This window comes from Malus domestica, chromosome 03 (genome assembly GCF_042453785.1).
Source record: "Malus domestica chromosome 03, GDT2T_hap1".
Classification (NCBI taxonomy): Eukaryota; Viridiplantae; Streptophyta; class Magnoliopsida; order Rosales; family Rosaceae; genus Malus; species Malus domestica.
Genome location: NC_091663.1, coordinates 24,557,570 through 24,629,012, shown reverse-complemented (window position 1 = coordinate 24,629,012; position 71,443 = coordinate 24,557,570). Strand labels below are relative to the sequence as shown.

At 39.7% G+C, this 71,443-nt stretch overlaps 6 protein-coding genes and 1 pseudogene across 23 annotated transcripts in view; 2 read left to right on the top strand and 5 right to left on the bottom strand.

Moving 5' to 3' along the window:
• The window catches only part of LOC103410255 (uncharacterized), an 11,877-nt gene extending 6,701 nt beyond the window's left edge, over nt 1-5,176 (bottom strand). Inside the window, exon 1 of one of the 3 annotated variants that reach the window (XM_070819183.1) lies at nt 2,448-5,176. In XM_070819183.1, the coding sequence (XP_070675284.1) occupies nt 2,741-4,882 (2,142 nt within the window). In that variant the 5' untranslated portion in view covers nt 4,883-5,176 and the 3' untranslated portion in view covers nt 2,448-2,740. The remainder of the gene's footprint in view (nt 1-2,447) is intronic. The other 2 variants (XM_017325528.3, XM_070819182.1) reach the window with 2 other exon arrangements.
• Nucleotides 5,177-26,068: 20,892 nt separating this feature from the next.
• On the bottom strand, nt 26,069-27,795 carry LOC139194757 (uncharacterized). Its single transcript, XM_070819663.1, has 2 exons — nt 27,514-27,795; nt 26,069-26,891 (listed from the first exon to the last, which is right to left on the bottom strand). Exons 1-2 carry the CDS (start codon nt 27,793-27,795, stop codon nt 26,169-26,171), a joined length of 1,005 nt encoding a protein of 334 aa, XP_070675764.1. The 3' UTR covers nt 26,069-26,168.
• Nucleotides 27,796-28,777: 982 nt separating this feature from the next.
• On the top strand, nt 28,778-29,185 carry LOC108170508 (classical arabinogalactan protein 5-like). Its single transcript, XM_017325511.3, has one exon. It carries the CDS (start codon nt 28,778-28,780, stop codon nt 29,183-29,185), a length of 408 nt encoding a protein of 135 aa, XP_017181000.3.
• A 19,837-nt stretch (nt 29,186-49,022) lies between these two features.
• LOC114823976 (inactive beta-amylase 4, chloroplastic-like) lies at nt 49,023-53,957 on the top strand (annotated as a pseudogene).
• Nucleotides 53,958-53,994: 37 nt separating this feature from the next.
• Nucleotides 53,995-63,216, bottom strand: LOC103421738 (probable LRR receptor-like serine/threonine-protein kinase At3g47570). Of its 7 annotated transcripts, XM_070818390.1 has the most exons (9): nt 62,777-63,213; nt 62,185-62,682; nt 61,957-62,028; nt 59,045-59,455; nt 57,566-58,636; nt 57,318-57,389; nt 56,655-57,014; nt 54,576-56,558; nt 53,995-54,479 (listed from the first exon to the last, which is right to left on the bottom strand). In XM_070818390.1, the coding sequence occupies exons 5-9, from the start codon at nt 58,212-58,214 to the stop codon at nt 54,109-54,111; spliced, it is 3,435 nt and encodes a 1,144-aa protein (XP_070674491.1). In that variant the 5' UTR covers nt 58,215-58,636; nt 59,045-59,455; nt 61,957-62,028; nt 62,185-62,682; nt 62,777-63,213; the 3' UTR covers nt 53,995-54,108. The 7 variants fall into 7 exon arrangements, with proteins under 7 accessions (XP_070674491.1, XP_070674492.1, XP_070674494.1 ...); XM_070818391.1 differs by having other exon boundaries at nt 61,957-62,682; nt 62,777-63,215; XM_070818393.1 differs by having other exon boundaries at nt 57,566-58,063; nt 59,129-59,455; nt 62,185-63,208.
• On the bottom strand, nt 62,312-63,890 carry LOC139194756 (putative receptor-like protein kinase At3g47110). Its single transcript, XM_070819662.1, has 2 exons — nt 63,788-63,890; nt 62,312-62,682 (listed from the first exon to the last, which is right to left on the bottom strand). The coding sequence occupies exons 1-2, from the start codon at nt 63,888-63,890 to the stop codon at nt 62,312-62,314; spliced, it is 474 nt and encodes a 157-aa protein (XP_070675763.1).
• LOC108172476 (copper-transporting ATPase HMA4-like) lies at nt 63,570-67,709 on the bottom strand. Of its 10 annotated transcripts, none has more exons than XM_070818406.1 (7): nt 67,675-67,709; nt 67,076-67,208; nt 66,856-66,920; nt 65,752-65,914; nt 64,808-64,902; nt 64,333-64,664; nt 63,570-64,091 (listed from the first exon to the last, which is right to left on the bottom strand). In XM_070818406.1, the coding sequence occupies exons 6-7, from the start codon at nt 64,639-64,641 to the stop codon at nt 63,927-63,929; spliced, it is 474 nt and encodes a 157-aa protein (XP_070674507.1). In that variant the 5' UTR covers nt 64,642-64,664; nt 64,808-64,902; nt 65,752-65,914; nt 66,856-66,920; nt 67,076-67,208; nt 67,675-67,709; the 3' UTR covers nt 63,570-63,926. The 10 variants fall into 10 exon arrangements, with proteins under 10 accessions (XP_070674507.1, XP_070674508.1, XP_070674506.1 ...); XM_070818407.1 differs by having other exon boundaries at nt 65,752-65,890; nt 67,076-67,350; nt 67,675-67,703; XM_070818405.1 differs by lacking the exon at nt 67,675-67,709 and adding an exon at nt 67,327-67,645.
• Nucleotides 67,710-71,443: the final 3,734 nt, after the last annotated feature.

Genomic DNA, 71,443 nt, shown 5'->3' with positions numbered 1-71,443 from the left:
CATCCATTACCAACGCAAAAAGGTAAGGACTTAAGGATGAGCCTTGATGTAATCCTACAGTTATGGGAAAGCTTTCAGTTTGTCCTTCATGAGTTCTTACGGCAGTCTTTGCTCCTTCATACATATCCTTTATAGCTTGGATATATGCTACTCGTACTCCTTTCTTCTCTAAAATCCTCCAAAGAATGTCTCTTGGGACCCTATCGTACGCTTTCTCCAAATCTATAAAGACCATGTGTAAATCCTTTTTCCCATCTCTATATCTTTCCATCAATCTTCGTAAGAGATAGATTGCCTCCATGGTTGAGCGCCCTGGCATGAACCCGAATTGGTTGTCCGAAACCCGTGTCTCTTGCCTCAATCTATGCTCAATGACTCTCTCCCAAAGCTTCATTGTATGACTCATTAGCTTAATACCCCTATAGTTCATGCAATTTTGTACGTCGCCCTTATTCTTGTAGATAGGCACTAAAGTGCTTGTTCGCCACTCATTTGGCATCTTCTTCGTTTTCAAAATCCTATTGAAAAGGTCAGTGAGCCATGTTATACCTGTCTCTCCCAAAACTTTCCACACTTCGATTGGTATCTCGTCTGGGCCTATTGCTTTTCTTTGCTTCATCTTCTTCAAAGCTACAACCACTTCTTCCTTCCGGATTCGACGATAAAAAGAGTAGTTTCTACACTCTTCTGAGTTACTCAACTCCCCTAAAGAAGCACTCCTTTCATGTCCTTCATTGAAAAGATTATGAAAATAACCTCTCCATCTGTCTTTAACCGCATTCTCTGTAGCAAGAACTTTTCCATCCTCATCCTTGATGCACCTCACTTGGTTTAGGTCCCTTGTCTTCTTTTCCCTTGCTCTAGCTAGTTTATAGATATCCAACTCTCCTTCTTTGGTATCTAGTCGTTTATACATATCGTCGTAAGCCGCTAACTTAGCTTCTCTCACAGCTTTCTTCGCCTCTTGCTTCGCTTTTCTATACCTTTCACCATTTTCATCAGTCCTATCCTTGTATAAGGCTTTACAACATTCCTTCTTAGCCTTCACCTTTGTTTGTACCTCCTCATTCCACCACCAAGATTCCTTTTGGTGTGGGGCAAAGCCCTTGGACTCTCCTAATACCTCTTTTGCTACTTTTCGGATACAACTAGCCATGGAATCCCACATTTGGCTAGCTTCCCCCTCTCTATCCCACACACACTGGGTGATTACTTTCTCTTTGAAAATGGCTTGTTTTTCTTCTTTTAGATTCCACCATCTAGTCCTTGGGCACTTCCAAGTCTTGTTCTTTTGTCTCACTCTTTTGATATGTACATCCATCACCAACAAGCGATGTTGATTAGCCACGCTCTCTCCTGGTATAACTTTGCAATCCTTACAAGTTATACGATCCCCTTTCCTCATTAGAAGAAAATCTATTTGTGTTTTTGACGACCCACTCTTGTAGGTGATCACATGTTCTTCTCTCTTCTTAAAGAAGGTGTTGGCTAAGAAGAGATCAAATGCCATTGCAAAATCCAAGATAGCTTCCCCATCCTCGTTTCTCTCCCCAAAACCATGGCCACCATGAAAACCTCCATAGTTGCCTGTCTCCCTGCCCACGTGTCCATTTAAATCTCCTCCTATAAATAACTTCTCCGTCTGAGCAATTCCTTGCACCAAGTCTCCAAGATCTTCCCAAAATTTCTCCTTCGACCTCGTATCCAACCCTACTTGAGGTGCGTACGCACTAATCACATTGATAAGTTCTTGTCCTATTACAATCTTGATTGCCATGATTCTATCTCCTACCCTCTTGACATCTACAACATCTTGTACCAAGGTCTTGTCCACGATGATGCCAACACCGTTTCTCGTTCTATGTGTGCCCGAATACCAAAGTTTAAACCCTGAGTTTTCTAGATCCTTTGCCTTACTACCAACCCACTTAGTTTCTTGTAGGCACATAATATTTATCCTTCTCCTCACCATAACTTCCACTACTTCCATAGATTTTCCCGTTAAGGTTCCTATATTCCACGTTCCTAAACGCATTTTGCTCTCTTGAACTCTACCCTTCTGTCCTAGCTTCTTCACCCTCCCCCGTCTAATAGGATCAAAGTACTTCTTTTGTGTGTCCCGGGTAAAGTTGATAGGAGCATATGCTCCCAAACAACTTTGAGTGGAGTCGTTCGAAAAGAAGTTTCTATGGCCCCCTTGCTCATTTAACACTGCATCCGGGTGCCGATGGAGATACAGCGACCCTTGCTCACTTATCACTGTGCTCGGGCCGCACAGCGCGCCACTTACGGGTGACGCCCTAGCTTTAGCGCTATTTTGTTCTGGATTCATTTTCATAAGGATTCGACGTGATCATGGAGTGCCGGCTGTCGACTACCTGACGCCCTCCCCCTCCTCCTTTATCCGGGCTTGGGACCGGCCATGTAAGACATAGGCGGAGTTACACATCCAAAACAGACAATAGAACAATTTTCAAACATACATGCACAGATGAAAATTAAATTGAATTTTAAAGGCTTACCTTATCCACATGAGAATTAAACTCTGCTCTCGCTAGACAGAAGCAATAAAAAAAATCTACGCAATGACGTGACAGCAGCCATTGGATGAATTAAGGACCCAAAAACACCACTTGAAAGAGAATCCAAATAAGCACGGTGAACCAAAAGCCAGCAGTTCTTTTTACTCTATTGCCTTTCTTTCTCAATAGAAAGTAAAGAAAAGTAAGAAGTAGAGCAGTTACTCAGAAGTAAGCCGCCTTCTCTTCCCATAATCAGCATCCCTTGATCTTGACCGACGATCATCCTCTTGAGTTACCCGTGCCTTACTATGCCTGGATGACCGTCCCCGTTCCCATTCATCATCATGTTCCTGCTCACGGTCTCTGTACTTGTGATGATCAGCATATCTGTCTCTGTCTTCCCTGTGTCTGTCACGGTCTCGTTCACGATTTTTATCACGTTCACGATCATGATCTCGAGAACGTTCCCGACCCCTATCACGCTCTCTATCCCGTTCTCGACTAACATCAACATCATCACGATACCTTCTTTCAGAGAAGTCATGGTCATGAGCCACCTCTTTCTCTCTAGGCTCATCTCTCTCATATCCCTGATCCCTATCATCCCGATATCTTCTATCAGAAGATCCAGACCAGTCCCTCTCTGAACCTCTATCTTTCTCCTTCATGGCATTTGGCCAAGCACCTCCTCTATCATGACTAACCTCACCATATTGATGGTCAGAAGCAGCTTCCTCGCCATAACTAGACTCCCCAGCTCTGCCACCACCATGCTCTTCACCTGCCCATCCACCCATACTAGGGTCGGACCACATACCCATATTAGGCCCATCAACACCTGATGTAGGCATCATTCCCATTCCATTCATGGGCATTCCTCTTCCAAAAAATGCAGGATTCACATGAGGTGCCACTCCAGGTAGCCCAACATTCCCCACAGGTGGAAATGAAGACAAGATTCCTGAGAAAGGAGGCGTAGGAGCACCAGGAAAGCCTCCATAACTTCCCATTCTCCCCATTGGTCCACCAAAAGCTGGATCAAAACCCTGACCCATCATTGACTGAGGGTGCATCATAGGAGGGGTTGCACCAATACCTTGCCCAAACCCATTTCCACCATTACCCATTATACCCCTTCCATTCATCGCACCCCTATTCCTTGGTCCGACTGGTCCTCTATTTCCCATACCCTGTGTATTACCTCTCCCCCAGTTACCTCTCCCATAACCTCTATTGTTATCCCCACCTTGATAATTCCCGCCAGTTGAAATGTTACTCCCACCAGTTTTATTCCCGGCTTCATTGGACCCCCTCTTCCCACCAATTTGAGGCACTGCAGTTTGGGTTACCTGCTGGTTCCTATTTACTTGAGCCTCCCCCATTCTCTTAACACTAAATGGTGATGCGAATGCTACAACGCATGGGCGCCCATTAAACACATGACCATGCATTCCTTCCTTGCAGGCCGTGGCAGAATTAGGATCATAAAACTCAACCTGACAATACCCTTTTGACTTTCCACTTGCTTTCTCATCGAAAAACTTCACTTCCTTAACAGGTCCATACTTACATAACTCTGCCTCCAGCTCTGCATCAGTAGTCCACCAATGCAAATCACCCACAAACAATATTGTCCCCGCTCCACCACCAGTGGCACCACCAAATCCTCCTCCCGGACCACTATTCCCACCAATCCCGTTCATATTACCACCTCCAACACTACCAGCTTGCCTCAACATGCCCTCATTCCCCACATTCCCACCAGCAGCAGGGCCATGTAACTGTTGCTGTTGCGGATGAGATTGTGGCTGATGTTGTTGTTGCAATTGTTGCGGCGGCTGCTGAGCAACAATCCCTTGCACCCCAACACTACTATTATTCCCACTTTGTTGCTCAAACTCTTTCTTCTTACTGGATGCCTGCCCTAATTCAACCCTAATCGCACCGCCTCCCCCACCCGCAACGGGCCCCAACCCATCACTCCCTTTCATACCCATATCGTTCCCTCTAAACCCTAGATTCTGATTATTATACGCAGAACCTCTAACCCCTCCATCACCCCCACCCCCACCCCCACAGGTCTCCTCACCACTACGGGGTATCAGACCACCTTGAGATTCCGACGGAGCAACATCTGGTGACTCAACCTCAACTTTCTTCTCCTCCACCACCTCATTCCTAAACCCTACATCCTCGTTCTTTCTCATAGACTGATAAAACCCCTCGCCGACATTGACGTCGTTGTAAAGGTCCTCATAATCGTCGTCCTCCTCGGCCAAAAAACCATCGTCGGCCACCGCCGAGATCGCCTCGTTGCGGTGGAACTGACCCATCTGATCAGCCCCGTCCCCTTCATCCATTCTTTCGAAGGTACAGGGTTTTCTATATCTATTGTTTTCGAGTGGGCAGTGGAAGTGTTGGCAGAAATCAACAAGTAGGCATTTTTCTGAAATGAAAGACGGAGAAATAAAAAGGGGAAATTAGGGTTTTGAGATCTTACCAGGGAAGAGAGAGAGAATGAGAGCGAGTCTTGAGAGTTGGAGAAAGAAACCCTAATCTCTGCGATATTCTGGAAACTTGAAAGGGGTGAAATTTCTGGTAATCTATGTTAAATTCCAAATTCTACCCCTACGTGTTCCAGCTAACTTACGCCTCTTATTGGAAATTTTCCAGTATTTTCAAGGGGTGTGATATCTACACATCCTTGTTAATTTTTGTCTGTTGATTTTCTTTAATTCATTCAATCCGACGGCAGAAAATAAAAAATATGTGAGATAAGTAAAAAGGGATGTGTGGATATCACACCCCATTTTCAATTGCTTTTATTTCTCTATTTTTTGGGTGTTTTGTGGTTTTCAACATTAAGGATATCAAGGTTTTTTCGTCCCAGTAAAAGATGAATAATTGGTACAGAGGAAGAGGAAAATGATAGAGAGCAACCAGAGAGATTGTATTGATAGAATTCAGAGAATGTATACAATTGAACTCAATGAAAATAATAGCTATACAATCTCTTATATAGCCATATATTTCAATTACAATAATACCCTTCTAACTATATTAACAAACTCCCCTACAGAAATAGTTTCATGTAGCATTTCTGTTATTACTAAATATTTCTGTTAGGCTTTTTATTCAAAATGGTCCCTGAGATTTGCATCATCCATAAATTTGGTCTCTGAGATTTAAAATAAATAGAAATAGTCATTGAGATTGTCCACCATCCATGATTTTGATCCTTCCGCTGAAGCTTTTGGCCGGAAGTTTGGGTAATTTTCAAAGCTTCGTAACTCAATCGTTTCTTAACCAAATTTGACCCATAATATATCAAAATGAAGATAGGAAACTATAGAATAAGATTATATCTATTTGGAAGCCCAATTGTTGCCGGAGATGGTAAAAAAAAAGCCTCAAAATTGACTGGTCCGAGGGAAAACCGGAAAACTGGTTAAATTTTAAACGTTCATAACTTCTTCAATACTCAACAAAATTAAGTGATTCAAAACAAAAATCATACTTCTCGACGAGAATAATAGAATGGTACCTTTTTTCAACGCTAAATCGCCATGGTTTGGCCGAAAAACTGCTCGAAAGTTGCTGACTCATTTTTCAACAACCATTTTCGAGCCGTTTTCCGGCCAAAACATGGCGAAGCCGTTGAAAAAGGTACAATTCTCTTCTTATCGTTGAGAAGTATGATTTTCGTTTTTGAATCACTTGATTTCATTGAGTATTGAAGAAGTTATGAACGTTTAAAGTTTACCCAGTTTTTGGTGAGTTTGCGGCAAGTTTTCCAGTTTTCCCTCCGACCAGTCAACTTTGAGGCTATTTTCTGTCCATCTCCAGCAATCATTGGGCTTTCAAATAGATATAATCTTATTGTACACTTTCCTATCTTCATTTTGATATATTATGGGTAGAATTTGGTTAAGAAACGATTGAGTTTGAAAATTGCCCAAACTTCTGGCCAAAAGCTTCAGCGGAAGGACCAAAATCATGGATGGTGGACAATCTCAGAGACTACTTTTATTGATTTTAAATCTCAGGGACCAAACTTATGGATGATGCAAATCTCAGGGACCATTTTAAATAAAAAGCCTTTATGTTATTACTCCCTGTGGATGCAAATTTCTTCCTCCTTGATCTTGGACAAATTTGCACCTACAAAACAATTAACACCTTAGGTTAAGGCCAAGAGCCTCACGCGTGAATGGGGGGGGCTTTGGACGAAGATCCTTCGATGCCAAAGTTAGAATTTAGAGATAAAGAGTGTTTAGAGAATTTTAGGATTTTTGCCAAAGTGTTGGAATCATCTTTTGTGAGAAAAATGGGAGGTATATATAGGATATGGCCGGTCCCCTTTGGAGAAAAGGTGGCCGGCCTTTGGATCAAATTTGGGTGCCATTTGTGGATTTAATTAGTCCATTAATATATTAATTAGGAATAAATATATTAATTGACTAATTAAAGAAATGTTTTTGGGAGTTTTTGTATAATTGGCTAATCAATGTCACAAAAAAGAAAAATTATGGTGGAAAAAAGAAGGAAATGGTCGGCTCCCTTTGGAGAAGGGATAACCGGCCTTTAGGGTAATTTTTGGGCTTAATTTGGTGATGTAATTAGCCTTTAATATATTGATTAGGTATAAATATATTAATTGGCTGATTAATCATAATAAAAAGGGATGTTATGGAATGTTTTTGAAGGTTATGGAATGTTTGAAATAAATGGCTAATTGAATAAGGAACAAATGAGGTAAAAAATATATGGAATGAAATAGGTTTTGAATTGTTACCTATTTTGGGTACTCCTGATTTGGTTGATGAATGATTCTCCACTGCTCGCGTGTAGGAGACCCAATGTGTCTCGAGGGTAAATTTGTCATCTTTACCCAAAATCCACGTGTCGCCTTGTGATTATTTTTGGCTCCACAAATGCCCCCACACCTGCTGGGCTGCTCGTAGGAAATGGCAGCAGGTGTAGAGATCTTCTTGCTTTAGGACTGCTTCATATTTTGACGTAGATTCCCTCTTTAATATGAAATTAGATCCTTCTAGGAAAGGGAAATAAATATTTCTCAAAGCCTATTTAAGTCCACCTTAAGTGGGTTGTTAAATCAACTTTGGAGAGCGATTTATTCTACCCTACAAGAGAGAGAAAGCTTAAAGGATATTTGTTCCCCCTCTCCTAGCAATCTTCTACACTTGCCCGTGCAAAGGACCGTCTTTCGTTGCTTTTTCCTTCTTCTCTGCGCCACACCGATGTAAGGAAAACTTAATTCTCCTTGTCTTCTTTTTAGGAGGTGCTGCCACGGGGCAGCTATCAGGATGGTGCAGCACGTCGGCTGGCAGGGGCCATGAGTCGGCTTGTCATGGGCCAAGGAGGTGGTGTGGCAGGGGCTATTGCTTGTGCTGCTCGACTTGATTGAAGCCAAGGATTGGCTCGGCATGGGCCGAGGAAGTGGCGTGGCATGGGCAAAAGGTTTGGGCTACCACGTCTAGGCTGCTTGCAAAAAATAAGGAAACTGCTTGAGTTTGATTTCTCAGCTGCCGTAAATGGAGCAGTCAAGGATAGAGCTGCCAAGATCGGAGCTGCTGTAGATGAAGTGTCGGATGAGCGAACTGTTAAGTGCAAAAGTGGCTGCTGCCACCAGACCATTTGCTGCCTAGTTGATCTTCAAACATTCGATCTTTTAAGCTATGTGGCCTTCTCGCACCCAGATGGGTGTCAGGGAATTAGTTACCCTCTTGCATTGGAGAGAAATTAGTTTACCCTCTCGTGCTGGAGAGCAATTAGTTTACCCTCTCACGTTGGAGAGCAATTAGTTTACCCTCTCGCGCTGGAGAGCAATTAGTTTACCCTCTCGCACTGGAGAGCAAACCCATATGGGTGTCAGGGAATTGGTTTACCCTCTCACACTGGAGAGCAATTAGTTTATCTTCTCACACTGGAGAGTAGACCCTTTTGAGTGTCGGGGAATTAGTTTACCCTTTCGCACTGGAGAGAAATTAGTTTATCCTCTCGCATTGGAGAGTAGACCTTTTTGGGTGTCGGGGAATTAGTTTACCCTCTCGCATTGGAGAGCAATTAGTTTATCCCCTCACACTAGAGAGTAGACCTATATAAGTGTCGGGGAATTAGTTTACCTTCTTGCACTGGAGAGCAGACCCTTTTGGGTTTTTAGCAGTCGTTGTGGATAACAATTGAGCCATGCTTGTGAATAACTTCTTGAATCTTCATTGAGAATAAAGAAATAAATCAACTGTTTTGGAAGGCAGAAACTACATAACAAACTAGATAATCTTCGGCTTGTGAAGCCTTGTTCGTCGAGCTGCTTGAGACTTCAAACTTAATTGGAAAAAAACCCAAACGAGGTTTAGGGGGTGATGGAGACTTCCCCTGCTTATATAGGCCGTTTCGTTGACTTGTCAAGATACTCGTCGTATCGGCTCTTATTTGTCAGCTTCTCAAGATACTGCTTCCACTTCAGGCAGCCATTGGTAGTGTGGCCTGGTCCTTGATGAAATGTGCAATACTTTGTATGATCCAGCCTGGTAAGATCTCCTTTCATGGGTGGCGGCAGTTCGAACCAAGGTTCGTTTTTGAGCTTACGGAGAATTTGGCCGATTGGAACTATGAATTTGGTGAATGTTTCAGGCACTGAGTCTTCTCTGGTTGGGGAACGTTCCATGTGCTTCTTTTCCGACTCATTTTTGTTAAACTGCTTGGCCTCGTCCCATAGTGCATGCTTTTCTGCCAAAGTATACGAAGCTGCTAGGGTCAGTTCTTTTCCCATGATCAGTTTTTCGAATAAAGGATGTTCGGTGGGAAGTCAATTTCTGAATGCTGCCATTGCTATGTCTTCGTTGCAACCAACAATCTTAGCTTTCTTCGCTTAGAATATCTTGACATAGTCACGAATTGTCTCCTAAGGGTCTTTTACGATGCTGAAAAGATGGTCGGATGTCCTTTTGATTGAGCGGTTAGATAAATACTCCTTAGTGAAAACAAAGGAAAGTTTGTTAAAACTCCGGATCGACTGCAGAAGCAGAGTGTGAAACCAATCTTGCGCCTCGCCTTGTAGAGTTGTGGTAAAAAATTTGCACATAAGCGCATCGTTGTTCCTGTAGAGGATCATGGTACTGCGGTAGTGTTTGAGATGTCGATCTGGATCTTCATCTCCCTTGTACGGAATGAAGTGAGGCATAGTGAACCTGCGAGATGGATCTGTCCGCTCGATCTCATTTGTGAATGATGACATGCTTATGTTGGTCATGTCTCGTCAAAGCGCATCGTCAGCAGCCTCGTTATGTTGGAAATTGTGCAATCGTTCGGTTATGAGTCTCTTAACTTTTTCTTGAATTTGCCTCTGCTGGGGCAGTGGAACTTTTGGCTGCCTCCAATAGTGACTTATGGGTCTAGGCTGTTCTTCCCTATGCTCGACTCGTCCATGTCGCGGCTGCGGTGCATGTGGCATGTATCTGGCAGGCGAACATGTCGTTCGTAGGCTGTCGGTTGAACTTGAATCAGATTGAGTGACTGCTTCTCTTCGTCTGCCGTGCTGCCTACTCCGATATGAAGTGGAAAATGCTCATTGCAAGCCTAGTTGTGAATGAACATTTTGCCTGGAAGGGTTGTCCATGTTGATAATTGGAGTGTGACTTCAACCGTGAACGTATGCTTGTCCGTGAGCTTGATTGGGAATGCACGCTCCTCCGCGCGCTAAGACGAGAGTATACGTTATCCCAAGGACCTAGGCGGGAGCGTAAACTGCCAGAACGCTTGGAACATGGCTGGTTAAGGGGCTGTTTGCCAGGACGCTAGTGGAGAGGTTCATTTGCCCTTGTCCTACTTCGGGACACCTCGTCCGGGGCATGTTGGATCTCAGTGCATTGCAAGAGTTGATTCACCAAGGTCGTCTATTGTGCAAGGGCGCTCGTCAACTCTATGACTTGTCGAGACAAGTGTTGTTCGCCATTTGGATTGGAAGAGCTTGGAAGGAATGTACCTCCTTGAGCAGTGGAAGTGTGGTAGGCTCCGGGTGCAAGATTTGAATTGGGAAATGTCAAATCCGTAGAAAAATACAGTGAAAATACCCCCGGCTCGATGGTTGCTCCGGATATTTAAGATATTCTCGGGCCAACTTGAGCTGCTTGGGAAACCATGGCAAGCAGGGCTGCGTGAGCAGGCTACTCGGCATGTGATGCTCGCGAATGTGAGGCTTGAGCTCGGCTTGGCAACACATAGGGCTCGCGTTGGGCATGAAGTGACATGGCTCGAGCCGTGGTGGTGGAGTCATGGACCTTGCCGTGGGTGATTGCCGTGGTGGCCACCGCGGTGGTTGCCATGGTGGAGCCTTGTGGTGGTGGTGCCGCTCCCCCTAAGAGCACATTTAGTCTTGTGGATCACCGCGGTCCCATTTCTTGAATATTGAAATTTTCACTTGTGGAATTCTCTAAATTTCTAGCCATTGTATTTCTCTTTTTCGTTTCATCAAAGAATCTTTGCAAATAAAAAATTCTAATAATAAGAACGTATGAAAAATACAAGTGAACTAGAAAATAGAGAAAAACCTTTTTATGCGAGAGTCTTCTACGAGTGTGAATTTCAACTCTCAATGAAAGCACCAATTTGTGGATGCAAATTTCTTCCTCCTTGATCTTGGACAATTTTGCACCTACAAAACAATTAACACCTTAGGTTAAGGCCAAGAGCCTCACGCGCCCACAATGAATTGGGGGGGGTTTTGGCCGAAGAACCTCTGATGCCAAAGTTAAAATTTAAAGAGAAAGAGTGTTTAGAGAATTTTGGGATTTTGCCAAAGTGTTGGAATCATCTTTTGTGAGAAAAATGGGAGGTATATATAGGATATGGCCGGTCCCCTTTGGAGAAAAGGTGGTCGGCCCTTGGATCAAATTTGGGTGCCATTTGTGGATTTAATTAGTCCATTAATATATTAATTAGGAATAAATATGTTAATTGACTAATTAAAGAAATGTTTTTGGGAGTTTTTGTATAATTGGCTAATCAATGTCACAAAAAAGGAAAATTATGGTGGAAAAAAGAAGGAAATGGCCGGCTCCCTTTGGAGAAGGGATAACCGGCCTTTAGGGTAATTTTTGGGCTTAATTTGGTGATGTAATTAGCCTTTAATATATTGATTAGGTATAAATATATTAATTGGCTGATTAATCATAATAAAAAGGGATGTTATGGAATGTTTTTGAAGGTTATGGAATGTTTGAAATAAATGGCTAATTGAATAAGGAAAAAATGAGGTAAAAAATATATGGAATGAAATAGGTTTTGAATTGTTACCTATTTTGGATACTCCTGATTTGGTTGATGGATGATTCTCCACTGCTCGCGTGTAGGAGACCGGGTGTGCCTCGAGGGTAAATTTGTCATCTTCACCTAAAATCCACATGTCGCCTTGTAATTATTTTTGGCTCCACACTCCCCCCTCAAACTGAACTTGGTGTAGCCAAGTGAAGTTTGAACTAACTAGAGCTCTGAAACTAATCTGGAACTGCAAGACCAAGATGTTGAGTCATACCTAAAGTGTAAATTTTGGGACAATCTCATACATTCGTTAGTCAAACTATTAAGTCTCCCGTTAACTGATGATGTGACGCCCATGTGGACAATGATTGGGTGTCACAAGTCATTAAAGAGTCCACAGGAAATTAAAATTTTAAAAATAAATTATTTAAAAAAAAAAAACACCTTCATCTTCCCCAAATCCCACCCTCTCACCCCCCATCACCCGCCCCTTCTCCCACCCCCAACACTTTTTCTCTCGCACCATTCCTACCTAGACTCCCGCGACTCCTCCCCTCGCTCTCACTAAATGGACTATGACACCCCTGACCAACCCCACTTCGCAACTTCCACCTACAAAGTCAAGTTCATGTGTAACTACGGCGGCAAAATCCAACCCTGCCCTCATAACCACCAGTTCGCCTACGTTGGTGGTGACACCAAAATCCTCGTCGTCGATCGTAATATCAAGCTCTCTGCTATCATCTTTAAGCTCTCATCTATTTGCGACACCTCTAACGACGCCGATGGATCTTCTCCGACGGCTCCAATCACGGCCTAACCGACAAACCCCGATTTCCTGGGGATCGCCACATTGAAGAACCGGTGATGTCTCAGGCGGAGATTCAAAGGCAAATCTAGGAGTTGCAGAGGATGCAAATCGTTGCTGGTCACGAGCTGAGAGGCACATGAACATTGGGGGTATCTGGTGACGATTAAGGTGGGAGGGTTTGTTGAGATAGGGTGGGTGGGATTCGGGGATGATGAAAAAGTCGGGGTTTTGCTGAGAAATTTGAGGGTTAGGGTTCGAGTAGAGGGCCTCAGAGGGAGAATAAACATTATGGGTCTCGGGTTTGCAAAATCATTTGACGAAAAATGGAAAATGGCATTGTCTCCAAGGTCGGGGGAGATTCTGGTCTGGCGAGGCTTGGGGACGGGTCGGCTGTGGACCGCGAACGACGAGGGTTGGGTGCAAGAAAATGAGGATGAAGAAGAGTGTGGGGGTTAAGAAAGGAATGGTGAATGAGGTGGTGGTGTGGAGAGGAATGGTGGAGGTGTTGCGGGTTGCAGAAGAGAGATGGAAGTGAGGGAGGCACGGGTTGCAGAGGAAGGAAGGGAGGTAGGAGACGGGGGGGATTTTTATTTTTTTTTTGTATTTTTAAGATTTTTATTTTTTTTAATATTCAAGTGGGTCCCTATTGACACGTGGTGCCCAGTCATTGTTTACATGGGCATCACGTCATCAGTTAATAGGAGACTTAACAGTTTGACTAACAGATGTATGAGACTGTCCCAAAATTTACATTTTAGGTATGATTCTGGGACGAAAAAAACTTGATGTACTAAATGTTGAAAACCACAAAACATGAGGGTAGTAAACTGAGATTTACCCCTATTTTTTTGTCAATGTTTGTATTTATCTGTTAGGTATAAAGGCAAATACATAGGAAAAAATGAAAGGGAGGGAAATCGGGAAAGAGATATAAAGGGCTTGATAATTATATGAGTCTTGTAGGTCTAATTTATTGAATAATATAAAGTGAGAGAGGGTGCAGCGGCACATAGAGAAAAGAAAGAGATTTGTAATTGTGAGGTCTATGTTATGTCACCCTATTGCCTTTATTTATAGTAGTAGATAAGGTAAATTCCTTATCTAATAGGATTACAACTCTAATAGTATAATATCTAATATAAGACATATGGTAGAATCTCACAAGGATATCCCATATATGATAGACTTTACACGGTCACATTCCTAATCTAATAGGATCACAATACTCCCCCTTGAGTGTGTAAATACTCAAACAAAACATCGCATCAGATCTTCAGCGGATGAAGTAGATCAATTGATGAAGTCGTCGGCATAATGAGCGAATGTGAGCCTCAAATTAACGAAAGTATGCATTGGTAGTAAACCTCACAAAACATCATTATGGTAAAACCCATTGTTCTAAAAATCCCCACCTAGCACCTCCTAGATCCTGCCAAGCCACTAGGCGGCTAGCTACCGCCCCGATTAATGCCTAGGCATTTGAAAATTAAGAAAGTGCGCCTAAACTTGCTGAGGCACCCGTCTAGACCGTCTAGCCATCCACCTAGCCCGCCTAAGCACCTTGCCTAGGTTGCGACTCATTTTGACATAAAACATATAACTTTAATTTTGCATTTGTTTTTCAAATAAATTGTAAGAGACTTGTTAAATACTTAAATGAACACACATTGTATGCTTGTTTCCTATGTTTTCATTATGGTCCAATACTTCATAATATATATCATTCTATTTTCTGGTTTATGATGAAATTATATATATTTTAAGTATAAGCAGATATTTATTTATATGAAATATAATATAGTTGCTTAAATCCGCATAGTCCGCCTAGGTGCTAGGCCTTAGCCCACCGCCCGACCATCGCCTAGCGTCTTCTAGAACCTTGATAAAACCAAAAGTAGGTGAAAAACACATACACTAAGGAAAAACGTGAGAACTATGCATAATGTCAAAAACAAACGTCATATGGGAAGAAAGTAGTAAACCTCATAAGAGTATGATCATCCCAAGATGAGTGCCTATACTCACCTCAGTTAGGTAGCAAAAACCCAACGGGAAAAATGCTCTTAATATTAGGGAAGAAAAGTACATTAAGATCAAGTGAGTATACTTTTGAATACTCCCCAGAGTTTGACATAACTTCGAAATAAGAAAACTACAAGCCATTTCGGTCAAAAAGTTTACGATACCGATTCCTTGGACGAGTTTCTGAAAAGTAGACTTGGGCAATGACTTCAATATTCTATTGATGTTGCTGATGAGAATAAAAAAAAAATCGGTGCAATGTGTTTGGTGTTGTCTCCCTTGATGTATCCCGTCTTTAGTTGATCGATACATGCAGCGTTGTCTTCAAAGATCGTTGTAAGAACATCAACGGTAGAATAAATATCGTATTACTTCGAATATGTTCCATGACTACTCTTAGCCAAAAGCATTCACGTGAGGCTTCATGCAATGCGAGAATCTAAGCATGGATCGAAGAAGTCGCAACTAACGATTGCTTAGTAGACCTCCAAGAAATGGCAGTGCCTCCAACTGTAAAGACATAATTCTTTTGAGAATGGGAACGTGCCATGTGCAGGTCAAATGAATAACCTGAGTCAGCATAACCAACAAGGCGAGAATAAATCCAAGAATTGAGGGGGTGGCGGCTCTCTTCGAGGATTCAAGGGTAGAACAAACCCAAAATCGTCATACCCTTGAGGTAGCGGAAAATGTCTTTAACACCATTCTAGCGTCTGCGTGTGGGCGCATTACTGTATTTTGCCAAAAAATTCACAACAAAGGAGATATCGAGCCTAGTGCATTGAGCCAAATAAAATAAAGTACCAATTGCACTTAGGTATGGAACTCTAGGCTCCAAAATCTCTTCCTTATCCTCCTTATGATGGAAAAGATCTCGTTTTGCATATAGAGTACGAATGACCACATGAGTACTCGAAGGTTTCATTTTTTATCCTCATTGAAATGAGTTCGATTGATGTACTATGATTCCATCTGAATAGTGTTCGATCTCCAGGCCGAGGCTATATTGAGTTTTCTCAAGATCTTTCATCTCGAATTCCGATTTCAAGTGAGCGGGAGTTTTCTCAAGCTCTTTAGGAGTCTCAATGATATTCATGTCATCGACATAAATTGCAATGATCACAAATATGGAATGTGACTTCTTAATAAACACGTATTGGCATAGTTCATTGTTCACATAACCCTAACTTATCAAATATTCACTTAGAAAGTTATACCACATTTGTCCGGATTGTTTCAATTCATAAAGTGATCTCCTCAATCAAATCGAGAAGGTGTTCCGTGGTCTAGAACTATTTGATCCAGTCAATGTACATCCATTTGGAACTTTCATGCAGATTTCCGTATCAAGATCCCCATAGAGATACGCGGTTACCATGTCTATAAGTTGCATATTCAGTTTTTTGGAAACTAGCGAATTAATAAAGTAGCGGAACGTAATGACATCCATTACGGGAGAATGCATCTCCTCATAATCAATCCTAAGGCGTTGAGAAAAGCCTTGAGCTATGAGGCGTGCTTGGTAGCGCACTATGTCATTCATTTCATTATGCTTCCTTATGAAAACCTACTTGTAGCCAATGGGCTTCATGTAGCGGTGTAGAAGTTAGGGGTCCAGACACCTTACGTTTCCCAAGCGAATCAAGTTTGACCTGAATTGCTTATTTCCAGTTCTACGTCAACATCCATCAACAAAACGTGGTTCAATGTCATCATTAAGCATGATGTCAGTAGCTACTGTGTATGCAAAGGCATCATCAACTATCATCACATTCTGATTCCAAATCTCATCCAAAATTGCATAATGGACCAAATATTCACGATTCTTAGGAGTCCGGTTCGTCTCATCTAAAACGCCACCATAATCTAGAATAACCTCATGTGTTGGAACGGCTGAGTAAGCAATGATCAGATTCATACTAGTTTCACTAATCTATGCCCAAAGGCGAAGCCAACTATAGCCTATATTTCATTTATTTTTGTATTCATCTTACTATTATCCCATGTATCCTTTTTATTTATTTTCTTCATTAACCAATACTATTTATTTCCTAGATAACAAAATTTATTTTACACTTCATATACTATCCATTTATAGTTAATCGTGACAATAATTACTTACTTTAATAGTGCTTTTAATTCTTTTCAAAAGCAACTCGTTGCATATTTTAGTGTTTGAATTGTTTTATGCATGACTTTTATCTATTTAAAAAAGTTTTATAGTGTGTTAACTTTTTTCTGTTTATTTATGTATATATTTGTCATATTAATGTTGATGTACATAAAATAATTGGACGAGCTGTGCTTATAAGATTAATGTATAGTCATTTTTTTTAAAACCAACTTTTTAAATACTTCTTAGCTAACCCACCGGCCGTAAATTTTCTGGCTCCGCCCTTGTTTGTGCCGTTTTCCTCTTCCGGGGTTGCGAATCCTATAAACTAATGACAAATCATAATAGACATAGATTCTCATTCTTCTCTGAAGACCCATTTTGGCACATAGTGGCAACGTTTTTGGCACATGAACTACGCACCCAAACACATGTAAGTGTGAGACGTTAAACTCGTATCAAGTAACCAACTGTAATGGTGAATAAGGTTAGGTAGCGGTGGGCCTCATGTGGACCAACATTAGGGGTGGGCACTTGGAACTGAAAATCAAGACCGAAACACGAATCAAATCGAACCGCATCGAACGATTATGTTTTGTGGTTTTTAAAACGATTGCGGTTTTGAAACCGAACCACGGTTAAGGAAACAATTTGGTTTTAGTTTTGGGTTTTTAAAACCGCACCATAAATTAAATGGCATTTTTTAAATGGGTTCTTTATTCCCTTTCCATTTTCAAAAGGGGAACTGGTTTAGGGTCAAGGTTTATAATTAATTTTAGGGATAGGTCTTGTGAATCAAAAGGGGAACCGGATTAGGAACCACCCAAGTAGCTTCTCGGTTCTAAATTGTTAATTTCTTTAGGAACCACCCAAGTGCTGCATACAGCTTTTAGTGATTCAAAAGGGGAACTAGATTAGGAACCACCCAAGTAGCTTCTTGGTTCTAAATTGTTAATTTCTTTAGGAACCACCCAAGTGTTGCATACATCTTTTAGTGATTAATGACCTTTTATCCCAAGTTAATTATACATATGATATTTAGGTGCATCTTCATGTTATACTATTAGCAAGATGCTTCACGAATGTAGTTTTGCTGCATTTTTGCTGTTGTTTTTCGCTTTAGTTTTGTTGCAGGTTCTTTAATTAATGTATAAGGAAAATGAGATCGTTTTATGCATATAGGAGTAAATTTTAAACTATACATTATTTTTTCCACAAACCTAACCGAAACCATTTAAAACCTCACCGCACCGAGCCAAACGATTTGGTTTCGTTTCGGTTTTGGCTTTAAAACCGCATCACAAAAAGTTTCGATTTCGGTTTCACTCGAAACTGCATCGAACCGAACCGTGCCCACCCCTAACCAGCATGGCTGTATGCAATATTGCATACCCTCAGCAGATATCAGAAATTTGGTTCGCATAACCAAAGTCTGAGTTATCTATTAAAGGTGTTTTATGAAAATTTCTGCCAGGCATTGCAGCTCCACTTCCTTGGATTCAAGTTTATTGGCAACCTTCTGGAGATGAATCACATCATTATAGGTGGAAATAAGTTCCTTGTCTTTTGCATAGTATGCTGACCAAAGCTCCGAATTGACATGCTCAAGGTCCAGAGTCTGAGGCATGTAGTGGTCAACTTCCTTCTTAACAACCTTCAACATTGCCAGACCTCATGGCCCAAGGTGAAGCAGCGCATCAGGAGGCCAAGCTTGTGCTAGCCCTCTGCCTTTTCTCTTTAGGCCCAAAGGCCAAGTGCCCCCGTGCCTCTCTCTCTCTCCCACACGAGCCCAAGCCTAGGCCCTCAGTGCTCCAACCCAAGCCAGCCACGCGTCGAGCCCAGCTCATGCCGCCAACCCTCTGCCCAAGCTAAGCCGATACCGTTGGACTAAGCCAACAGCAGCAGCACAACAGCCATATGGTTGCTTTACCTCATCCTTGGCCCCATGGAGCCAAATTTTCAAATCCCAGAGTTTCAGAAAATTAAGAAGACGAAGAAAATAGAATTTTTCTTACCTTGGTGCAGCGCAAATAAGAAGAAAAGCAACGAGAAAAAATTCTTTGCATGGGCAAGTGAAAAAGAAGGTTCGGGGAAGGGGAATAATTTTCCTCTGGCTTTCTCTCTTTCTTGTAGGAATAAAATTTTCTCTCCAAATTTATTCAACCCCCTGCTTAAGGCAGACTTAAATAAGTTTTGGGTGACAATTAGTTTTCCTTCCTTGAAGAATTTATCTCCAAGTCAAAGTAGAAGATCTACATCAAATTAGGAAACAACTCTCTACTTACCTAAGCAGTTTGGGATTTCTACACCTATTGCCCTTTTCTGCCAACAACCCTAGTAGGTGTGGGGCATTTGTGGAGCCATAAATAATCACAAAAATCCACAAGCGCGACACATGGATTTTTGCCCAAGAAAGACAAGATTGGCCTCATTAAATGGGCGGCCCTCTCAGATACTCCCACGCACAGCTTAGCATCTTTGGAAGTTCAAGCAGTTGACTACGACTGCTCAAAGTTCCCATGCTCATGGCAAGGAAAAGTCAAAGGCATTAAAGATATGATTAATTACTAAATCTTATCTTTAATACATTCCCAATTAAGGATCAACTCTGTTCAAGTAAGTAATCTCTATTTCAATCAATTAGGGATACTTCCACCATTATCCCAAGACTTTATCCCTAAATTAATATCCTGAGAATATTCTTACCTCATTCATCCAACCGATGACACACCTTGACCAATACGATGCCGCCATGTGTAGGGCAAAACCCTACACCCATGGCCGGCCACACCCCCCTTTACGTACCTCTATCTCCACCAAATTTTGGTAAGCTTTTCTATATACAGAAAATCCTACACACTCACTCTCTACATAGAACTAACTTAGACATTGGAGATCCATTGGCCTAACCCCCCACTCCTCGTGGGCGCGTGATGCTTAGGTCTTTGATCAAATGTATTGATTGTTTTGTAGGTACTTTTTTGTCAAGACTGAAGACGACGAAAATTGTCTACTGCACCCTAGAATGTGCTCCCATTGCAGTGCGTTGTTATTTTGTTCGTTGTTTTCAATTATATCTTCAAACCAATTTTCAAATCATGTTTTTAGGTTATTGTCTGTTAGTTTTTGTGTGTTGCTTGTGCTTGGTAAATTAAGGAATTTAATTAACAAGAAAGCGTTATCAATCTTCGTGAGTACAATCTCGCATTCTGATATACTATATCTTTGGAATGTCCATTTGCGAGTCATAAATTATTGGCGCCATTTTGGAGGATTAAACATACGTTCTTTCCCCGGTTACGTGTCCTTCTTTACTCTATTTTAATTAGTTTGTTTTCTTTTTAATCGTATTCCGATATACTATATGACCAATAAACCGTTGTTAGATTAGTTGAAGCGATCTTTAAATCATTGTTCCAAATATGTGGGAGCCGAAATACGTATTGTACCTGTCGGAGGCATCGCTGAATTCAAGGAGGAGTTGAAACGCACCAAGAGCTTGCTCTAGGCTCAATCACAAAAGAAATTTCATCCCCTCCTTCCAGCCCTCATTTAAGTTCACAACAACGCTCATCGGACAAATAAGGAGGAGACAAGGGCGGAGCCAGAATTTTTTTCTTAGGTGGGCTAACTGAAATTAGTGTCATAAAATCATATGTTTATTTTTTTGCTTATATAAAATTATATAGTAATCAATATAAAAGAACAACAATAGAATATAAATTATTCTCAAAATCATAACCTAGCCAATATATTCAAGGACAATATAAATAATTAACCTATTAATTAAATCAAGAATAAGTAAATAAAGAGATTAAGAATGTACCAAGGGTGACTTCATTGGAAAATCGCAACGGAAAGTAAGGAATTGCGGACATAGGGATTTACTTGTGGATTTAAAAAAAAATTATTTTTCTTTTCTTGAGTAAGAAGCACAGAGGCTAAATCGCATAGGGTAAATGGTCTTTTTCTTTTACAAATAGGATAAGGGGGGACGGGAGATAGAACTAATTTATAATTTTTAGCATAAAACTTATGGGGTGTGATATCCCCACACTTTTTTTTACTTCTCACACACCCCTCATTAATTTATGTCATTTATCTTCTTTAATTCATTTGATGTGATGGCCAGAAATTAAGAGGGTGTGTGAGAAGTAAAAAATGGTGTGTAGATAACACACCCCAAACTTATTATTTATTACCTATCCTCTACTAAATATACATTAAATAATAATCTATATTGAAATTGAATGGCCTATAAGCATGAGATTACAAAAGAATAGTGTTATTCACACTCATTTTTACCTCCAACACACCCTTATTAATTTTTTGCCATTGACCATCTTCAATTCATTTTTTTTCCAACAGTTGAAAATTCAGAGAAGTGTGTAAGAAGTAAAAATAAGTGCATGAATAGCACTACCCTTACAGAAAACCTCCCTAGGCTCTAGCCCACCTTAGCCTTATGGGTGACTCCGCCATTAGGAGGAGATGGAACTTGCCAACAACAAGATCATGGGCAAGCGGCCCTTTACCGTAGTAGTGGAAATGTGTTGAGCCTTTGTATAAGTTCAAACCCCGTCAGTGACTAATCTAACAAAATCTATCGCTTGATAAAAAAATAAAAATAAAAACAATGAGATCATGAGAAACCTTGATATCCCCAACAATCCCCACCTCATTTATGCTCCCCTCTTTACTTTTTTTTTATTTTGTAAAAATATATTTAACAAAAATATTATTCTTACATTCTATTTGTATCATCTCTCTAATAGATGTAGGGCCCACAAATTAGAGAGATGATACAAATGATAGTACAAATAGATAATAAGCATAACACTTGATCTCTGCACAATAGAAGCGTTATCAATTTTGTACTTTAAGCTAACTTGGATAAATGTGTGAATGATGAGACAAAATATGTACTTAGTCACTCAATCATAAGCATATGATGCAATAACGTATTAAAGTTGACCGTATCTAAATGTTTCAAATGATACTTGTAGCACAAATGCACAAAACAATTGGCTCCAAAACACAAATGTTATGTATGAAAACAAAAAGGTGTATTATCTATTTCTCTTACAAATATTAATATTAGCCTACAGATCTCTTTTTAAGGAGTGAAACTAGAGACTCTGGTGCATGATAAAAGTTTGGGGTAAGTTAAGTAGTGCAAATTCTTTTATATATATATATATATATATATATATATTTTTTTTTTTTAGAACAAACGTTAGCCAAATGGCTGAAAACTGGAAACAAATCATGCAAGAGATAGTAATGGTACGAAGACTTTCTCAATGGTATGAAATCACTCTTCAGGTTCTTTTAAAGATTAGAAAATTTATGATGTTACGTTTTTAGTATACGAAAATTCATCGAGAATAATTGTGACTCATAATGTTGTAAAACAGTGAATAATAATAGTATTGTTGAATTTAAAATTATGAGTGCATTTTTGCTCACCACTATTTAGTGTGGTGTATGTTCACCACCTTATTTATCATTGTTAGATGAGTTTGAATTTTGAGATTTGTTTTTATCCACTACACGAATCTCGAAATTCAAACTCATCAAACGGTAATAAATAGAATAAATAGGGTGGTAAGCATACATTATACTAAATAGTGGTGAGCAAAAATGTTCACTAAAATTATATCTTTTTCTAAAAACGTTTAAGAGCTTTTACACCTTGATATTCTGTGTATCGGGTCAAAACCAGAACAACATTAACAAATTAGTCAACAAAATTACATCCCAGTGGACGACAGCGAATCTTACAGTTATTCCACGACAAATCAACCGGACAAGCCTGTCATGTAGTGCCTAGTAACGGCTACTTTACCGATTATAGCCAGTGGCACCCCATCCCACCTTTCCCCAACGGTCACATTTTCTGATTTGTCCTCCGAACAAACTTCCGACACTTCGGCCTCGTTTGGCATGCCGTATAAAGCATCGGATAGGATAAATAATACGGGAGCACTTGTTTGGTGCACTATAGTACTAAATAAGCACCCGCTTAATTATCCGGTCTATCAAATTTTATACGGTTGACATCGTACTATTAAAACACCACAAAAGCTCGGGATAATTAGTCGGGGCGCTATCCCCTCCATCTTCACGACCGCCACACCAAACCAACTGCGTCCGTGCTGCAGATGTCCTGCTCCTGAACTTCTTCAAGCATCGGATCCACATGCTGGTAGTCTAGATCCAGATATGGATCCATTTCTATGACCTGAGTTCAGATCCGGATTCTCCATAGCCTTTAGGTTCGAGAGCAGCCTTGCCATCCTCCATGCTCACCTTGGTCTCTCGGTCCTGGAGTTTGCTCGCAGACCTCGCAGGGGCTAGACGCAGGGTGATGAGAGTCGCAGTTGACGCAGAGGAAGACGGAGTCGAAGCGACAAAATAGAGTTGTCGTCGCCGGGGAAGAAGAATAAGGGAGAGACAGGGAGGGAGTTTGGGGGTGCCGCGGAGAGAAGCGGGGAAGAATTATTTGGGATGCTTTTGCAGCTGGGGAAGAAGAAGGAAGAGAGAGGGAGGGAGTTTGATGGGTGCAGAGAGATTTGCGGAAAAAAAAAAAAAGAAGATGATTTCACTTTTTTTTTAAAGTTTTATTCCTCTTATCTGCTATAATACCAATTTTAAGTTTTATTCATCTTATCTGGTATAATACCAAACACAGTATAAATAATACGATCATTAATCCGATACTGCACCAAACGCTCGACTAATTTAGTCAGTACTATCCGGTGGCTATTTATCCTATCCGACAGAAATAGTCAGTACAGTCCGAGCTGCCAAACGAGGCCTTCTTCTCACAACGTTTTTAAATCCCAATTATTTTTCGGGAAAAAAAAAAGAACAGAACTTTTGCCCTTTAAAGCAACTCCACCCATGGAGCATTCCCCCTGGCAATCCACTATTGAATCCACCATTTTGAACAGTAACTGCCTTAAATGAATAGTAACTGCCATTAATGAACAGTAATTGCCATTTGCATCTCCACCCTTGGAGCCCTCCCCCCAGGCAATAGGCAATAAAATATTAGTTTTTTTGTTTGTTTAAATAATACAAAATAAAATTATTTGTAATTTCGGATAAGATTTTTTAAATCGTTCTCGTTGCGCCACGTGTCATTTTATAAAAACAAACAATTATTTAGCGATGGATTTCGATAAGATTTTTATCCAATGTCATCGTGCCACGTGTCGTTATCTTTTGAGAATCTTTGACGATAGATTTTGATCAGATTTTAACTCGTTCAAAATTGCGCCACGTGTCATTATCCGAAAATATAATTATTGGAGATCGATTTCGATAAGATTTTTATCCAATACGATCGTGCCACGTGTCATTATCTTTTCAGAATCTTTGAGGATAGATTTCGATTAGATTTTTAACAAATGACGGCATGCCATGTGGCCTCATCTACAATCCGATCCTTTTCTGAATCGTCCATATAATCCACCATCCATCCTCACAAATCTCACACCAATTTTCTCAACATCTCTATCTTATTATTCATAATTTCTGCTTCTTCTTCACCATCCATCCTTACAATGTCTTCTTCTTCATCAAGGATGATGTGGGAAATCGATCAGCAAGAGGAGGAATTGTTTAACCAATCTAAAGGAATGTTCAACCTTCAGATAGCCGAAAATGAGATGGAAGAGGATGAGGAGCGTAGAATGAGAGATGATGAAACAAGAATGGCCAGAGCCTCACATTCCCGTCGAGTCATCTAGACTGTTGCTCAGATATGCAGGCCCAACCGTTCAAGAAACCTTGATAGAAGCAGGCAACGACGGGGTGAAGAGCTGTTGGACGATTACTTTGTCCATAACAGTGCATTTCCTGATACGTACTTCAGACGCCGTTTTAGAATGGAACGACATTTGTTCAACAGAATCATGACTGATGTTTGCAACCATGATTCTTACTTTGTGCAAAAGAAGGATGCTTGTGGTGTTATGGGTTGCCTGAGCAAAAAATCACTGCTGCGTTACGGATGCTTGCGTATGGAGCATCTGCAGACCAAGTGGATGAGATAACGAGGATGGGGAAATCAACCATTCTTGAGGCCCTGATGAGGTTTTGCGGAGCAGTTGAATCTTTGTACACCGTAGAGTACCTCTGAAAACCTACTCACGTGGACTTGCAAAGACTTCTGAAGAAGGGCGAGATGCGAGGTTTTCCTGGGATGATAGGAAGCATCGATTGTTTGCACTGGACGTGGAAAAACTGTCCAAGTGCATGGCAAGGCACATATGGGGACATAAAAGGATCAAAATCTATCATTTTGGAGGCAGTGGCATCTTTTGATACATGGATATGGCACGCCTTTTTCGGGGTTCCGGGAGCTCAAAATGATCTCAACGTCTTTGCCCAATCCCCAGTGTTCAACAACGTCCTGCAAGGAAAGGCACCAAAAGTCACGTACGTCGTCAACAGACGTAGGTACGGCGGGTCATACTACCTAGCTGACGACATTTACCCACGGTGGGAAACATTTGTCAAAACAGTGCCACGCCCGCGAAGTGCAAAAGAAAAACACTTTGCAAGCTGTCAAGAAGGGTGCAGGAAGGATGTGGAGCGTTGTTTTGGTATCCTTCAAGCTCGTTGGGCGATCGTCAGGGGTGCTGCCAGAATGTTCGATGTAGAGTCACTTCGATCCATCATGATGACGTGCGCCATTCTTCACAACATGATTGTGGAAGATGAGTTTGATTATGATGCGGTTGATGAATATGAGCCAGAGCCAGACACGATGAACAATTCAAGAACACGGATATATTGTGCGCATGATGCCACCGAAGAACCCGTGCAACACGAGCCATTAGAAAGGGATGGACGTTACAATGTAAGGGTCATTCAACGATATACTGCACTTCAAAGGTCATCTATGCACAATGATCGGCAAATTGACTTGATAGAGCACCAGTGGGCATTAAAACAAGCTGAAGATACTTAAGTTTATTTAGTATGTTTGTTTGTATTTGGTGTGTTTATGTAATTTTATTTGGTGTGTTTTTTGTAGTGAGTTTTTTATTATTTCGTATGTTTATGTAATTTTATTTGGTGTGAATTATTTGGTATGTTTATGTATTTTTATTTGGTGTGTTTTTTGTAGTGAGTTTTTTATTATTTCGTATGTTTATGTAATTTTATTTGGTGTGTATATGTAATTCCAATTGGTGAGTTTTATTTGGTGTGTTTTATAATTTCATTATACGTGAACAATTTGATGAATTAAAGATTCTATTATTAGGATAAATATATTACAAAATTAAATACATGTACTCTCACTTTAAATAAAGTACTAACTTCAATAAAATGGAAACAACATAAATAATAAATTACAACCCAAAGTGATTGGAAAACTATGGGCTCCGATTACAAAAGTACCCTATTCCTCACCACTTAACCAATTTGTGGTGCTAGGATCATCTTGTCTTGTTGTGCTAGGACCATCTTGTCTTGATCTCGCTTCTCTTGCACGCCTCCTTTGCACCACATCCGCTTTCTCCGACTGCCAAAAATATTTAGAATTTGGAGACATCCCTTCTAAACGCGTGTTCATAATGTCACGATCTCGTTGTGCAATTCTTTCTTCTCTAAGCAACTCCCTTTCTTGCCTAAGTAGCTCTCTTTCCCTCTGTTCAGCTTGAAATGCTTGTTGAATAGCTGCAGCTTTTACCTCATCTCTAGCCTTGTCAGCCTCATATTTCGCCAATTCCCGCGCCAACGTCAATTCACCTTGACGAGCAAGTTCTTGCATGTACTTTTCATAATCATTCTTGGAAGCACTCCCTTTCCTCTTTGAAGCCTTCTTACCTAGAGGCCTAATTGGATAACAGGTCGACCCCGACGCTTGTTCAGGAATAGGCGTTTCAGGCACTTCTTCTCCATCTTCTTCATCAACATGGGAGCCATGATCGGGTGTAGAGTGTGGAGGGGTGCTGTGTACAAAGGTGCTGTGTAGAGGGATGCTGTTCATGCATACTTCTGGACCAACAGGCACAACTTTGAATTTAGGACAATCTTTAACAATATTCCAACATTCCCACCGGGTGAATGATTTGTTTCTTGATTTGATTTTGGCACCATACCATGCTTGTGCTTGAAGTTGCTACAAATGAATAATATTGAAATTATTAGGTAACAAATAAATAATACAAACAAATAATAATAATGAAATTATTAGGTAACAAATAAATAATACAAACAAATAATAATAATGAAATTATTAGGTAACAAATAAATAATACAAACAAATGAATAATAATGAAATTATTAGGTAACAAATAAATAATACAAACAAATAATAATAATGAAATTATTAGGTAACAAATAAATAATACAAACAAATAATAATAATGAAATTATTAGGTAAAACAAATAAATAATACAAACAAATAATAATAATGAAATTATTAGGTCACAAATAAATAATACAAACAAATAATAATAATGAAATTATTAGGTAAAACAAATAAATAATACAAACAAATAATAATAATGAAATTATTAGGTCACAAATAAATAATACAAACAAATAATAATAATGAAATTATTAGGTGACAAATAAATAATACAAACAAATAATAATAACGAAATTAGGTCACAAATAAATATTGCAAACAAATAATAATAATGAAATTAGGTAACAAATAAATGAAACAAACAAATAATTATAATCAAATTAGGTAACAAAATAATAATACAAACAAATATTTATAATATATTCTTACCTCATCCGCATAATTTGCCCCACTTCGAACATTATTACTAGCTTGTGTCAAGGCATCTCTCCACGTACTAAAGGAATGGCTAAGTATTTTCCAACCACTGGATATCGATTCTTTGGTTCTTTTCCAACTCATTTGCTCAACAAATTTGGTATGAATTAAACTCCACATTTCTCGCAATTGCATCTCATTACCCGTAAGGGAATTATGAGTAACTTCAACCCAGCTAGTGCACAATGCAACATCTTCAAGAAGCGACCAATTCGAACCTGCATCAGTAGCCATTTTGTGGAAAAAAATTGGATTGAAACTTTGAGAGAAAGATAGGAATTTGATTGAAAGTAGTTGAGAAAATATGAAATTGTGGTGTAAGGTAGATGGAGAAGAAGTGGTATTTATAGAAAAGTAAAAACAAATTTTTTTTCAGATTTTTTACAATTTTTTCGGATTTTTTACAATTTTTTTTTAAATTTTTATTCAAATAATTAATCTCTGCCGTTGGATTTAAAAATTTTGAATTCCAACACTCCAGATTGTGCCACGTGTCATAACAGTAACTTTTCTTAATTTTAAAACTATTTTTTCTTTTTTTTTTAAATTTATAAAGCAGATTAATATCAACCGTTGATCTCAGATCGAACGGTTGATATAAAATCAGCTTTTTTTTTTTTACCGTTGTAAATCAGACGGTTCTTATTAAAGAACCGTTGGGATCTAACGGCCCGTGGGAAGCCACGTGGCTTCCCAACGGTAACTGGCGCGCGGGCCATCCCCCTGAAATCCTGTCGGGCGACGCGCCCCCACTCGCGAGTGAGGGGCACGCGCCTGACACAAAAAAAAAAAAAAAAAAAAGCCGGACCCAGCCCTTGCGTCAGCTTGACGTCACAAGGCTCGGGGGCTAGGCCTGTCAATTTTCCACGGGCCTCCCACTCGGGCTCCCACCGGCTCGAGGGCCCTTTCTCCTCGCCTGTGGCCCGAGCAACCAGCAACACTGGCGTTGCTCTTAAATTCATCTCCTTCCTCAATCTCTCAGAACTGAACAATCATTCACAACAACAACATTAATCTGAAGTATCATTTGGAGATTCCAAATATGCATAAACTTGTTGTACTCTGTGTTCTTCTCTTCTGCATCGTCCCACACTTCAATGTGGTATAAGCAGGCAATGCGCCTGCTCCTTCCCCAAAACCCACCAACACCCCAACAAAGCCACTGTCTCCGCAACCCTCTCTTGCTTCTTCTCCAACCACTTCTCTTGCAACTCCTATGGCATCCCCTCCGACTCAGTCGCCGCCTTCGCCTTCTCCTTCTCCCAAGACCTCTCTGCCAACTTCCTCGCCGACCCCAACTTTTTTGGCGGTGACCCCACCCACCGTCTCTCCAACGTCCCTTCCGACATCGGTTTCTCCAGCGAAGAGCCCGTCCAAGAATGTGTCTCCACTGGTGAGCGCTCCTAAGAAAAGTCTAGTCGATGCTTCACCAGTTGCAGAGGGTCCTGAGATTGCAGCGACCCCATCGTTACCAGTGGGCATTCCTTTGAGTTCTACAACACCAGCAGGATCCCCGGATAATGTTGCTCAGGGTCCATCAAGCGATGAATCGTCTGCTTTGGGTTTGAATGCGGTTCGGGTAGTTTTGAACGGGCTGTCTATCTGGTTTGCTTTGGCTTTCTAGATCAGTACACTTCATTTCGTGTTCTCAAGAAAATATATATATAATTTTATTAACTAGGACTTAATTTTAATTTTTTTTGCCCTGTACTGATAACTCATTGGTGTACTTTCTATTGTTATAAATAGGCAAAAGTTAGAGAAATAACCTTTCTAAGGACAGGAGCGAAGCAAGTGCAAAATATCACACTATAACTTTAGTAGCTATAACACAAAAAGGATGGCAGATAAAGAGAGGGAGGGATACTGATATTATTTCTCTTGTTTTCTTTCACAGTGTGTTTGATAATAGACAAAGTGTTCTATTTATAGAGTGACTCCCGTAACTACAACCATCAAAATATAATGATGATACTTTTGAAAGTATCAAACATTATTACTCACTATTACTCACTATTACTAAGTCTTTACAACTTTGAGTGGGCATTCATTATTCATCCGCTAATTCTATAGCACTCCCCCTTGGATGCCCACATATCAACATCAGTTGCCTCATTAAAACATTGCTCGAAAAAACCCAATAGGATAAAATCAAAGCGAAGAAAAAAGAGTAAGATCTAGATTGTTTATATAGTGTTAAGTATGCTTATGTTGCCTCGTTAAAACCTTGATAGGAAAAACCCAATGGGAAAAATCCTAGTCGAAGGAAAAAGAGTACAACAAGCATGTATCATGGATGCTCCCCCTGATATTTATCTCCTCCTGATTTCGCATTCTTCAAATTTAGCTGATTGGTAAGTCGACGTAATCCAATACTCTGCACTAACTTCTGAAACGTGCACTTTGGTAGAGACTTGGTAAACAGGTCTGCCAAATTTTCATTGGAATGTATTTGTCTGACTTTAATACCTTTAGCCTTTTAAAGCTTATGTGCACTGAAAAACTTTGGAGATATGTGTTTAGTTTTATCGCCCTTAATGAATCATTCCTTCATTTGGGCAAAACAGGCTGCATTATCTTCATGGATGACAGTTGGATTGTCTGTCTTCGAAGGTAAACCACATGAATTCCGGATATAATGGATCATTGATCTTAACCAAGAACATTCACGACTTGCTTCATGTAAAGCAAGTATTTCTGAGTGATTTGAAGATGTAGCAACTAATGTTTACTTTGTTGAGCGACATTAGATTGTTGTATCTCCATTCTTGAACACATATCCAATTTGTGAACGGGCTTTATGCAGATCAGAGAGGAAACCAGCATCTGCATAACCAGCAAAGATCTAGTCATTTGTGGATTTCTCTGAGTAGAAGAGACCCATGTCTGTTGTCCCACGAAGGTATCACAAAACATCTTTGACTCATTTCCAATGACGAATTGTTGGAGCAGAGCTATATCTTGCTAACAAGTTAACTGAAAAAGCTATATCTGGTCTAGTACATTGTGCTAAATACAATAAAGCACCTATTGCACTCAGATATGGTACTTCTTGACCAATGACCATTTCATCATCTTCTTTTGGACGGAATGGATCGTTCTTAATGTCCAAACAACGAACGACCATTGGCGTGCTGAGTGGATAAGCCTTGTCCATGCCAAATCGCTTCAGGATTTTTTCAATGTAAGCTAATTGGTGAACCAAAATTTCATTAGCACAATGCTCGATCTGCAGGCCGAGACAATATTTTGTTTTCCCAAGGTCTTTCATTTCAAATTCGCTTTTCAGATATTCAGCAGTTTTATTGAGCTCTTCAGGAGTTCCAACTAGGTTCATATCATCAACATATACTACCATTATACCAAATCTAGAATTGGATTTCTTAATGAACACACAAGGGCAAATGACATTGTTGATATATCCTTCTTTGATCAAATATTCACTGAGACGATTATATCACATTCGTCCAGATTGTTTCAGCCCATACAATGATCGACTTAATTTGATCGAGAGCATACCTCGTGGTTTGTTAGTGGTTTTAGGCAACTTAAGTCCTTTTGGGACCTTCATGTATATGTCAGTATCTAATTCTCCATATAGATACGCAGTGATGACATCAATAAGTCACATGTCAAGCTTTTCTAAAACCACTAAACTTATTAAGTAACGGAACATAATTGCGTCCATTACAGGAGAATATGTCTCCTCATAATCAATTCCAAGTCTTTGTCAAAAGCCTTGTGCAACAAGTCGTGCTTTGTATCTTGCAATCTCGTTTTTCTCATTGCGTTTTCTTGTGAATACCCATTTGTAACCCACATGATTTACATCAGGCGGAGATTGGACTACCGGTCCAAAAACATTTCGCCTTTCCAAGGAATTTAATTATGCCTGGATTGCATTTTTCCACTGAGGCCAATCTTGTCTCTGTTTACATTCATCAACAGAGCGGAGCTCAATATCATCACTTAATATGATTTCAGTGGCTATTGCGAATGCGAACATATCATCGATGATTATTTTACTCTAATCCCACAATTCATTTGTACATGCATAATTTATGGAGATTTCTTTACTTTCATGTACTGCTGTCTCTTCAGGGACATGTGTCTCATCAAGAACATTTTCTTTTTTTGGAAGTCCAGAATCATGAATTGTGGATTTGTCATTCATTCTCTCTTCTTGAATGATTTCATTTGGATTCAGTTGTGCCCTTGTCTTTCTCTTTTGAGGGGCTGAATCTTTTGAACCTGGGGGTCTACCACGCTTCAGGCGTGCACCAGATGAATCATTCGCTGCCACTATATTTTGTCCAACAAGGATATCAATTCTTACAGGTGCATTTATAGCTGGTATATGTGATTTTGTCACTTTCATAGCATCATTAAATGCATCTGACATTTGATTGGCAATACTTTGAAGATGAACGATCCTTTTCACTTCATTTTCTCATTGAGTGCTACGTGGATCAAAATGAGATAAGGTGGGTACAACCCATGTCAACTTTTGCCGTTCTTCTGGAACGATATTTTCTCCCCCTAATGACGGGAAGATTGTCTCATCAAAGTGACAATCAACAAAATGAGCTGTAAACATATCACCTGTCAGGGGTTCCAAATATCTAATGATAGATGGTGAATCAAAACCCACATAAATTCCCAGTCTACGCTAAGGTCTCATTTTAGTGTGTTGCAGCGGTGCAATAGGCACATAAACAGCATAACCAAAAACTCGTAAATGTGAAATGTTTGGCTGATGCCCAAACACGAGTTATACTGAGGAGTATTAGTGGTTCGCTATAGGTCTCAATCGAACAAATGATGCAGCATGTAAGATGGCATATCCCCATGCAGAAACTGGCAATTTTTTTTCATAAGCAGAGTGCGAGCTATTAACTGAAGCCGCTTGATCAATGTTTCTGCTAAACCATTTTGAGTGTGGACAAGAGGAACAAGGTGTTCAACATCAATGCCCAATGTCATGCAGTAATCATCAAAGGTTTGAGATGTAAATTCACTAGCGTTATCCAGTCAGATTGACTTAATGAGGTAATCTGGGAACTGTGCTCGTAACTTAATTATATGAGCAAGAAGTCGCGCAAAAGTTACATTTTGAGTAGACGAGACAAACATGTGACCATCTAGTAGATGCATTAACCGAAACCATAAAATATCGAAATGATCCACAAGATGGTTGAATAGGTCCACAAATATCCCCTTGAATTCTTTGCAAAAATGATGGGGATTCAACATCAACCTTTAGTTGTGATGGTCTAATTACCAACTTCCCTTGAGAACAAGCCTTGCAAGGGTTATCATTTGAGATAGCAATGTCTCTGCTCAATAATGGATGTCCATTAAAGTTGGTAATGATCATACGCATCATGGTGGATCCTGGATGACCCAGACGGTCATGCCAAAGCATGTAAGCTTTTGAATCAATGAACTTCTGGTTCATGACAGTATATGATTCAATTGTCCTTATGTATGTATAATACAATCCACTCGACAAACCAGGCAACCTCTAATATACACTTCTGGGTATCATTGGAGGTAATGCATAGATACTCCACATTTTCTGCACTTTTTGTTTCAATGTAGTATCCATTTAAACGTATGTCTTTGAAACTCAACAAATTTCGAGTAGATTGAGTAACATACAATGCATTCTGTATGGACAATATTATTCCATTTGGTAACATAATCTGGGCTTTCCCCGAGCCTTCAATTACATCTGATTGGCCTGATATTGTTGTTTCCCTTACTCTTGTAAGCATCAAGCTTGAGAAATACTTTCGATCACAAAGTATTGTATGTGTAGTTGCGCTGTCTGCAAGACAAATATCTCCACAATTTCTCAAGTTTTGAGAATAACCACAGTTTTTATCCATGCTTTCTGAGTAAATAGAATTACAGTTAACAAACAATTTATAACAGAAAATTTAAATGCCACTTTTATTTAATTGAAATGTTGGTTTTAAACTACAAGTTCATAAAAATAAAAGTACATCAAACATAAATGATTCATTCGGACGGATACACTTCATTCCCCCTTTCCACAATGAAGTTCGAGACATCTAGGTGGGTTGTGTTCAACTGTCTTGATAAGTCACACACTGCATCAGGTATATCCATTGGTTTAGCCTGGTCGAGGAAATTAGTTTCGACACCCTTTTCCTTAAGGAAGGCTTGATATAGATCCACCAGATGTTTTGGGGTACGACAGGTACGCGCCCAATGCCCATCGCCACCACACCTATGGCAGGTTCCATTAGAGTTTCTAGGAGCATTGTTCATACGAGCTTTACCTTTGTGGTGATTTCCATTTTTAAAGCTCAGGCCTGAATTTTGCCTTGGAATCTGGTTGTGAGACTGACCACCATGATTCTTGCCTTTCCTGTTCCACCAGCCTCATTTGTGGCTACGTCCTCATTTATGATTATCGCCACCAGATGATATGGCATTCACTTCGAGGGAAGCAACATTCATTTCTGGGAATGGTGCAGATCTAGTAGGTCAGGACTGATGATTTTTCATCAGGAGCTCATTGTTTTGTTCAGCTACCAAAAGCACAGATATCAACTGGTTGTATTCAGTGAAGCCTCGCGCTCTATACTGCTGCTGCGGGAGCACATTAGAGGCATGAAATGTGCTAAAAGTCTTTTCCAGCATATCTTCCTCAATAATGGTATCCCCACAGAGCTTCATTTGAAAGGTAATTCTAAACAACGCAGAATTGTACTCAGCCATTGACTTGAAATCTTGGATCCTTAGGTGAGTCCACTCATAGCGAGCTCTTGGAAGAATCACCGTTGTCTTATGATTGTATCTGTTTCTCAAGGCCTTCTAGATAGCTAACGGATCTTCAACCGTTAAGTATTCGCTCTTTAGTCCCTAATCAAAATGGCGACGAATAAACATCATGGTCTTCGCCCGATCTTGAGAGGATGAGCTGTTCTCTTCCCTAATGGTATCTCCAAAATTCCCTGCTTCCAGATGAATCTTGGTATCTAGTACCTAGGTAAGGTAATTCTTCCCAGTAATGTCCAGGGCAGCAAAATCAAGCTTTGCCAAGATCGGTCAACGTTATACCGTTAAGGATCCACAAGAGTTTCCCTCCAACCAAGAGGCCAATCACAAGGCGACACGTGTCAACATCAAAGGCCAATCACAACATGACACGTGTCAAGGCCAGAACAAAGCTAGAAACTCTCTTCTATAAAAGGAGATCATTCTCCCACAATAATCCCTAATGTCATTTGTACTAAATCATTCACTAGTACTCACTAAAGGATAGCTTAAACCTATGTACTTGTATAAACCCTTCACAATTAATGAGAACTCATCTACTCCGTGGACGTAGCCAATCTAGGTGAACCACGTACATCTTATGTTTGCTTATCTGTCTCTATCCATTTACATATTTATCCACACTAGTGACCGGAGCAATCTAGCGAAGGTCACAAACTTGACACTTTCTGTTGTACCAAAGTCTTCATCGATTTTGTGCATCAACATTTGACGCCGTCTGTGGGAAACACACTTATTCCTACTCTCTTCAGCTTTGTCAAGCTGGTTTCCACCATTGATACACTTTCTTTTGACCAGGCATCCCTCTCCAACATGGGGGGCGAAGGAAGCCATAGCACACAGAATGACACCCCATCGCGCCTAGTGTGAGGCAGCGAAAGAAGGAACGAAAGAAGTTCGCTCTTCAAGCTAAAGTCGAAGAGCTGAAGGCTCAGAACAACAAGATAGCAATGAAGAATGAGATCCTTCAGAAGCATTATGAGAAGCTCTTCGAGACGCTCTATTAGGCTAGGCATACTAAAAAACACGAGCTCATCACCTCCGTGGAAGTCAACCATCAACTAGGTGCCCCCTAACACGGAGGGTCACTTGCCTTCGACATGGATATTCCTGAAGATGAGCAAGCTACTCATCAAAATGTCGATCAACATGAGACTTCTCTCAACCCAGCTGTTTCGACTCGAAGTATGAAAAGTGGAGGAAGACACCTTCTTGCAGAAGGAATGGAAGGTTCAAGAGCCGGTTACCATGACTGTCAAGACTTCCTAAGATAGCGACAAAAAAATTTCTATCCACATAGGCTTAAGGATTAAAGACCCAAGAGTCATCGAAGGGCTCGGTCCTCAACCACAACGTAGGCGAACGTCTAATCCAAGAAATGAACCACATGCCTTGGAGGGACAAGAAGGTGAAGAAGACTCGGGGGACTTCCAAACGGCATGTCTAGAAAGCCAGTACGGTGAATCTAAGAACAAGCCACATGCCTTTAACCAAACTCTCATACTTCCAAGGGATGAGGAAAACTTACGAATAAGAGTTCTAATGATGCCTAACTCCACTCAGGACCCTCTTATCCTGCATATACTTGAAAAGGTGAACAGGCTAAAGGCCGAGCGTCATGTCCAAATCCCTGGTTGGGATCAACCAAGGCCCGGCCATCTCACAAGGAGGATCCTCGACACCCCCCTTTAAGCTAAGACAAAACAAAAGCTTGGTTTACAACTCTATACTGGAAGGGAGGACCCGATTGAACACCTTAACCTCTTTGAGTCCACCATGGCATATCAGATGCACACTGACAAAGAGAAATGTCTTCTCTTCCCTTCCACCCTCTCTGGCGGAGCTTTAAACTGGTATTGTCGTCTTCCACCTGAGACAGTAGACTCATTTGAGGAACTAAGGGAACTGTTTGTCTTTCAACACATCTTCTAGACCATCACTTGCATTCTGCAGATAACTTGTACACTATTCGCCAAAAATCGGACGAGTCACAACGAGAGTATGCCGGTCGCTTCAGCCATGAGTATTCTCGCTGCGTTGAAGCAGATGACAAGACCGCTCTCAAGGCCTTCACGGCAGGCCTATGTGATTGTTTCTTCAAGTACATGATCAATGCCAACACTTAGAGGACTTACTCTGAGGTGATGGCACAGGCTTACAACCACGCCTCCGCCGAAGTAAGGACATACCAAGAGAACCCCCATATGGTTAACCTTTATCAACAAGTGGGAAGTGGAAGTCAAGTTCTACCAAGTTAAGAGATCTTGGCCATTCAGACACCCATTGCATCATCTCCTGCCTCATTTAGCTACTCGCTAAGTCACCAAATGTATTTTTCACTTGGTAAGGTGAAGAATTTTTACTCTTAGCAAGCTCATTACAACAAGAGGGATAAAAGCTCATATCAAGACAACCAGGGGTAAACATACCGTCAACTATTATAACTATGGGCCAAGCCTCACTTTTTCAAAGTGGAGGACTAGGTACTGAAGGAAATGCTATTATAAGAAGGCATACACATTACAAATGTTTTGACCCTCAACCGCTTGAGATCTTTTGTCACACAAGCCATTCGGCAAATATTTACAGAAGAGGGAATTCAAACAACTTCTTCTAAGTCTTTTGCATTCCTAGCACTGGAACACTTGGTCTACACTAACCTACCTCTATACTCCAACTCAGAGCGTCAACATGCATACTTTGACACAAAGTATGTGATACAAAGTGTTACAACCAACATGGTTCACATATCGAAAGCATGTATCCCTTCATACATAGCAAAATATTCATAAGCATCACTCATGTTAATCAACATTAACATCATACATTCTAACACATTCATACATAAACATCATACATTCCAACACATCCATACATAAGCCAACTGTACTTCAAAAGGGTTTAACATACTTTGCGTCATTAGACACTTGCTACAATGTCCCTTGACACCTTGCCCTTATTCTCACCAACTAGGTGATGAAGGAACTCACCTTTATGCCACCAACCAGGTGGTGAAATGTATAACCCGTACTCTAATATTATTGGCAACTTGCCACTCTTATCACCAACTAGGTGAAGAAAGAACTCACCTTCGTGCCACTAACCAGGTGATGAAATGTACAATCTGTACTCTAATATTATTTGGCAACTTACCACTCTAATCACCAATTAGGTGAAGAAGGAACTCATCTTCGTGCCACCAACCAGGTGATGAAATGTGATGAAAGGTGATGAAGGAACTCACCTTCGTACCATCAACCAAGTGATGAAAGTAACTCACCATTCATTCCACCAATTAGAAGACGAGTGGTACAACTTGTACATGTGAACTCCTAGCATTCACAAATAATCAAAAACCCTCAAGCTTTACAACTCAACTAGGGGAGCACTTATACCTAACAAGAGTTATAGTCACCAACAATGTCTTATTGCAAGCCAACGACTGCTTCAGTGTATGGTATACAAAGATCAAGCTCTTCAACCCTCTTGCATCTCCTTTAGACATTTATCTTTGTAACAATGCAAACACTACAACTCGTAGAAAGCTTCACACACTCTTGATCAAGACTGTTCGAAGCAAATTCAATTTATATGGTTCATCCAAACCTTCGACTACTACAAGGTGTGACTTGCATCACAATCTCTTGCTCAACAGTGTGGAAGCAAAATTTGTATATGTTGTCTCTCCCACATTTTCAAATTTCTAGTTTTTCCAAAAAAAAAAGGAGGGAAATTGGGAAATTCAACAAATTTCTAGTTTTCCCTAAAAAAAAAAAAAAAAAAAAAAACAGGAATTGGGAAATTCAAAATGGAGGGCAACTACAAATGCCAAAAGCTTCACACACTCTTGATCAAGATAGTGTGAAGCAAAATCAATTCATGGTACCCAACAAAGCTTCATTACAAAGCTTCACCTACAAAGCTTCATCACAAAAACTTCACCAACAAAAGCTTCAACAAATGGAGGGCAACTACAAATGGCAAAAGCTTCATACACTCTTTATCAAGATCGTGTGAAGCAAAATCAATTCATGGTATCTAACAAAGCTTCAACCTTAAAGCTTCACCTACAAAGCTTCAACACAAAAGCTTCACCAACAAAAGCTTCAACAAATGGAAGGCAACTACAAATGCCAAAAGCTTCACACACTCTTGATCAAGAAAATCAATTTATGGTGTCAACAAAGATTCACCTACAAAGCTTCAACATCAAAGCTTCACCTACAAAGTTTCAACTCCAAAGCTTCACCTACAAAAGCTTCAACTCCAAAGCTTCACCTACAAAGCTTCAACTTCAAACCTTTACCTACAAAACTTCAACATCAAAGCTTCACCTACAAAGCTTCAACTCCAAAGTTTCACCTACAAAAGCTTCAACTCCAAAGCTTCACCTACAAAGCTTTAACACAAAAGTTTCAACACAAAAGCTTCATCTCCAAAGCTTCACCTACAAAGCTTCAACATCAAAGCTTCACCTACAAAGCTTCAACTCCAAAGCTTCATGTGACATCCCACATTGCCCAGGGGAGTGATCCTGATATGTATATTCCCATCCCTACCTAGCACGAGGCCTTTTGGGAGCTCACTGGCTTCGGGTTCTATAAGAACTCCGAAGTTAAGCGAGAAGGAGGTCAGAGCACTCCCAGGATGGGTGACCTACTGGGAAGTTGCTCGTGAGTTCCCAAAAACAAAACCGTGAGGGAATGGTAAGCCCAAAGCGGACAATATCGTGCTATGGTGGTGGAGCGGGCCCAGGAAGTGGTCCACCCCAGGCCAGGATGTGACAAATGGTATTAGAGCCCATCTCTGGCCAAAAGTGTGTCGACGAGGACGTCGGGCCCCTAAGGGGGTGGATTATGACATCCCACATCGCTCAGGGGAATGATCCTTATATGTATATTCCCATCCTTACCTAGCACGAGGCCTTTTGGGAGCTCACTGGCTTCGGGTTCCGTAGGAACTCCGAAATTAAGCGAGAAGGAGGTCAGAGCACTCCCAGGATGGGTGACCCACTGAGAAGTTGCTTGTGAGTTCCCAAAAACAAAACCGTGAGGGAATGGTAAGCCCAAAGTGAACAATATCGTGCTACGGTGGTGGAGCGGGCCGGGGAAGTGGTCCGCCCCGGGTTGGGATGTGACACTTCACCTACAAAAGCTTCAACTCCAAAGCTTCACCTACAAAAGCTTCAACTCTAAAGCTTCACCTACAAATCTTCAACACAAAAGCTTCAACTTCAAAGCTTCACCTACAAAGCTTCAACATCAAAGCTTCAACTCCAAAGCTTCACCTACAAAGTTTCAACACAAAAGCTTCACCTGCAAAGTTTCAACTCCAAAGCTTCACCTACAAAGCTTCAAATATATATATTCGAAAATTTGAAAATTCAAAAAAAAAGAAAAATGAGGGCCTAGGCCTCCTCTTCTTTGGGCCTAACAACTTTCATAACAAATGTACATGAAAGAAGAGTTTTAAGCTACCACTTAGAAAGGAAAATGGTGAAGTTTTGTTACTTTGGAAACTTGGCTACTAGCAAGACACCTCATTTGTCAACTCCCTCGACCGAAGACTTAGAGGACTCCTACCATATGCTACTACACCTCGGTACTTGGGAAGTTTCACGACTACTCAGTGACTTGGATCTTTCAAGTCTCCAACCGAGAAGTTTTCCTCACTCGGGAAATTAAGGGAGCATTACCTCAACCTACATGCTTCACTCACAAAGCTTCAACATACAAGCTTCAACAAAAGAAAAAATTCAAAGAACTTAGTGAATGAGGCCTTGGTGTATTTAACACAATACGTTGAAATGAAGCAAAACTTATTTATTGATATCTCTGATAAGTTATAAATATGTACATATACATGAATCAAAATAAACAAACAAGAGGGAGCCTTCACAAAGGTTGCTCAGGAGAAGTCTCAGTAGTTGGCAGAGCCCCAGAAAGAGGAGGCACTAGAGGGTGATCATTCGGAGCCTCAGTACTGGGCAGAACCCCAGAAGGAGGAGGCACCAAAGGTTGATCATTTGGAACTTCATTACGCGGTACAGCCCCAGAAGACGAAGGCAATAAATGCCTTTGGAACAAACCCACAAACCTCTAATGATCAAGTAAAATCTGACCATCAGATTCCTACAGCTGGTCAAGCTTCCTCTTCATGTTTGTAGCATAGTCATGTGCGAGCCTGTGCAACTGTTTATTCTCATGCTTGAGCCCTCTGATCTCCTGTTTGAGACTTATCACTTTAGCCGCCAATGATTCAACTTGGCAAGTCTAAGTAAATAGGCGTTGGACTATATTAGACACACACACTGAACAGTAAGAGCCAGAGAATCCTTAACAACCAACTCATCAAACCGTTTGGAAAGTAGTATGTTATCTCTGGGAGTGAGAATGTTCTTGGCCACCACCGTAGTAATCATATCATTCTTCATCACAGAGTCCCCAATGGTAAGAGGACCAATAGGAGAGATGAAGGATAGGCGTCATATGTTGTCTTGAGGAGACATGGCTGCCTCTTCACCAAAGTTCAAGTCAAAACGACGGTCGGATGGACCAGACATTTTCAGAAATGATGAAGAAAAAATGAGTCCAATAAATCTCTAAAGTACAAAAAAAAAGGGAAAATTCCTACAAGCAATAACTCTCTAAACGTACTTCTTGCACACAATTAGTGCCCTATAAAAGAAAGGGCAACATGGCCGCTTGTTTAAAAATTGAAGAGACACCACTCTCTGGATTTCGAGAAGCGGATTTCCTGAATAAAATCTGTCGACAATCTCCACACGCAACATCAGCTCATCGGGTACCACATATAACTTTGCTAAAGATCTCTGACAAAGTTTAGACACATAAAATTTGAAGGTCCAGCTACCCTACTATTACCCACAAGAGTAAAGGAACAACACAACTGCTTGATAACTGGAAAGTCCCTATGTGTGTCAACCTCCGTGCTCCATGGCAAGGCAGATTGGCAAAAATACCCAACCTTTACTCATATCAAAGAAAACACTCCCAATAGGATTGCTTGCTCAAAAATCGAAGAGGCACCGCTTTCCGAATCTTGAGAGCCAGACCCTCAACAGGATTACTTGCTCAAAAATTGAAGAGGTACCGCTCTCCGAATCTCGAGAGCCAGGCTTCCCACAAGATTGCTTTATCAAAAATTGAAGAGGCACCGCTCTCCGAATCTCGAAAGCCAGACTCCGAATAGGATTGCTTGTTCAAAAATCAAAGAAGTAACGCTCTCCGAATTTTGAGAGCCAAATCTTTAACATATCTTCTTGCTTGAAAACCGAAGAGGCACCACTCTTCGAGCTTCGAGAGCCAGATTTCCTTGGATAAAGCTTGTCTGCAATCTTCACACGCAACATCAGCTATCCGGACACCACATACAACTTTTTCAAAGCGCTCTGACAAAGTTAAAACACGTGAAGCTTGCAGCTCCCACTACATTGCTATGACCAAGAAAGGTAAAGGAATAACATTACTACTTGTTGTTGGGGAAACTCCTATATATGTCTACCTTCATCCTCCACGGACAGGCAGACCTGCAAAAATGCTTAACCATTCCTCATATCTGAGAGGGCACTCCCAACAAAGCCTCTCGAAATACTTAGCTTCCTTTCCCCCGATAATACCTCTGCAAATAAGCCACACCAAAGCAAGAGTATCTCATATCATAAGGGTTAAAAGCAAGAGTATCCCATATCATGTTTTTTCCCTGTCTTTTCCTTTGCCTTTGCTCTTACCTGCAAGACAAGAAGAAAGAAAGCAATCAATCGGAACCTGAAATCAAACTTCCGATCTGGAACTGATTGCCTGAAACCTTTGTCTGGTTGCTCACCCAGCATTGCTCTCGAGTACTCATCCTCAACTGTTGTCAAGGTCACGAATCATTTCGGCAAATACTTCAGAACAGTTGATACGATATTGGCTCTTTACACTGAAGCTGCCAAGCATGGATGAGTCGTTGAGAAGTAGTGCTCTGAAGGACCATTCAAATGCAAAGGTTGAGCACCACTTCTGCGATGCAAAAGATTAAAGCAGAAGGTCCAACGATGAGCTAGAATAGATCACTATAGCACGACGCCCTCCCTGCAGAACCACATAATCCAGACGGATGAGCTTAAGTCAAATCCAAGCTCGGCATCGCTGCCCTATCTGAATAGCTCAAGAAACTTCAACAACTTTTCGCTAGCAATGTCGCCAAAGAGCAAAGCCTCGCCATACCACATCCATTACTTCTTCAAAAGCAAAAATATCTCATATCATCTCTTCTCATTTTTCTTCTCTTTATCCTTCTTGCTGCCTGCAAGATAGGGAGAATGAGAACAATCAGCCGGAACTTGAAATCAAACTTCTGATCTGGGACTGATTGCTTGGAACTCTGATTGCTTACCTTGTTTGTCACCTTTTTCGGTAGATCTCCTTGCTCAGAGACTTGGGGGACTTCTACTATAGGGTTTGTATCGCGCTTGACCAAGTCCGAAACTACAAGTAAGCTTCAAGTGAAATTGATACATTACCTTGTGCATCTCCATCGGTTAAAGATACCACCCCTAGATGGAGGAAAAGTACTTCAAAAAAAGATGCAACATTTACCTATGAGACATATAAGGCAAGTGAAAACAATACCACACTTCGGTACTTAGAAGTTTCGTGATTACTCAGCGGCTTGGATCTTGCAAGTCCCCAACCGAGGAGTTTCCTCACTTGGGAACTTAAAGGAGCACTATTTGTACCATACTTGACCAATCCCGAAACTATTGAGCACCGGTCAACGTTATACCGTCAAGGATCCACAAGAGTTTCCCTCTAACCAAGAGGCCAATCACAGCGCGACACGTGTCAACACCAAGAGGCCAATCACAAGATGACACGTGTCAACATCAAAGGCCAATCACAACATGACACGTGTCAAGGCCAGAACAAAGCTATAAACTCTCTTCTATAAAAGGAGATCATTCTCCCACAATAATCCTTAATGTCATTTGTACCAAATCATTCACTAGTACTCACTAAAGGAGAGCTTGAACCTATGTACTTGTGTAAACCCTTCACAATTAATAATGACTCCTCTACTCCATGGACATAGCCAATATGGGTGAACCACATACATCTTGTGTTTACTTCCCTATCTTTATCCATTTACATACTTATCCACACTAGTGACCGGAGCAATCTAGTGAATGTCACAAACTTGACACTTTCTGTTGTACCAAAGTCCTCATCGATTTTGTGCATCAACAATGGCCTTCGCCCGATCTTGAGAGGATGAGCTGTTCTCTTCCCTAATGGTATCTCCAAGATTCCCTGCTTCCAGATGAATCTTGGTATCCAGTACCCAGGTAAGGTAATTTTTCCCAATAATGTCCAGGCAGCAAAATCAAGCTTTGCCAAGTTCTCCATTTTCTTTTTTGAAAGAAAAATGAGATGTGTAAGAACTTGCAATAATATGTATTCCTGGAGGAATATAGTGTTGGAACTTCTGGTTCTTACAAAATTTTCATTTTGATATTCATGCCAAAAATGATACGCACTCGAAACTTCAGGCTCGAGATTTTCATGAATAATGAGAATGGTGATTGTACCGTACCATTCTCATCGAAACAAGCATAGAATGGGCGATTATTCTGCACCACTTAAACAACAGGAAAATTTAAATACACAGAACATGGTGGGTAATTATACCGCACCACCTAAAATTGCAATGAAATTAAACAGCAGGCAAATTTAAATATGCATTTTGCAGTAAAATTAGATCTGCAGTCCAAGATAGGCGATGATACCGCACCATCTTGGATTGCAGTAAGAATAAATTTGTAGTTCAAGATGGGCGATTGTGGATTGCAGTAAAATATAAATAAACACTGGGTTAATAATCAATAGCTACACCAAACAAGAAATCAAAGAAATATGTAACTGTTAGGTTGAGAACTAAAAGCAGGTATGGTGCAAATAGTTCTTCGTGAGGGTATGTCCAGCAGTTGAGGCAAAGGAAGAAGATGAACAGTAAAGTCCTTAGAAGAAACATTTTTTTTCTTTCTTTCGATGAAGGTAGATGGAAACTATTTAAGGTTAGAGAGTCGTGCTGATAACGTGTTATAAATAGGCAAAAGTTAGAGAGATAACCTTTCTAAGGACAGGAGCAAAGCAGGTGCAAAATATCACACTATAACTTTAGTAGCTATAACACGAAAAAGATGGTAGATAAAGAGAGGGAGGGATACTGATATTAGTTCTCTTACTTTCTTTCGCAGTGTGTTTGATAACAGACAGAGTGCTCTATTTATAGAGCGACTCCCATAACTACAAACATCAAAATATAGTGATGATACTTTTGAAAGTATCAAACACTATTACTCACTATTACTAAGTCTTTACAACTTTGAGTGGGCATTCATTATTCATCCACTAATTCTATAACATCTATCATTTTCTATTGAATGATAAATATTCGTTTATTATTAGAATTTATTTACTCAATTTGTTTTGATTTAATATTTTCTTTTTTTTGTTTTTGTCGAAAGGATGGATTTTTTTTTGTTGGAAAGGAATAAATTTATTAAAGCCAAATGACAAGGTTTGCATCAGTTGTAAGAATACTATAAAAAATCCGGGCCAATCTCATCCCAAAGAAACTCGCCACCATGCTTGGTAGTAATCGAAGCCACCATGTGAGCAGCAAAGTAACCTTCCCGTGGGAACGAACCCGAACTTAACAAAATCAAAATGCCTAGCTAAAGAATCAATATCAAACATCACCCCTTCTAATATTGCATCCCATTCCATTTGTCTATTAATCATACGAATCAACAATATTTTGTTTTTTTTTTTTTTTGGAAAAAAAACAATATTTTGTTTGCTTTGCTTAAGTTCTATAGGACGGAATAAATAAATCTAAAGAAAATCAATAGATAGTAAGAAATTGAGGGTGTAAAAAAACATTTTCCTACTTTTCTTAGTGCATTGCAGACGCCTTTACAATTGCTACGACTAGGGCTCTGACCTATTTAGTGTGGCTTCTCTAATGCAAAGATATCTCAAGTTAATCACGTATTTTATGTGAAAAAAGTAATATGCGTGCGTAATTGAATTTGAGGAAGGGCTAGGTGTGGTGATCAAAATTTTGGAATGGTTTTCAGTATTCATGCCCAAATGGTGAATTAGATGGTCCATATCCATATGGATTTTCAGAACAAAAACAACTGAAAAAAGTAGACACAGAAGCAATTTCCTCCCCAAGAATTTGGCAACTTCATCCTCCTCCTCCTGCAGCTCCTTGCATTTGCATTTCTCCACAAAACCCACTATTGAGTCTCAGTTTCACTCAAGTGTTCATTCAGTTGCATTTACAAGTTTTCATAGTCTCCGATGTTGTATTTCCGTAAAGCTTAACACATTGGTGAATGCAAGATTAATTAGTTGTAGTTGTGAGTTGAATGTGGTGATATATTGTATGAATAATGGGTGAATTTAACGATACATGTATGCATAGAGACGATTTTCATGTCAAACCGAATGTTTAGGAACATGTGATTGACCAAGTATATATAGAAGGAATTTGTGTTTGTAGAAAGTGTAAGTTGTACCAAGAAATTAGTTTGGAATATCAAAGAGTTCATTCAACTAAATCGTTGTGTGGGAGCTCTATGCAGCCCTTGGGATGTTAATCTCCAGAATTTTGTTAATAGGTTGCTTCTGCTCTACTTTTTCTAGTGTTTCCCTTTGCTTTCACTGAATATACAAATTTCCAACATTTTTTATGATATTACTTCTCTTTTAAAGTGAATTGTTAATTTATTGTATGTGTAAGAATATGAACCTCATAGTCGTATAAATTGGATTTTCCTCCTCATAATTCGACATTTTTTGTCAGGCAAATTCCGCTAAAATGAGTTCAAAACTTGCAAAACTTGGGTTGGCAGTTGTTCTCACTTATGGTCTGTTTAATGCGGTTACCTGTTTGATGCGATTACATATACTGCCTTTTTTGTCCTTGTACTTCTCTGGTATAAGAAAAGTACTGGGAACAATCCAGCAGCTATATGAAGGCACTTTTAGGGTAACAAATGCTCAATTTTCTTTTGCACTTTTTATGAATTTCATTTGGATGGGAATGGTTGAAGTTAGTCACAATGTAACCTCTTAGGGTTTGTAGTCGTTCCGGCCTTCTTATTTGTTTAATAATATTCTTATTATTTTGTATTCTTGTTCGTTGTTCACTTTGATATTCAACTTGGTATCAGAGTCGGTTAAATCATTCGGGAATTAATCTGTTTTGGGGGTTGATATCGATCTGTTTGATCAGTATCAAACTATCAGTTTTGTTTTAGTTCGGGTTTTGTTGTTTGAAAACAAAAGTTGAATCTGCCATAACCCCACCGCTGCATCTGCACCTGTTCGACTCGCCCCACCTTGCCTGCATGACTCACGCCGCTGCACCATGTACCAGACCCGGATCGAACCCGCTTGCACCTGCACCCAGATCCCTTGCCGTCGTCACGCAACCGCCACACATCTCTGTCTGAACCACAATCTCACCACCACCATCTGCCTGCAACCGCACCAGTGAAATTGCCCGTGCTCCAGCCACTGCACTCATCGCAGCCAAGTTCGATGAATTGAACCTGCACCGTCTGCGACCACCTCGCCACCCTGCACCCAGTCTGAAACACTTGATGACCTTCACCCGTACTTAAAGTCGCTGCCTGCGCGCCGCGTCGGATCGGATCTGATGAACCTCCCGCCGCCTTGGACCCAACCCTGTCACGCCGCCAAACCTGCATCTGCTATGCTGCATCCTGCAACCCTACCCCGTCCCAGCCATTCGTCTGAACCATTCACCAGTACCCACTGCTGCATTCTTCATCTTCTGCGTCCACCGCCGTTGCTACTACTGCACCCATCATCCATGTCGAAGAAGCACTGTTTTGGTTGATTTAGAAATAAAAAAAGGAGAAAAAAAAAGGAAAGGAAAAAAAAAATGGAAAAAGAAAACAGGAAAAAAAAAAAAGGTACGAAGCCCACAATCTATTGGGCTATTATGTTTTGATTGAAGGCCTTTAGTTGGCCTTTGTTGATTGAAACCTGGATTGTTCGTTTGCTTGCTTGATTGCTCGTCCGCTTGCCTTGTCTGCCCGCGTTGAGGAGCCTGTTTTTTATTTGAATGTTTGATTTTCTGGGTTTAGCCCGTTAGAATTAGGTTTTGTTAAAGAGTAGGGTTAATTTATTATAAATAACATGCTTGTTATTCAATTGAGAATAAGTTAGTCACAACGTAACCTCTTAGGGTTTGTATCCGTTCCGACGTTCTTGTTTGTTTAATAATATTCCTATTATTTTGTAAAAAAAAAATTAAAAAAAAAATATTTGGATGGGAATGGTTAGGTGACAGTACTTGTTACACCAGAAAAGGTATGGTTTTGGTATAAAAGCTTAACTGCAAAAAGGCATCTGAAAGGTTTCGTTTAGCTACTAAGAAAGTTGGGGAGGGGTCAAACGTCTTAGGTTGAGATTACGTATACAAGAGTGTTAGATTTAAATAATGAGTTGTTGATGACTACATATGCATTGAGAATTTAGCTTATATCTTTGTGTTCGATGAGGGAGTGGCTTTTTTATTTTTTTATTTTTTTGCTGATTACTAAGAGTAAGAAGTAACAAGAGAAGGAAATCAATCAAATTTCAAATTTTTGCACTTTACTTGTTCTTATAAGAAGGAAATCGATCAGTTGTTCCCGTTTTATCTTCCAACTCTCTACTTTCCAATTGTATTTTGGTGTCATTCCATTTTAATCTTAGTTCCATTCAAATGAAGACATTTGAAGAACCTAACGTAAAACATCCGTACAAGCAAAACACAGCTTAGCAACGCCAAGAAAACCATCTACGAGAGTTGATCCAATCTAGGCAGGCCGCATTGGGGGTTATTGAGGACAAAGTTGCCGAGATCCATATTAAAACTCCAATTTGGCAACTGATGAGCAACACAATTCCGCTCCCTGAAAACATGCTTCATGCTTCAGCTCAGCTCACATCTAACCAATTGACTCATCAATGTTTTGCATCTGCTCAAAATATCAACCAGATTTTGTTAGAACAAGGTGACAACAAACACCTCTATCAATAAAATCTCATTGTCCCAAATTGGCAGAGAACTCCACCCGCACCAATCTTGAACCATCAACATTAAGCTTATACCAATGAATATCAGGAGGTTTCCAAGCAGTGGGAGCAGCCTTCCATTAGGTTTATGGGGGAGAACCAACTCAAGCTTTCACCTAGTTCACGACTTTTTGCGTGTTTACTAACAAGCATGGAATATGAAGGGCTAGTTGAGTCGTAACTCAATACTTGAAAATTAGGAATCAAATCAAAATGTTTTTTTTTATTGGTAGCACATTTGCAAATTTGGTTTAAAAATTTAGTTACTTGATATTATCCTAATGCAAGTATCTTTTGACAAATAAAAAATACATACGAAGATAACTTTTAAGTGGTGATATCCACATACCTATTTTTACCTTTCACACACCTTTATTATCCCGCAGTTGTCGATCAATTGAAACAGTTAAATGATATAAATTAATAAAAATATAGAAATAAGTGTGTCAGCGGCCACAAAACTACATAGATACCCAAAAATACCACAACACAGAGTCAGTCAGTACATTTCAGTTGCAAATGAAAATTACAAACACTGGGATTTGCTCTCTCTATCACTGAGAGATTCTCTGTGATCGATGGCAATGGCGGACAATGGCAGTCGTCTGCAAATGCACAACAGCGAGGAGGAGCTTCTTCTGCTTCAGAGAAGTCAGTTTCGACGACAAGCCCGACCGCCGAAACCTCCTCTGAAACGTTTCGACCCTTCCCGTCTATAAAAAAGGCCTCTTCACTCGCTGCAGCCCATCCCTTGCCAGAAACGGTATTCTCAGGTTTATCTCACACAATTACGGTTTTTTTTCCGTTTTCTTTTGAGTTGCACGGTCTGTTTGGTTCCCGAGAAAACGCAGGAAAATTTATAAAATTTTTAGCTTATGTGGAGTTTACTGAAGTGAATAGTTGACTACGTTCAGTTGGGTTGCTGATAATTCCAAACAATAAAATTTAGACGCGAATTCTTTTAATCGATTTGACGAGAAGTTTGTGAGCTAGTTTATTGCTTTTGAATGTTCAATGGGATCGTATAAATGTGTCTGTGCGATAATTAGATGATTTGTTGCTTGCAGTATGGATGCACGAGAGAATTCGAGGTCCTCGATATTGCCGTCTTCCCGAGATAAGAGAATTCCCATATATGTGATGATGCCTGTTGATGCCTTTTGCATTGATGGTATGGGGCATCCATGGATTAGGAAGTAAGTTTTATTATGACTTTCTGTTGATGAGGCTATGATGCATTTTCATTCTTAATTTAATTGTTATACTCTTTTAAACAACGGAGTATGATTAGCTACAAGGTTGCAGTTAACTATTTTGATCTCTTCCAATTCAAGTTATGTAAATGTACGTTTCAAAATGTTTCAAAATTTATTTTTTTAATTTAGTTTCCTTTCAAGTGAGACAGAAACTCCTTATATGTTTCTCAATTTACTGTTGTTTCAGAATCAAGGCCTTAACTGTAGCTCTAAAAGAACTCAAGTTGGCATGCGTCCATGGAATTGCAGTTGAGGTTTGGTGGGGAATCGTAGAGCGTTTCTCTCCTCTTGCATATGATTGATCTCTATATGAAGAGCTTTTCAAACTGATTTCTGACTCAGGTTAGGTTTGAAGTTGCATGTTGCCTTGTCTTTTCACTCAAACGTTAACTCTTCTTCTAGCAGAAAAGGGGGTGTAACTCTTCCACTTTGGATCACAGAGGTTTGTCTTCTTTGATATTTTGAAATCCCATTTGAAGTTATTAGTCTAGTACAATGCAGATGGCTGTATTGGAACACTTAATTTACCTGGTCATACTTTAAGAAACATAACCCATTTGGATGACTAGGGATAATATCAATGTTTCTTCAGTTTCGTGCTCTGCAACGTGCTATGGTACTGTGTTCCCCATTAGCATACTTGATTTTAGCTTAGATAAGGTTTAAAAGTTTATCAATGCAAAGGGATGTGAAAGAAAAACTGTAGTTTGGCCTTCATTACACACCTATCAGTTTGAATCTTGAATCTAGATAAAGAAGTTGACCTCTTCTTTTTTTCCTCCCAGATTGGTGATAGAATAAGCATATATATTATTGGGACCAAAATGGATTTTCCAATGATGATCATCTTACACTGGGAGTTGACCATGTTTCTCTCTTTTGCGGACAGACTGCCCTCCAATGTTATGAAGATTTCATGTCAAGTTTTGCTAAGAAATTTGAATTCTTAATCGGAACTGTAATAGAAGAAATTAGTGTTGGTCTTCGTCCTTCTGGTGAACTTAAGTATGTTACAGTTACACTAGAACTACGAGTATGAAGCCAGTCCAATGATTTCTTATGCAACATTGTTACATTGCTCACACAGATATCCTGCACATCCTTTTGGTGATGGTAGATGGAAGTTTCCTGGAATTTCATTCCTCTGACGGAAATTTGGTTGCTTTTGAATTTTTACTATTTACAACCTTGTTCCTTTTAGGATGGGTGACCTAAAGATGGCTGCACGCAAGGAAGGAAAACCTCAGTGGGAAGAGAAGGGACCACAAAAGGCTGGCTGTTACAATAGTCTCCCATCTGGAGTCCCTTTCTTTGGAGAGGGAGAGGAAAGCTTTCTTCTGATTATGGGTGTTTTGTCCTTGTATGAAACTGATGAAGGCAGCTTGCTTAATTATTTCCCATGAAAAATTTCTGCATAGCTAAAGCCTAGTGTATATTTTCAATCTTTACTGGAACTTTTCTTATAACTAACTCTATTTGCTTCTAGGGGTTGTACTTGCAGACTGTTTGCTACTTAAGTCTTCACTACCTCTTACGCAACATGATTAAAAAGTAGATATGTTTTTATGATTTAATATGAAGTCATGACAAGGGAACGGGTTTTTAAGCAACTGCACTAAGTTAATTCAATTTGATTAAGAACGAAAGTGCATTGATGCTTGTCTTCTACAGAGAGAAAAAAAAATCATCTTAGGATGTACTGGTTAGTAAACTAAGGACAATTATGGAGTATAAGTGGAAAATTAAATTATATTATGGTTCTTTATCATGCAATACTTGGCATAACATGATTAAACTTATTGGAAAACACTGTGGAGCTTAGGAGATCTGACAGTGGCTTGACTCGTTGTAGGAATGGTACAGTGGTAGTTTGCTCCATCATGCAGATGATATTCTTGCAAAGGCAGCTAACATTCTGAAGAAATATCAAGAAAACGAGCAAACTTCAATTATATTGGCAGCTAAAATTGGTGGAATATATTGGTGGTATCAGGCGATAGCACACCCAGCAGGATACTACAACACTGTTGTTAGAAATGGTTATGATCCTGTTGCTTCACTTTTGTCTCGTCATGGAGCTGCTTTGCATGTTCCGTAAGATTCTAAGTTTTAAGGTTCTGACTGGAATTTTGTTCATTGTCCAACCTGATAATTAGGGTTTCTTAGACATCCGCTTGATTTCAAATGTATCTTTTCTACCTAGTTCACATACTAAATGTCTTATTGCAGCTGCTTAGAAATGATGGATGGTGATCACGCGGCATCCTGTCTTTGTAGCCCAGAAGGATTACTCCAACAGGTACGAGGCCTGTTGATAAATAATGCTTCCTTAGGTTGTTGCTTTGTTGGCACTTATTTTGGACTTACTTTAGATATTTTTTGTATAATTCAAGCTTCTAAGTTAGGTAGGACTAGCCCATGCAGCTGTGCTTGGCACGGCAGGTCGTGCAGGGTTTCAACATGGGCTTGGAACAGGCCAATATGAGCTTATGTCTGGCCTTATGCTTTGTTTATTGTATATTTAAAATATTATACAATTCCAGAGAAGATGCCACATCTACCTATGAGACAGATAAGGCAAGTCAAGACGACACCACACTCCGATACTTAGAAGTTTCGTGATTACGAGATCATTCTCCCACAATATTTCCTAATGTCATTTGTACTAAATCATTCACTTGTACTCACTAAATGAGAGCTTGAACCTATGTACTTGTGTAAACCCTTCACAATTAATGAGAACTCTTCTATTCCGTGGACGTAGCCAATCTGGGTGAACCACGTACATCTTGTGTTTGCTTTCCTATCTCTATCCATTTATATACTTATCCACACTAATGACCGGAGCAATCTAGCGAAGATCACAAAAAGCGATCGTTTTCGCTACCTAGGATCTATCTTGCAAGAGAACGGAGAATTAGATGGAGATCTCAACCATAGAATACGAGCTGGATGGAAAGAGTGCATCCGGCGTGTTGTGTGACCGTCGTAGGCCACTGAAGCTCAAGGGAAAATTTTATAGGACGGCAATAAGGCTAGCGATGTTGTATGGCACAGAATGTTGGGTGGTGAAGCATCAACACGTACACAAAATGGGTGTAGCGGAGATGAGGATGCTTCGTGGGATGTGTGGGCACACGAGAAAGGATAAGATTGAGAATGAGGATATCCGAGGTAAAGTAGGAGTAGCCGAAATTGTAGGAAATATGAGAGAAAATCGGCTCCGGTGATTTTGAACATGTGCAAAGAAGGCCGACTGACGCTCCGGTTCGAAGATGTGACTACGGGACAGAGGTTCAGGGCCGAAGGGGTAAAGGAAGACCTAGGACAACTTTGGAAGAGACTCTAAGAAAAGACTTAGAGTACTTGGATCTAACGGAGGACATGACACAAAACCGAGCGCAATGGCGTTCTAGGATTCATATAGCCGACCCCACTTAGTGGGAAAAGGCTTTGTTGTTGTTGTTGTTGTATACAATTCCATTGTAATCTAACAAGATTCGATTTGCACCAGATATGGAGTGTTTCAAAGAAAAGGGTACATTTGATAGGGAGAAATACCGATGAACGATTTGACAGGGTAAATTCATCCCTTGCTCAATAACAAAAGCAATTATTTCTGTTAGACATATATTGGATATTGCAAATGTCATATAACTAGAAACACATGGCTTCTGATAGCGTTTAATAGTTAACCACTTTTTCTTTTGCCCATTCTGTCCTGCGTATTCACGCGTTTGCTTTTCTCCTGCAGTTTGGTTTATGGAAAATACATGCTAACTGTTACCATTCCCAGGCCGAAGCAGTAAGATCATTTACGTATTTCAGAATGAATTGTAAGATCTTTACGGCTGAAAATTGGAGTAACTTCGTTCCTTTTGTTAAAAAGATGAGCACAAATTGGTAAAGCAGCGAAAAAACCCAACTTACCGGTAAGTTTATTGAACTACCTACAGGAGCAGCCTCACTGCCCTATAATTTTTTGTCAAGGGCATGTGTAGAAGTTTGTAACTTCCTGATATGTTGACTGAAATAACTTTGTGTTCCCATGACAGGCATTCTTGAGCTGGAAGTGTAAATTTTTGAAACGGATTTGGTTGGCCATAGAAACTGAATGCTTTAATACCAAATATGATTGGAATTGCAATTTTGGTACTACTAATCTCATTGCATTGACAAATCTAGGTACGGCATTTCAATTTTAGGAATATCGTCATATTGTCATATCTGTCACTATGAGCAAATAATGTAGTCTTTGCAGATTGAAAACAATAATAAGAAAATGGATCCGAAAATATAGAGAACAAAAAGAACTAAGAGTTCACTCCTCCACAGTCCTTCAAGTACTTAGTCTTGATTTTGGTGAGTGTGATTGCGGCATCTTTCATAGTAATCCTCTCTCCTGGCAATGTTGCAGAGCAAGCTAAAGCTAATCTCATAACGGATGATAAGCAATCCCTCCTGCTCACGAAATCACCATCTTCCTCCGCCCCAAGTATATCGGCATCCACAACTTCACCTATTGTAGCATCTGCAAATAATGAATCTGCAATCCATTGCTTTAAATTCATTTCCCCAACAAACATCTCATCCGTTGGCTTCCTTTTTGTGAATGTCTCCATGAGTACAATACCAAAACTATACACATCCCCTCTTGTCGAAACGCTTCCTTCCATCCCAAACTCTGCAAAATTTGTATGTGAATTTAGTTATATATGATAAAAAGAAAATTATAACTCCTAATAAGACCAACATATACAAAATTGAGAAAATACATCACCTGGAGCCATATATCCAACTGTGGCTAGGGTCATTGTTTCTGTCATCGAATCACCACTGCCGATGAGTCTTGCAATGCCAAAATCAGCAACATGTGCAACCATATCATCATCTAGTAGTATATTGCTTGGTTTCACATCACAATGAACGATAGGTACCGAGTAACCATGATGAAGATATTCCAGTGCCAATGCAACATCTTTCATTACGTCCAGCCTCTGCAGGATATTCATGGAGCGGTTTGGAGAATACAACCACTTTTCGAGGCTTCCATTAGGCATCAATTGAAGTATCAGGGCTTTGAAATCAAGTTCATCGCAACAACTTATGATTTTAATAAGATTCCGGTGACGGATATTGCTTAGCATTTCACATTCCCTATCAAAACTTTTGAATGCCCCTTCTACCTGTAAATTGAAAACCTTGACGGCGATGTCTATCCCGTATGAAAGTGTTCCTCTGTATACTGAGCCAAAACCCCCTGTGCCTAGTAAGTTACTCTCGTGAAATCCATTTGTCGCATCTACAAGTTCTAGGCGCGAAACTCTTCTCCAAAGAACTTGATGTAGCGAGGCGGTTTCTCTTACAACTTCGACATTCCTTTTGTTGCATAGTATCAGAATCAATGCAGCGGCCGCTAGGAGTATTACTAGTATGACCCCTGAGATGATATATTTAGCTTTCCTCCAATTTGGCTTAACTTTTGTTATATTTTTGCACAGGGGAACATGGAGTCGGGAAGCACCGCAGAGCGCACCGTTGGATACAAATGAATCAGCAAAGAAGTTTCCGAAAGGCCCGCCGGTTGGAATTTCTCCTTGGAGTTTGTTGAAAGACAAATTCAGATGCTTGAGATACAAGAGTGCTTCCAATGACTTTGGGATCACTCCCGATAGATTGTTGTTGGACAAATCCAAGAATTCTAGGCTTAGCAAGGTTTTAAATGAAGTGGGAATAGGGCCTTGTAAATAATTGTTTGCCAAGGACAAATTAATCATATTTTGAAGGCCACCAATGCTACCGGGAATGTTTCCGGAGAAGTGGTTATTTGATAAATCTATATCCACCACATCTTTCAACTTTCCGATGTCTTCTGAGAGTGGTCCAACCAGAGAATTGTATGACAAGTTTAGGTGCAGTACATACTTGAGTTCCCACAAGGAAGATGGTATTCTTGAAGTTAACAAATTGGACTCTAACGATAGATTTCTTAGAGCTACTGCCAAAGCACCCAAGCAGGAAGGAATAGAACCAGAGAGCCGATTATGACTCAAACCTAACTCGGCTAGGTTGTTTAGTTGACAGAGTTCATACGGGATATGTCCTTGCAGTTTGTTATCATACAAAAACAAACCTTGGAGATTTTTTAGCCTCTGTATTGATGTTGGAATTAGTCCACTCAACTGATTGATTTCCAGATGTAGTTCTATCAAGCTGCTCAAGTTGGCAATATCAACGGGAATGTTACCCCTTATGTTGGAAATGCTTAAATCAAAATATGTGAGTGGCGTAGAGAGATTCCCACGAAAAGCTGGAATCGTGGTGTTTAATGGATTACCTCCCAAGTCTAATTTTGTCAAATTTCTAAGATTAAACAAGCAAGAGAGAGTAGAAGCATCAATCGTCAAATGATTCCAGAACAAGAAAAGAATCTCGAGGTTTTCCAAGGAACAGAGCGTGCTAGGAAGAAACCCGGTAAATGAGTTTGTGTCCATGTCTAGGACCCTGAGCTTGGAAGCATTGGAGAAGTTAGGGAGTGGCCCGGCCACGAGCTTATTGGTGGATACAAGAAAGAATTCTAGGTTTGGAACGTTAAGACCTATGTTTGCTGGGAGGCCACCTGAGAGCTGATTTAAAGTAAGCGATATTATTCTTATCATGGAGTTATTGAAGAGTTTGGATGGGATGACGCCATTGAGATTATTAGCACTCAGTTGCAAAACCTCTAACTGCGAAAGATCACCAATCTCATCCGGTATTGTACCTGTCACAATTTCAGCACGTTTGCATTAACTTTGTAACTTCAGTTTATCTAAAAACTAAAAACGAAATGATTGTAAAACGCCCCCAAATTAATTACCTTCTAAATTATTGACTATGAAATTGATCGTGGTTAAGTAGGTCAAATTGCCAAGACTTTTGGGTATGCTTCCACGGAAATTGTTATACTCAAATGACACTACACGAAGCTCTTTGCATTGCCACAGTTTGGAGGGAATAAGACCGTCAAACTGGTTTTGACCCAAATAAAATCGTTGAATACTCGAAAGATGCTCACATATATTGTCCGGAAGACTGCCACTCATGTTGTTTCCGGATAGAGCCAAAGTAGTCAAAGAAGATATGTTGAGGGCAGGCACAAAAGCAGAGCCTTTAAGGGCATTGTCCTGCACATAGAACTCCTCCAGCTGACCTAAATTGCCTATCTCGTTCGGAAGTTCTATAAAATCAATTCGTGTATATTGTTAAAATCATGTATACATATATAGGAGCAGCGTCTTAGTGGGAATCCCGTTGTACCAAAGCAAAAGTGGGATACATTCTAAGGACCATGTACTCACTATATAGGACCTCTTTTTTGCTCTAGAATATGAGGGTCTTACACGGTAAATATACGATCCTACGATAGTCCTCTCATCTCATTTTTTGCTGAAGTTGAACAAGATCCCAGCTAAGAAGGGGCTTGTGTGTATGTGTGTGTGTGTGTATATATATGTAACAAAACCTAAGTCATACAGTATACCTTTGAACTTGTTGTCGTCAAGGTATATGCCCTTCACCACTGTTAAGTTGCCTATTTCTCTGGGTATGCTACCTGTTAAATATGTGCATGCATTCCAACAAAAAAGAAGGAAAAAAAAAAAAACGAGATGATTGTTATACATCTTATATATAGAGGTTAAAATGAAACAAAGATGTTAAAATGTAATGATGAAGCAAGCAACATTAATTTATATTCCTAGGTAGTTGGTAATGGTGGTATGTACGTACCCGATAGTTGGTTCCTCATCAGGTAAATGTTTTCGAGTGCAGATAAGTTGAAGATAGCAGCGGGTATGAAACCAGAGAAGTCATTATCGTACAATTTGATGGTTTGAAGTTTAGCAAAGGACCCAAACCACGAAGGAATGGTTCCCATAAAGCTGTTGTTTCCAAAGTTAATCGCCTTCAACCGGCGCAAACGAGACAGTTCTTGCGGTAGGGGACCATGAAAACTATTATTCTGAAGGCCCAACTCAACGAGAAATGAGAGGTTGCCAAGATGCGGAGGAATAACTCCGGCAAGACCCATGTAAGGGAGATTTAAGGCCGTGACTCTGTGGTGGCGAGCACCGCAGGTAACGCCAACCCAGTTGCAAATGTTGGAATTGGAGGCAGAGGACCAGTTGGCGGTCAAGATGTTTTGAGGGTCAGTAGTGACGTGAGCCTTGAGAGCAAGAAGCGCAGATTGATCTGTGCTGAAATTGGTATGAGCTATTGCTAATGCTCCTGCAGTTAAGTAATTAGCCACAATCATCATATAGATATAACACAAGCATTGTATCATCGACAACATCTTTGATAGTAGGAAACGACTTCTCTCCTTAATTGTAGTAGTTTTCGTCTTTCGGTATAAATTCGATCGAAAACTAGAACTCATTACATTCACATAAATAGGGAAACAAGTTGGTGTTACCAAGACTTGTGAACGACTTTAGTACTGATGGCGTAGGTGAGGAGACTTTAGATTTTTTAACATATCAAGCACACACCATTCATTTTTTGCTGATGGCGTAGGTAGGTGAGGAGGAATGGTGACTGCGATGTAAGAGAGATTCAAGGCCACGACTTGAAGGTGGCATACCAACCCAGTTGCAATTTTCAAGTGAGCAATCAATGCTAAGGATGTTTTGGTCTGTGGTGGTGATATTTGGTAATTCGCTGATAGGTTAGCTAGGTGAGGAGGTCTAGTCTGAGTCCGACTTTTTTGTCGAAGTGAGGACTTAGAATAGTGGAACGAAGGCTTGTGATTTGGTAATTGGTGCTGCCAGCCGACGAGTTCTGTCCATTTTGTGGGCCCAGCTGGAGATGCCCAAATGTGGAATTTTAGTCTTCAGTTCATCATCAAAACAAACAACACCATAAATTTCAAGATTGATATTTAATGATGACATACATTTTGATTCAAATGCAAATGCAAATGCAAATGCGACCAAACACATAACAGTTACATTCTTCCGGTTGAAATGTTTTCGCCGACATTTACATATAATCAAGCTCTAGTTGAACACTCTTCGGATTTGAAAATCATCTAAACTTGGCTAATCAGTTTTTCTGAACAGAACAAAGCAAAGATGATACACAAACGGTCCAAGAATTACGGTCTTATGCTTCTAAATTATTAATCACGATCGCATGTACAAATTCATTGCAGCAATAACGAAGAAGGGAAGTAATAACCAGAGATTGAAAACTAGTTCAGATACTTACATTCACTATCATGCAGACTTGCCATTGGAGACAGCTCTGAATATGCAAGGGCTTCTTATATGACTGCAACAAGAGAGGACATACCATGCTTAGAGATGAAGCAGGCCTGCACCTGCAAGCCACCGTGGTAATCGAATTCCAGTGAAAGGGAACAAAACTCCAGCCGCCACCGGCATGCTGAGGATATTGTAGCCCAGGGCCCAGACATAATTCAATCGAATTCGAGACATGGTCTTTCTAGAGAGATCAATGGCTGTCACTACATCTTCCAAGTTGCTCTTCCTCAGAACTATAAGCAGCTTCTATAACTATGTCGGTGCCAGCACCAATTGCCATACCAACATCTCCTGCAACCATAGCCGGAGAGTCATTAATTCAATCTCCCATCATTGCCACCACCATTCCTTTCATCTGCATCCAAATCCACTTTAACAAGTCAGAAAACACTATGTAAGATAGATAACTCACATATCAAGTCAGAAACAAACTTAATATAGAAAAATGAGTTTGAAGATTGTTTGCAAGGTTTAGCAAGGTTTGAAATGAAATGGGATTAGGGCCTTCTAAATGATTGTTTGCCAAGGAGAAATCAATCATATTCTGAAGACCCCCAAAGCTACAGGGAATGTTTCCGGAGAAATGGTTATTTGATAAATCCATATCCACCACATCTTTCAACTTTCCGATGTCTTCTAAGCGTGGTCCAACTAGAGAATTGGATGACAAGTTTAGGTGCAATATATACTTGAGTTCCCACAAGGAAGATGGTATTTTAGAAGTTAACAAATTGGACCCTAACGATAGAAATCTTAGAGCTACTGCCAAAGTACCCAAGCAGGAAGGAATAGAACCAGAGAGCCGATTACCATCCAAACGTAACTCGGTTAGGTTGTTTAGTTGACAGAGTTCATACGGGATATGTCCTCCCAGTTCGTTATCATACAAATACAAACCTTGGAGATTTTTTAGCCTTTGTATTGAAGTTGGAATTGCTCCACTCAACTGATTGTTTCCCAGGCTTAATGATATCAAGCTGCTCAAGTTGCCAATATCAACTGGAATGTTACCCCTAATGTTCAAATTTCTTAAATTAACATATAGCATTCCCGCGAGAAGCTGGTATTGTGGTGTTTAGTGGATTATCTGCCAAGTCTAATCTTGTCAAATTTCTAAGATTAAACAAGCAAGAGAGGGTGCTTGCTGCTTATGGAGTAGAAGCATCAATCGTCAAATTATTCGAGGGCAGGTTTTTCAGGGAACATAGCGTGGTAGGAAGAATCCCGGTAAATGAGTTTGTGTTCATGTCTAGCTTCCAGAGCTTGGAAGCATTGGAGAGGTTACTTCTGGCTACATAAAGGATTTCTAGGTTTGGAGCGTTAAGACCGATGTTTGCTGGGAGGCTACCTGAGAGCTGATTGAAGGAAAGCCCTATTTCTCTTATAATGCAGAGATTGAAGAGTTTGGATGGGATGACGCCACTGAGATTATTAATAACCAGTCCCAAATCTCTAACTGCGGAAGATCACCAATATCATCCGGTATTGTATTTGTTATAATTTCAGCACGTTTGCATTAAATTTTTAACTTCAGTTTAACTAAAAACTAAAAGCGAAATGATTATCAAACAATCCTAAATTTACTACCTATTAAATTATTGTCATTAAGATAAATCTTGGTTAAGTAGGTCAAATTGCCAAGACTTTTGGGTATGCTTCCAAGGAAATTGTTAGACCCTAATAAGATTTCACGAAGCTCTTTGCATTGCCACAGTTTGGAGGGAATAAGACCGTCAAACTGGTTTCAACCCAAATTAGATCGTCGAATACTCGGAAGATGCTCACATATATTTTTCGGAAGACTGCCACTAATGTTGTTTCCATATGGAGCCAAAGTAGTCAAAGAAGATATGTTGAGGACAAGCACAATAGCAAAGCCTTTTAGGGCATTGGACTGCGCATACAACTCCTCTAGCTGACCTAAACTACCCATCTCGTTTGGAAATTCTATAAATCAATCAGTATATATTGTTAAAATCATGTAAACATATATAGGAGTTGCTTCTTATTGGGAATCCCGTTCTACCGTAGCAAAAGTGGGATAATATTATAAGGACCATGTACCACTATATAGGTTCTCTTTTTGCTCCAGCACACGAGGGTTTTACACAGTAAATATACGATCCCTATGATTGTCCTCTTATTGTATTTTTGCTAAAGTGGAACGAGATTCCTGCTAAGAAGGGGCTTGTATCTAAACTACTTAGTACCTCAATCAAAACTACATGAAATTACAATTTTAACACCCAAACCAAAACTGCACAAAAATAAAAAACTATGGGTAATTTAGTAAGGGCTGTGCTATCCACACACCCCATTTTACTTCTCACACACCCCTTGATAATTTATGTCTGTTGATCTTCTTCAATTCATTCGATGCAACGGCCGAAAATTAAAAAGGTGTGAGAAGTAAAATGGGGTGTGTGGATATCACACCCCCTTAGTAATTACATGAACATAACTTTTGTTGTTATTTAGGGCAACCTCACAGCTAGGTCACCATAGCATGCCATATTTAAAAATTCAAAATAAAATAAAATAGTAAATAAAAAACATGCCTACTTTAGAAGAAACTGCTCATTATTTTCCCAATTTTTATAAATGGTGTGCTATCCACACACCCATTTTTACTTCTTACACACCCCTTGTTAATTTATGTCCGTTGATCTTCTTCATTTCATCCGATCCGACGGCCGACGATTAGAAGGGTGTGTGAAAAGTAAAAAGAGTGTGTGGATATCACACCCTTTTTTTATAATTGATTTATTTTTTTAGAATTTTAAAAACTAATCACACTTCATAGTTAAAAAAACAAAATGAAATGAAATTATACAAAACCTAAGTCATACAGTATACCTTCGAACTTCTTGTCGTCAAGGTTTATGCAATTCACCATTGTTAAGTTGCCTATTTTTCTGGGTATGCTACCTGTTAAATATGTGCATGCATTCCAACAAAAAAGAAGGCAAAAAAACGAAGGAGATGATTGTTATACATCTTATATATAGATGTTAAAATGTAATCATGAAGCAAGCAACATTAATTTATATTCCTAGGTAGTTGGTAATGGTGGTACGTACGTACCTGATAGTTGGTTCGTGCTCAAACTAATTATTTCGAGTGCAGATAAGTTGAAGATAGCAGCGGGTATGAAACCAGAGAAGCCATTACCGTACAATTTGATGGTTTGAAGTTTAGGAAAGGACCCAAATCACCAAGGAATGGTTCCCATAAAGCTGTTGTTTCCAAAGTTAATCGCCTTCAACCGGCGCAAACGAGACAGTTCTTGCGGTAGGGGACCATGAAAGCTATTATTCTTAAGGCCTAACTCAACGAGAAATGAGTGGTTGCCTAGATGCGGAGGAATAACTCCGGCAAGACCCATGTGCGAGAGATTTAAGGCCGTGACTCTGTGGTGGCCAGCACCGCAGCTAACGCCAACCCAGTTGCAAATGTCGGAATTGGAGGCAAACGACCAGTTGGCGGTCAAGATGTTTTGAGGGTCACTAGTGACGTGAGCCTTGAGAGCAAGAAGCGCAGACTGATCTGTGCTGAAATTGGTATGAGATATTGTTAATGCACCTGCAGTTAAGTAATTAGCCATAATTATCATATAGATATAACATAAACAGTGTATCATCGACAACATTTTTGATAGTAGGAACTAGGAACCGACTTCTCTTAGTAGTTTTCGTCTTTCGGTTTAAATTCGATCGAAAAGTAGAACTCGTTACATTCACATAAATAGGGAAACGAGTTGGTGTTACCAAGACTTGTGAACGACTTAGACTTGCCCGGCTTCTATGTCAAGGTGAGGAGACTTAGACTAGTCGAACGAAGACGAGTGGTAAGGAACACCTACCATTCATTTTTTGGATGTTTTGGATTTTTTTACATATCAAACACACACCATTCATTTTTTGCTGATAGCTTGAAGGTGACGTACGCCGTAAGTAACACCTACCAATTGCAACTTGCAAGTGAGCAATCGGTGATAAGGATGTTTTGGTCCGTGGTGGTGATATTTGGTAATTGGCGCTGCTAGCCGACGAGTTCTGTCCATTTTGTGGGCACAGCTGGAGATGCCCAAATGTGGAATTTTAGTCTTCAGTTCACCATCAAAACAAACAATGCCATAAATTTCAAGATTGATATTTAATGATGACATGCATTTTGATTCAAAACAAACCATTGCAGAATTCACTGCTTTAATATTCACGGCCTTTCTTACTTTTTACCTTTTTACTTTTTATCGATAATGTAACCGCGTAAATTTGTGCAACATAGTCTGTAAACATTCCAGATTTAATGCAAATGCAAATGCGACCAAACACATAACAGTTACATTCTTCCGGATGAAATGTTTTCGACGACGTTTACATATAATCAAGCTCTAGTTGAACACTCTTCGGCTTTGAAAATCATCTAAACTTGGCTAATTAGTTTTTCTGAACAGAACAAAGTAAAGATGATACGCAAACGGTCCAAGAATTACGGTCTTATGCTTCTAAATTATTAATCACGATCGCATGTACAAATTCATTGCAGCAATAACGAAGAAGGGAAGTAACAACCAGAGGTTGAAAACTAGTTCAGATACGTACATACACTATCATGCAGACTTGCCATTGGAGACGCTCTGAATATGCAAAGGCTTCTTATATGACTGCAACAAGAGAGAACATACCATGTTTAGAGATGAAGCAGGCATGCACCTGCAAGCCACGGTGGTAATCAAATTCCAGTGAAAGGGAACAAAACTCCAGCCGCCACTGGCATGCTGAGGACATTGTAGCCCAGGGCCCAGACATAATTCATCGAAGAGATCAATGGCTGTAACTACATCTTCCAAGTTGCTCTTCATCAGAACTATAAGCAGCTTCTATAGCTACGTCGGTGCCAGCACCAATTGTCATGCCAACATCTCCTGCAACCATAGCCGGAAAGTCATTAATTCCACCTCCCATCATTGCCACCGCCATTCCTTTCATCTGCATCCAAATCCACTTGAAAAAGTCAGAAAACACTATGTAAGATAAAACTCACATATCAAGTCAGAAACAAACTTAATATAGAAAAATGAGTCTGAAGATTTTATTTTACCCTAGATAAGTCATTTGAAATATAATTTAGTAATCCTTAATCTGCGTTCAAAACCAGAATAAAATTACTTGTGGAGCTGGGTAATTGTAATCCACTCACACCACTCCTGTAACTATTATATAATCGTACCTGTAATTCTTTGATTCTATCAGCTTTTCCTAGTGGATCCGTCTCAGCATACACCTTATCAATGCCAACCTCCTTCGCACAGGCTGCTGCTGTAGCCCAGTTATCACCAGTAACCATGATGCTTGTAATGTTTATCGAGTGAAGATAAGAGATGACTTGTGCAGCCTCTGGCTTCACTGGATCAGTTACAGCAAATGACCCAGCAATCTTTCCATCAATGGAAACCAACACACACATTCGAGCCAGATTATCATGTTCTGAAACATACTTGTCAACCTCAGGACCAACCTGGACATTATTTTCCCGCATGAGCCTCACCAATCACCATTTACCTACATATTTCTCAAATAGAGGCATGTTAGCATTATTGACAAAATAATTTTACAATAGCATAATAACAATGAGTTGTCTCATCTGTAACTTAACTGTACAAACTAAAACTTATCATGTAAAAATTTGAAACATAAGCACCAACCTCTGTGACAATAGACACAGCACAGAACTCTTCCATTGAGTAATTGGAGAAGAGCACAGCATTGGCTACTACGGGTTTCCCAACTGCCAGAGTCCCTGTTTCATAAAAAACAACCGTTTTCACTGGCAGGGATCAAACACGTCCGTACACGTCCGTAAACGTCCAGACCCCAACAAAGTGTCAAATACTAAGAAACGTATCAACCTTCAAAAAATAAGGTACCGTTTGTTCAGCTTTTAATTTTGGAAAGAACAAAAACCCCAAAAAGGACGAAACAATTATTAGCCTTGTTATATAAAAAAGGAGTTGAGGTAGAGAGAACTCTCCTTCAATGAGAACTGTCATCTACAAGAAATGGGGAGTTAAAACTTGGCAAATACGGATTGGTGACATGGACAAGGTGCATACAGCCATCAATCGTCCAGAACCAAAGGGTCATATGAGACAGATTCCAACTATGAAATAATAGTTGCATGTTCAATCCCAATATATGCAGGAAGAACATCCTCCCTACCCAATGACATAGATTGCATTTAGTTTTATGTCAAGCGCCTAAACGTTGATCGAACCGAGGCAGAGTGTTTTACTGGTCAGGAATGAAGTGCGTAACTTGTAATCATACGGAACATTAACATAACGTATGGTGGTAGCATAGGGGATAGTATGAAATGACCAGAACAATGTGGGGAGAGCAACTTCATAATGGAGGAGAGATGAGGAAAAAAAACTACACTTGCACCCTCAAGACATATACAGAATGCATCTAATCAGAAATTGTTTTTTCTTAAACCACAACAGGTTTTCGACGTCCTCGGAAGGAAAAGTAGGAACAAGCATAATGAAGCAACTAAACACACCAGCAAAAACAACATGAAAATAAAATGCATGAAAACCAGATTCTAAATTAAAAAAGAAATTTGTTACCAAGGATAAGGTGGTCTTACCTTATAAGCCTTTTCGAGTACACTAGCAAAAATGCCCGCGCTCCGCTGTGAGGACTTCTAGAAGTATGATCTTGTACCATCTGATTTCTTTTGCCATTCCTAGTTCTTTTTGGCATCATGTGCAAAACCAAATTGATAGCTAGGAAGAAAAAAATGAAAACACCTGCATAAATTAAATTTTCCATCACCCCTATATTATAATTAAATAAAGCAAAACACAATAATCATCTCACAATTACAGAAGCCAGGACTTTCAAATGCCCCAATTATTTAACAACCACTATGCATAATTCTTAAAAAATGAGTATAAAATTAACCTCTTTTGAAAAACGAAGGAAGAAAGATGAAACCTTAAGCCAAGGAATATAACTATGTTGAACTCAATTATTTGACATTAATTACACAAACCCAATTCCATATATATAGCCAGACAGAAGCTTTATCCTAGAGAGAAACCATGCCCAAATGATTATATAATCTCCAGACTGAGTGTGAATTCAGAGCATGAAAGGGAAGTGAGTTCCTTGGTTCCCACATTGTAGAGACTAAATCTCAAAACTTTGCCAAGCATTACAGGAAACCATGGAAAGAATAAAAATGACCACAAAAATTGCAAAACAATTAACCACAGGTGGTGTTTATATGCCCACTGAGAGAAAAGAGCTTCTGCAAGTGAAAAAACGTATTTATATAAAACAGGCATGCACCATCTGAAAGAGCCTCTTGTATCCATTCCAATTATACTTATGTCTACCATATCCCTCTACAATTCACCACCACCAATCAACCATAACTGATTTCAATACCCTTAGCTGCTTTAGTAGACCATCTAGTGACGCCTAACTGCCACCAAAATAAAAGACATGATCAAGACCATACAGATTACAGACTAAGCTTAAAAACAACTGTTATCAATTAAGCAAAACTTGAACTCCTTGACATGGCAACCTCTTAATCCAGGATGTAGAGTAGAAAAGCAAAATTATTGACAAACCAAAAAATAACAATTTAACTTGCATGGTAAACGAATATGAGTAAAGTTACAGAACTCAATGGATTACATATCCCAGTAAAATAGCGAAACATCAGTGTTTGGGAAGTTACCTTATTTGAAATGTCAGGAGCATCTGGTGTACATACAGGGTAGACAGTCCTTGCAAAATTCAGGGCTTCAAAATAAAATAAAAAATAAATTCAAAAGAAATCAAAACTATTAATCCTAACAACTGTTTAGTAAAAGATAAAACAATCTTTCCATCAAACAAATTTGAGAAACAAAAAAAGGGAAATAAATTTAAGTTGAATAGAGGTGACAATTGCCTACCCAGAAATCCAAACGAAATCCCCAAAAATTCACGCCCCCAAAACCCTACAAATCACCAAAGTTGAAAACCAGCGCTACACTGGGATCATCCACACAGCGATGAACTCCGATCATTGTCGCCGATCTCCATCTCCTTCCAAAGGCAAAACCCTTTTAAGAAAAAGAGTGTAATGAATATGATAAAGCCAGTAATGAATGGAATAACCCAATTTCTATCGCCAATCACCCTTGCTGAGTGATGATTCACATACTTCCTCATATTTGTTTATGGGTTCCTATCCAACAAAATTTTGACTTAGTACCCAAAAACTGTATCAGCTCACGAACACAGAGAGGTTTATCAAATTCAAAGCAAAACCCACATATATTCTGAAGATTCTAGAGTTAAAAGAGGAGCAATGAGGTTCGGTTACGGCACCCAAAACGCTATTTTAATGAGCAAATGAATATCTAAACTGGGCTTAACAATTTTCAGCAATAAAAAACATGTCTTTCGATCGAAGTTGCATAAATTACAGAACTTTGGGATTAAGGAGGAACAAAAAACCCAAATTTCAATAAAATAAATTAAAAACATTGCATGTAAATTTAAGCTTTACATGTAGATTGGCAGCAGCAAAAGCATACTGTATTGGGAAATGATTTTCATTACACCAAAGGATAAGTTACAAGAGTATTTATATGGAAGCTAAATACAACAGACTAACAGAGTAAAGGAAAGTTACAAGTGTGATAATTTTCCTAACTAACTTTTAACTGTTTGTTATTACTATTATGTTGAGTTACTTGAGTAACTTTCTCTTCACACCCCCTCAAGCTAAACGGATAAGGTTGAAGTGATAGCTTGGACCGGAGAAAAAGAAAGCGTTGCCTAGGAAGGGATTTGGTATGAATGTCAGCAAGTTGATCCTGACTGCATACAAATTGGACAGTCAGCAACTTGGCAAGAACAAGTTCCCTTATGTAATGGTAATCTATTTCCACATGCTTGGTAGACTTTAGGCGAGTGATACCATATTGGGAAATGATTTTCATTACACCAAAGGATAAGTTACAAGAGTATTTATATGGAAGCTAAATACAACAGACTAACAGAGTAAAGGGAAGTTACAAGTGTGGTAATTTTCCTAACTAACTTTTAACTGTTTGTTATTACTATTATGTTGAGTTACTTGAGTAACTTTCTCTTCATACTGGATCCAACAGAAGCCACGTGTGAGAACTGGATGCCCAGCCTTTGACACGTTATCGAGTGAGTTTAGGGGTCTGGGTTTTGTGTTTGCCTTTGAATTTTGGAATGATCTGGAGAAATTTGGGTTTTAGGGTTCTAAGGATTTGAGTGAACCGAAATTGATTTGGATGAGCAACTTTTAGTTTCGATTCGCGGTGGAGCAAGGATGAAGAGTTGGGAAGCAATGAAAGACTTACCTTCTATAGTTTCTAGTGCTCAACAAATTTCGAACAATTAATGTTTGGGTTATTATACAAAATGTTTCCTGAGATTTACATAATCAATAGAAATGGTTCTTGAAATTTCAAATCAATATAAATGGTCTCTAAAATTTCAAATCAATATAAATGGTCCTAAGATTGTCCACCATCCATGATTTTGGTCATTCTGTTAAAAACTCCGTTAAGTGACCTAGAGCTCTTGACCGAAAGTTTGAGTAATTTTCAAAGCTTCGTAACTCAATCGTTTCTTAACCAAAATCGACCCATAATATATCAAAATGAAGATAGGAAAGTGTAGAATAAGATTATACCTATTTGGAAGCACAATTGTTGCCAAAGATGGCCGGAAAATAGCCTGAAAGGTGACTGGTTTGAAGGAATGGAAAACTCGCTGGAAACTAGGTAAACTTTAAACGTTCATAACTTCTTCAATACTCAACCAAATTGAGTGATTCAAAAACGAAAATAATACTTCTTGACGAGACGAAGAGAACGGTACCTAAGGCTAACTCTCCGTGGTTTGGTCAGACAATGACTCGAAAGTGGCTAACCATTTTTGAGTTAGCCACTTTCGAGTTAGCAGTAAATAAATATACCATTCTCTTCGTCTAGTTGAGAAGTATGATTTTAGTTTTTGAATCACTTGATTTCATTGAGTATTGAAGAAGTTATGAACGTTTAAAGTTTACCTAGTTTCCGGCGAGTTTTCCAGTTTTTCCCGTACCAGTCACCTTTGAGGCTATTATCTGGCCATCTCCGGGTATCATTAGGCTTCCAAATAGGTATAATCTTGTTCTACATTTTCCTATCTTCATTTTGATATATTATGGGTCAAATTTGGTTAAGAAACGATTGAGTTACGAAGTTTTGAAAATTACCCAAACTTCCGGCCAAGAGTTTCGGAACACTTAATGGAGTTTTTAACAGAATGACCAAAATCATGGATGGTGGACAATCTTGAAGGGAAAATTATGAGATTCTAGAATGGGATTTCATAATGACTATCATGCATATACAAACCAAAATTTAATATACGAAAGCAGCGGAAGCAATTATAACATATTATCAAAGCTATAGTCATGCAAATCCCCTTCAAGGTTCATAGGTTTATATATAATGCATCAAAACAATTTTTAGAATCAAGAACAAAGTGAAGGTTAGTCTTATACCTCTTGATCTAGACTTAAGACCAAGGATGGACCACCTCCAAGGCCTTTGCTCCTTGAAATCCTTGAGCCTAGCTTCCCTCCTTGCCTCCTCCACTTTGTTACAATGAGTGCTCCTAGGTTCTCTTCAAGTTCCCAAAGTAGGAAACCTCTAAAGATCCTCACCCACTAGTGTAGTGAGAAGGATGAAGGAATAACCAAAAGGGTGTAAGAGATGTTAGTAAAAACTCCCCTTTGGTGGCCGGCCTTTGTGGTTCAAGATGGCTATTTTCTTTTGCCTCTTTTGTTGTTCAAAACTCACAAAAACCCTAATGAACAATATCTTATAAAGTTGCTTATATAGACAAAAAGAAAACCTAGTCAACACTTGACTAAATATCTCTCCAAAACCCACATAATATGGCCGGCCCTCTTGTGTTGTTTTTGGGCTTTGGGCTTTTATTATTTCAAGTCATCCAATGCTTGAATAAAAGCCCAATGGGTTTAGGCCCAATGGGCCTAATTAAACCCGAACGTTTCTTTAAGGCCAAAACGATCTTTATCGCTTTTATGATTTCTTTAGACTTTTCTAAATTAATCACAACACATAATTAATCCAATTAATTGTTTCCATCATCCATTAGTTACTCACTACAATAGTGTATTGGTGAACAACCTTTTAGGTTCTAATTAGCAAGGCAGTGAGGTAATTGGCATCAATCCAATTGCTCATATTTAATTCAATCACTTAGTGAATTAAAACTTCATTTTAATTCACCTTTCTTCTTTGACGACTACATTTAATCATCTAGAAGAACTCACAAGCTATGAGTGACATCTAACCATATGTCATAGCTACCCAAGCTAATGTAGAAGTTTATTCAAAGAACCTAGTCAGTTGGAATTACAATGTAATTCAATCATTCTCTAATACAATACTCTCAATCACATCATTAGGGTATGGATATTTCATGTCAAACCCCTAATGTGATTATTCCTTCTTATATGATCCAATTGAGTCGTATAGGAACACTTTCCTTTATTACGCTCGATACTTCGGCCGAAGATTCCCGAATCATATCTTAGAGTATTCTTCCTCTCTTATCGAGGATTAGAGATTCCTTGTTGCGCATACACTTGCCTTCATGACTAAGTGGCTTAACCCCAATTATGCCGTGGACACCCTCGAATGGGGAGACTTTGACATAATCAAAGATTAAGTACTTAACCATAAGACAACGACGATGCCTCAGGTCTAAGGATTACTTACATCTTTCCAACCATTAGAGTTACTTGCTTGACATGTGAGTAGACCTCCATGCAAGTACTCCCGTTCGATTGTGTTCAGTGAACTCATTCCCTTAATGAGCACCTACATACTTGTCTTAGTGTCACAACACGAATGGGTTGAGACTTTCCATCCTTCCAATTGAAGCGGACACAGCATGTACTGATCTAAGCATTGTCAGTATCCCTCCGACAATCCAATGACCAGGAACCTTTTGGACATAATGGTTATGTGAAGAAGGTCTCTGTAGTCTAACATCATTAGATTACTTCTTCAATCGATCCATTGTCCATGGATTCACTATTCAGGACATATATCGTTTATTGAGATAGTCCTAATTAGTATCTTCGCCATTTGATGTATAAGAATCATCCATACATCGATTCATTTGTCCTGAAAGATTTCTTCCAAAGATTGACTTTCAGGGCATATTTCCAACAAATCTCAGGCACCATTTCTATTGATTTGAAATCAGGGACCATT

Bases quoted from the DNA above. Each gene is read 5' to 3' on its own strand.
- LOC108170508 (XM_017325511.3), top strand. From the start codon at position 28,778: ATGGCATCCCCTCCGACTCAGTCGCCGCCTTCGCCTTCTCCTTCTCCC.
- LOC108172476 (XM_070818398.1), bottom strand. From the start codon at position 64,641: ATGCGGGAAAATAATGTCCAGGTTGGTCCTGAGGTTGACAAGTATGTT. The intron at 64,107-64,332 runs GTACGATTATAT...GACTTTTTCAAG, and splicing joins ATAGAATCAAAGAATTACAG to TGGATTTGGATGCAGATGAA.
- LOC139194757 (XM_070819663.1), bottom strand. From the start codon at position 27,795: ATGGCTACTGATGCAGGTTCGAATTGGTCGCTTCTTGAAGATGTTGCA. The intron at 26,892-27,513 runs GTAAGAATATAT...ATTCATTTGTAG, and splicing joins GGGCAAATTATGCGGATGAG to CAACTTCAAGCACAAGCATG.
- LOC103421738 (XM_070818389.1), bottom strand. From the start codon at position 58,214: ATGAGTTCTAGTTTTCGATCGAATTTATACCGAAAGACGAAAACTACT. The intron at 57,390-57,565 runs GTACGTACATAC...CATATTTAACAG, and splicing joins GATGAGGAACCAACTATCGG to GTAGCATACCCAGAGAAATA. The intron at 56,559-56,654 runs GTAATTAATTTG...AAATTGTGACAG, and splicing joins CATAGTCAATAATTTAGAAG to GTACAATACCGGATGAGATT.
- LOC139194756 (XM_070819662.1), bottom strand. From the start codon at position 63,890: ATGTCCTCAGCATGCCAGTGGCGGCTGGAGTTTTGTTCCCTTTCACTG. The intron at 62,683-63,787 runs GTATGTTCTCTC...ACTTAACTGCAG, and splicing joins CTGCTTCATCTCTAAACATG to GTGCATTAACAATATCTCAT.